Source organism: Lathyrus oleraceus, chromosome 4 (genome assembly GCF_024323335.1).
Source record: "Lathyrus oleraceus cultivar Zhongwan6 chromosome 4, CAAS_Psat_ZW6_1.0, whole genome shotgun sequence".
NCBI lineage: Eukaryota > Viridiplantae > Streptophyta > Magnoliopsida > Fabales > Fabaceae > Lathyrus > Lathyrus oleraceus.
In genome coordinates this window covers 464,134,831-464,206,919 of record NC_066582.1, presented here as the reverse complement: position 1 = coordinate 464,206,919, position 72,089 = coordinate 464,134,831, and the positions used below count along the sequence as shown (strand labels likewise).

Here is a 72,089-nt window from a genome sequence, read left to right as displayed (position 1 = left end):
AGAGAACGGGGTTCAACTGGAGATGGAGATTGGAATTGAAGATTGTATCCGGGATGAGGTCCTCATGATTGTCTTCTGATCATGTGTCACCTTAGACTTTAGCGAGGCCAAGAGAACTCGTTATGGGTGTCTTCAAGGGAAGATATGCACATGTCACCTTCCTTTTGTGAAGGTGCACCCTCTGATATGTCGCCATCAGAGTGGTGGGTGGTTATTTACGACGTTGCCAATGGAATTATTACAGGAGAATGGAGAACGGGGTTCAAATGGAGAAAAGGAGACACAGGGTGTCTTCTGGAGAATGGGGTTCACAACGACGTTCGAGAATTATCGTCAGGCGACTGGGGTTCAAATGGAGAACGGGGTTCATTGTTTGGCAGCAGGAGCGACATGAAGTTGTCGGGGTTCAAATGCGGTGATCAGGGATCATCCGTGCGAAAGAAAAATATTTGTGTAGGGATCCAAAGAAAAAAAAAATCAAAGGAGTTTTTGGGGTTCAAGAAAAGCAAAAAAATAATAATAATAATTCCCAGCGGAGCGTAAATTATTCGTTTGTTCTTGGTATTCAACCACTTTTCGCCCTGATCATCTGAAAGCTGAGGTTGTTCATATCGACAGGTTCACGGTGGATTGAATAGGAGCAGCCTGTTCGTGGCTTATCTTTATTATTCCCAACAGGGGTCGTTGGTCCACGTGCCGCCTCAATGATCATTTTCCCTATTTCTGCCAATGTTGACAGGCATGAAAAATTTCCCGGTATTCAGACTGAAGTGGCAATCGGGCCAGTCTCCCGGTATTCAGACCGAAGTGGCATTTAGGCTAATTTTCCGATGTTCAGATCGAAGAAGTTTCCGACATTCAGGTCGAAGCAACTTGTGGCATTCAGGCCAGTTTTCCGGTATCCAGACCGAAGTGGCACTCAGGCCAACTTTCCGATGTTCAGATCGAAGAAGTTTCCGACATTCAGGTCGAAGCAACTTGTGACATTCAGGCCAGTTTTCCGGTATCCAGACCGAAGTTGCATTCAGGCCAATTTTCCGATGTTCAGATCGAAGAAGTTTCCGATGTTCAGGTCGACGCAACTTGTGGCATTCAGGCCAGTTTTACGGTATCCAGACCGAAGTGGCATTCAGGCCAATTTTCCGATGTTCAGATCGAAGAATTTTCCGACATTCAGGTCGACGCAACTTGTGGCATTCAGGCCAATTTTTCAGGTATTCAGACTGAAGTGGCATTCAGGCCAGTCTCTCGGTGTTTAGACCGATATTAATAATCTCATATCGTCCGATGCTCAGATCAAAGTCATTTCCAGTATTCAGACTGATAAACGGCATTCAAGCCATGGTTATTTCTGTGTACCATTTATTTTGGTATCCAGGTTAACATTCTTTTTCGGTATTCAGACCGACTCAAACCATACCAAACGGATTCTTATTTCAAGACCACCTCTTTGCCGATTCTGACAGGCATTGTTACTTCACTTCACTCCAGTGCAAATTTTCAGGCTTTTATTGTATTCAATCCCTTGATACCTCGAAAGTGCGAAAGCCGTTGCTATCTTCTTTTCGGGTCTCCAGTGGATTAAATAGGGGCAGCTGTAACACCTCAAAATTTGCCCTCCTCTTCTTGAGACTAGTTTGGGGCATTGCATTTCATGTTTTAGGACATTAGGCATTGCATCTTGCATATCATATGAAAATAAGAAGGTCATCCTCCAAAGTCTTTTCAAAAGATGGGGAAGTTAGGTGATTCAAGCCTGAGGGTCTCTATGAATTGATCATCAGCCATCTGAGGGCATGGGCTTCAATTAGGGTTTCTTGATTCTTCAAAGGTCTTGAGCATCATCTTGTCTGCAAGGATATATCACCATCATCATGGTTCTATCATCATCAAGACATTTCAAGGTCATCTGAGGACCAAAAAGTCAACTGTGCAGTCAACTAAGGGCTATGAGGTGGGGAAATGAGATGAGACACCTCCATCATGTTCAAATGGGGTTTATTCATCATTCTAAACATCCATCTTGAAGATTCAAAGGTCATGGCAAAAGTTACTGAAAATGGAAAGTGACCTATAATTCAAAGTTTCCAAATTTGGCAAGTTTTTAGTCCACTTTCAACTTGACTTTTCAATATCAACGAAGTCTCAAATGGATTTTTGGTGAACATGAAAGTTGTAGATCTTTGTCTCCCCTTTTCAAAATGTCCTAATTCATGTCCATATGATGAATGGTTGAGGAGTTATGGTCATTTGATCACAAGTTGTGCATGGAAATTCAAAGTGGCATAACTTTTGATATAATGCTTCAAATTGGTTCATTCTTTTTGCAAAGTGCTTCTCATGTTCAAGGCATCCCAAAATGACATCATTTGACTCAATTGTGCAAAGGAATCATGGTCAAAATTCACATTATTTCACACATGTGCAAATTGGAGCAAACCTTCACCATTCATTCTTGGCTTAAGATGCAAGCAAAATAACCTTCAAATCATGACCATTGGTTGTTCTTGAGTGGATTAAGGCTCTAGCATGAGGATGAGCACGTGCATTATGGGCATGGGAGCTCATTTTGCATTTTTGCAATTTGCTTCATAACTCACTAATCATGATTAGCAAGTGGAAAAGATGATTAGCATGAAGTATAAATAGTGAAACCCTAATCATAACTGCCATAACAACCATTTTCAGATCAAAATTCAAGAACTCTCTCAAAACTCTCTCTCTTCTATTTGCATTTTTCTCCACATAAACCTCAAAGATTCTTGCATATTCTTGATCCCCATGCTTCACTAAGCACGAATCATCCATCATCTGGTGCAATTCTTCAAGATTTCGAGCAGTTCATGTGCATTATCATGATGATGGAATTTGGAAATTGAGGCATATTCAAGAGGTTTTAACCGTTTCTTTTTGCACAAAGCTTCAAAGGAAGTTCAAGGAGGTTGATCTGGAGCAGTAGAGCTTGAGAGATCGCGGTTTCAGAGGTCTTCAATTTCAGGTGACTCAAATTTCACTTTCTCCTTTTGCTGTTTTTAGGCCATAGAATGGAAGATCATGATGAGTAGATCACGGATATATGTTTAGAATTGAGTTTGAGTGAGAATTAAGGATGTTATGGTGACTGGAAGTTTGGATCTCAGAACTTCTTCTCTTCGATTTGCCAAACCTAGGAGGAATTAGGGAAAAATAATGTGATATTTGGAACCTACGTGAAAAACCGAGTGGAACGGTGGTGGTTTGAGGAATTTCTGGAAAAATATATGGTGGCGCCGCCGTGGGAGCCACCGCGTGTCTCGTCGGGGAAGACGACCGGAGCAAAGCTCCGGCGTCTGTGCTGGCTTAGGGTTTGGCTGAGTTGGAGCCATGTGGCTGCATGCGTGGGAGAACGATTGGATGAGGATGTTTTGACCAGAGCCACGCGTGCGTTGAAAGCTGATTGGGGCGTGTGACTGGGATTAATGAAACACTGCGTTTCATGAGTTTGAATGTGGAGCGTTGATCTGATACGCGCGCCAGATCCTGTGGTTGGTGTTTTTTCTGATTTGATTTGAATAATTTCATTTCCCTCCATTTTTCATTTTATTTTTCAATTGTTTTGGTCAGTTTGTTTAATTCATAAAAAATACAAAAATAGTCCAAATGAGTCCCAATTTTTTTTCATAGTTTTGTATTGATGTCTACTTTTTTATGGTGCTAAATTCATGAATTTTGGATGTCTGGGTTTTTATATGGGAATTTTTGAATCAATGTTATGCCAAATTGATCTAGTACATTCAATGCATTGTGAAATCCTCAATTTTGAACATTCTGATCCAATTTTTTTACATACATGACATGAATTATTGGTCACTGGTTTGGATTTTTTCTCACATGTTATCAACATTTTTGACACATAGAGAAAAATGTGACAATTTGTGTCACATTTTTGACATTGAATTGGTGCATTTTTGTTCACATAGTATTTGCATCATTCTGGATTTGATCTTTTTCATATTGAACATTCATGGCATAAGGAACTTATACAAAAAATCCCAAAGTCATTGCATGCATTTCTGATTTGATATGAATTTTCTAAGTTGGAAGTTCATTTGGTGCATATTTTTGGTCATTACCTTACATAGACTAGTTGAGATATTTGGTCATGGATTTGATGTTGGTCCTTTTGAGGACATTTGGGGGAGTGTTTGAAGGTGCAATGTGCAAAAGGATGGGTCCTGGATTGGTGATTTGGTTAGGTTTTGAGTTTAGTCTTTGTACTAGGGTTTTGACCCCACTTTAGGGTTTGCTCTTGGTCCATGCTTCTGACTTAGAGTGATTTGTGATTCAATTCATCTCCTGCCATTATTTGGTTATGCTTTGTTGTGTTGATTGGATGTACACAAACTAACTTTATCTCTTGTTTCAGGTTTGGATACTTATCATTGATGATTGGGTTTGTTCTCACCTTGTGAGATACAAATGCATTGAGTTCTGACCTATGTTTGTTTTGTAGGGTTTTAATTGATGTGGTGAACTCATGAGCTCATTTGAGTGCTAAGGCACTTATGCATTGGATTGTGTAACTGTTAGAGGGTTTCACTGCTTGTTTTCTGGTTTTATGACTGAAGTACTAACTGTTTAGTCTTTGTACATGTACCTTAGTTGCTTACTTGCTTTAGCTCTTGCTTGAGCATTGGATTGTGGTTGACACACCACTTAGGTAGTTAGCTTCTACTCCATGTAGTCTGAAGTCCTGTCACCTTTTTGGCAGGCATTATGCTGGCAAGTCCTCCTTCAGAGGCTCTGTTTGTGTTTGTTTAAAATTATGCCCAAAGACCTCTATGGAGAGGCATGTGTTATCTGATAAGACCTCCAAGAGAATAGGCAATTGACGGGTAAAAGGGATTAGTAGCCAATCCCCCGTTATTCAGTGTGTCGTTCTTTATGCTCACACTACGTGCTGATGCTTCAGAACATGTGCCCCAAATCTTTTGTCCAGAGTCTGTCAAGTGGAAAAGGATCCCACTTTCTGGATCCCCACACTTTCTGTGTCATGAGCTCACCCTGGCCAGGGTTAAGAGCTATGAGGTCTCATCCTCATTACCATTTTGATCAAATTCACCCTGACGTTCAATGTAAGTGGTTAAGAGCTACAGATTACCCCTAACAGTTTGACTTGTTTGTCGAGGTTGATATGACCCCTCTTGACTAAAGCCCACCCATTGTTTGGGCCTTTTGTATGGATATAATGTGTGATGCTTATTCACTTGTGTTGGTGTGTTTATTTGCTTTCCTCTTCTCATCTCCGTTTCTGTAGGAGTCGTACGATTAACTTCTGAGGAAGTTGAACGTATGAAGAGTTTAGACTTGAGTTGACTCGCGTCCAGGTCGAGTCAAATTCTTGTTAGAGACCTCGACTTAGGGATATTGATTGCATGACAACTATTAGGCTCGAGTATCAGTCTCCCTATTAGTTTGTTGTTTCCCTGGTCTCTAGTTAGGAGAGTGTTTTACCCCTGGTAAGGGGAACTACGTCGCCCTGATTCTCATACCAGATGAGATACGTAGGCACGAGGTTGTGAGCAATCTCTCAGGGCACCCTTTTTATTTTTTTGTTTTGTCTTCGCGTGTGTTCACCCTTATTCTTAACTTGTGTTTACCGTTTCATGTCTTTGTTTCGGGCATTTGTTTTCTTTGGTGTGCGTACCCATTTGTTCAGCGTGGGCGTGTGTGGTATGTTCATACCTTGGGGATTTCTTCTGTTATTATTTGGGGTTCACCTTCGGGGTTCATTTGTGACGATTGGGGTTCATATTGGGGTTCATCTCGGGGTTCATTTGTGAGGATTGTTATTACTTGGGGGTTCATATTGGGGTTCATCTCGGGGTTCATTTGTGGTGATTGTTATTCATTGGGGTTCATCTCGGGGTTCATATGTGGTGATTGTTGTTATTCATTGGGGTTCATCTCGGGGTTCATTTGTGACGGTTGTTATCACTTGGGGTTCATATTGGGGTTTACCTTTTGGGGTTCATTTGTGGTGATTGGTTATACATATTGGGGGTTTATTCTGGATATTTGGTAACTTAGTTGGGGTTCGTTCTGATAACCTTTTTCTTTGGTGTTCGCTGGTTAGCGTTTGCTATTGTTAGGAGTCAGATGTAAGTCCATGTATTGGCATTCTGTTTCCTTTCGTTTTGTCGTTGTTGGGAGTCGGATGTAAGTCCATGTATTGGCATTTTGTTTCCTTTTGTTTGTTATTGTTAGGATCGGGTGTAAGACCATGTATTGGCATTCTGTTTCCTTTTGGGATGTTCTTTTGACGTCTCAGCGTCCCTTGTTGGTGTCTTGTTTCGGCGTGCGTTAGCCGAGCTACGAGTGCTCTGATTCTCCTCTGGATAGAGAAGATACGTAGGCATAGGATGCAATGTCCTAGCGAGCATGTCACCTTTCCCCGAACTACGTTGACTCTGATGTTTGTTTCTGACAAACTACGTAGGCCCAGGATGCGACATCCTGCCGAGTCCACTTCCTCCGTTTTCTTTCTATCCCCATCTGTTTATCAGTCCAGTTTGTGCAGTTTCTTTGAGCAGTTTATTAGCAGCAACCTTTTCCTTTCCTTTGAGCTATCTTTTGAGCGTGGATCCCGTCGAGTACGGCGGACGTGAGGGGTGTTAATACCTTCCCCTTGCGTAACCGACTCCCGTACCTTGTAATCTCTGGTCGTAAGATCGTTCCTTTCCCTTTCTTAGGTTAGTCCTGCGCTCCCTTTCCGTCATAGGATGAATAGCATCGGTGGCGGCTCTGTATTTGACCCGACGGTTGTTTTTCGCGTTGCAACAAAGATCAAATGGGTATATGATCAAATAGTACATAGTACAAATCAAATAACCTCTCCACTACCTAATATCCTGGGCAGGGATAGCACTACACATCACACATGTCACTAAATTTATGGGCGAAGGACAGTACGCAGTATCACTCCTTTCACCATCCAACATTGGACAACTGCTCTATAAACTTTCCCCATTTTCCCTCCAACGGTCTTCTTTTTATGCTATATAAGTGGGACTTGGAGACTTGAATAAAAATAACGAAGAAGTATACAAAAGCATTGTTAAACTTTGAAAAGCTATCATCTTTTTGTACACAGTTTTTCTTTAAGTATTTGTTTATCATTTGTGTAAAATTTGCTTGTATATAAGCAACTTGTAACACACAAAATATTATTCAAATTGTTTATTTGATTCCTTAAGGAGACTAGGGTATAGTCAGATCCTTGAGAAGACAAAGAATGTTATTCTTTATGAGTTCTTAAGGAGACTATGGTATAGTCGGATCCTTGAGAAGACAAAGAAGGTTATTCTTTGTGATTATTGTAATAAGTTGATTATAGTAGATTAAGTCCCTGTGTATAAGGCAAAATCACCTTGACGGGTGGGCTGGAGTAGCTTTAAGTTTCAAGAGAACCAGGATAAAAACACTTGTGTTTTTATCTCTTTGTTATTAACTTTTAAGTGGTGTTCTTGAGTGGGTAAAAATGTTTTGTTTTGTAACACCCAATTCAAACCCCCCTTTCTTGTGTTTTTCACACCTTCAATTGGTATCAGAGCTCTGGTTCTGATTATGATAAAAGTTTTATCAACACTTCACCATGCTCAGTACCGATCAAGTTTTGTGTGAGAAATAATGGTTGCTGCTAACGCTACTAACTTTGTTAACAATAATGAATGAGATCACTACAGTGAAAACCACCCATCTTTGATGGTGAGAAGTTTGATTATTGGAAAGATATAATAGAAAGTTTCTTTATCAGTTACGATGTTGAGGTCTGGGATCTTGTAGTCGATGGCTACGTTCACCCAGTTAATGCTTAAGGAAATAATATAGCAAGAAGTGCTATGACTGATCAACAGAAGAAAGATTTCAAAAATCATCATAAGGCCAGAACTATATTGCTAAATGTTATCTCTTATATTGAGTATGAGAAGATAATAAACAAAGATTTTGCCAAATCCATATTTGACCCTCTGAGGATGACTCGTGAGGGGAATGCTTAAGTAAAGGAGACAAAGGTATTGACCTTAATCCAGAAGTATGAGGCATTCAAAATGGAAGATGATGAAATAGTTGAGACTATGTTCTCAAGGTTTCAGATGTTTGTTGCAGGACTGAAAGTTCTGGACAAAGGATACTTTATAGCTGATCGCATCAAGAAGATTATCAGAAGTCTTCCTAAAAAATGGAGACCTATGTAACTGCATTGAAGCTATCAAAGGATCTCAATAGTATCAGTCTTGAAAAACTTCTTAGTTCTTTAAAAAGCCACAAGATTGAGCTCGAGGAAGATGAACCTCAGAAGCAAGGTAAATTAGTTGCCTTCAAATCTAAGCCTGAGAAGAAAAAAGCTTATCAATCTGAGGAAGAATTAGAAGGATCTGATGAAGACTCAGAAGATGATGATGAGTTGTCTCTAATTTCAAAGAGAGTCATTAGACTCTGGAAGCACGGGCACAATGGTCAAGAGAATTTCAGAGGAGCCAGAAGGACTGCTGGTCTTTTTGATTCTTTGTCTAGTCAGAAGAAGCAAGGTTCTAGAAAAGAAGTTATCTGCTTTGAGTGCAAGGATCCAGACCACTACAAAAATGATTGGCCTAAGCTGAAAAAAGACAGAAGGCCTAAGAAGAATTTTTATAAAGGCAAGAAGGGGCTGATGGCTACTTGGGATGACTAAGAATCCGAAGAAGAAGATTTCGATGAAGAAAAAGCCAACGTTGCATTAATGGCAACTACAGATGATCCAGAAGGTTCTGAAGAACCAGAAGATAAGGTATTATCAGAATCAAAGTCCGACTTTGATTCTGAAGAGGTATTTTCTAACCTATATCTTTTTGATCTTGAATTATGTCTCTCTGAAATGATGGAAAAGTACCAGAGTCTTCAGAGTAAATACAAGGACCTTAAACAAGTCTTAGTAGTTGCTTCTGAAACTCGCAGTGAGCATGAGAAATATATTTCCTCTCTAAATGAAAAAGTTTTTTCTTTAGAAAGTAACAACTCTACTTTAAAAAGTAAAATTTCAAAACTAGAAGAGGAAATAGTCTCAGAAGCTTCTGTTACTGATTGCGTCATTAGATATGACAGAGCATTCCAATACTTTCTATCCAAAAGCATAGATAGAAGCAAAATGACTTATTTGATATATGGAGTTAGTAGAAATGGCAAGAAAGGTATAGGTTGTACATAAACTATAAAACCTGACAAAAGTCACAAGGTAAAACCAAACCTCTTTATGTGCATTTCGTGCCTGATGGCACTGAGCTTGATATTTCTGCACAGACATAGAAAACATACAAAGGGTAAGAACTCAATTTTGAAACCTATGTATCATACACAAATTCCCCATGATTATCCTTCTTCTCAAATACCCAAAATTGTAAGAAACTCTGGGGAAAATAACAAGCGAGAACTCAGAAAGTGGGTACCTAAGGATAAGATTATTTATGTTGCATACATCCTTATCAACTCAGCTGAAACACCAGTCATGGTACCTGGACAATGGATGCTCGCGACATATGACGGGCATAAGATATATGTTCCAAGATTTGGAACTTAAGCCTGGAGGCTTCATTGGTTTCGAAGGAAACCAGAAAGGAAAGATCATTGGCTCCGTAACTTTTAGTAATGGTAAACTTCCTTTTATTACTAATTTTCTTCTAGTTGATGGTCTGGTGCATAACCTATTGTCTATTAGTTAACTTAGTGACAACGGTTATGATATCATTTTTAATCAAAAGTCATGTAAGGCTGTTAGTTAGAAAGATGGTACAATCCTTTTTAGCGGGAAGAGAAAGAACAACATTTATAAAATCAGACTTTCTAATCTTGAGGATCAAAATGTAAAATGTCTGTTAATGAAGAATAATGGGTATGGCACAGACGTTTGGGCCATGTCAGCATGAGAAGGATTTCTCAGCTAAATAAGCTTGGATTACTCAGTGGCTTACCCAACCTAAAGTTCGCTTCAGATGCTCTTTGTGAAGCATGTCAGAAATGCATGTTTTCTAAAACATCTTTCAAAGCGAAAACTGTTGTTTCTACCTCTAGACCGTTAGAACTTCTACACGTTGATTTGTTTGGACCAGTGAAAATTGCCCCTAACAATGGAAAGAAGTATGGATAGGTCATTGTTGATGACTATAGTCGATGGACATGGGTAATGTAACACCCTAAACCCCAGATAATAGATTTTAAATAAAACTAACAGGAAAAGGATGTTACTCCATCAAAATACTTCATAAATCATAAAACAATAGATGTTGCACAACAAGAATTTATTTCGAAACACCATAAAATATGTATGAATAGAAATGACTAAATATATCATAATCAAAATCTCATAATAGTTTATTGCAAACAAATCAGAGTAATGCAAACGAACACCCTTATCCCTAGTGTTACGAATCAGAGCATTCTTATTCGAAAACTAGAATATACGGAAGATAAAATTCTGCTGAGAGGCAACAACCATCTCACTGCAACAACGAACCTCAATCTTGCTAATCACATGTGCAAAGCACACCACAAAACCAAGAAAAACAAGAAAGGGGTGAGAATATACTTACATATAGTAATGGTGAAAGTTTCGGCAAACAGTATGATAATCAAGGAACGATAATTCACTCAAAACATGAATGATAATCATGCAATCACAAACACGAAACACAACATCAAAATAACTATTCATCATAAGACACATCAATGTATGCAAGAGTAATGTTCACCAACTCCATCACCTAAATGCATGTGGTACCAAAGTTTTTTGAACATCAGAGAGATGTTACTGATATCGTCCACCATTGTAAAAAGTCTCCAGCCCCTCAACTGAATCAATGATCCCCATCATAGGATCTCAGACATGCCTCTAGTCCCTCAAATAGACTAACGACTCCGCCATAGGATCTGATGCCACCCAAAAATAGAGTGCAGTCTCACCTAACTCTGAAATAGTATGAATGCATGACACGTCATAAGGATTCAAACCAACATCAATAGAAAATCACCCAAATATCATCAAAGGTTGTATATTCACCAAAAAATGATATTTCATTATTATCATCATAACAGGTTCTAAGTAAGAACCCAAATGTCAGTCATAGACCTCCAGAATAACATCGTAACATTGTAGCATCCTTAAGTTCTCAAAAGGATTTAATTAAATTAAATATAATTTTTTTACTTAATTTAATTTTATTACGAAAAGTTAAATTTATCAAAACTAACATTTTAACTTTCCAACAAAAAGACTTATATAAACTAAAAACAAAGATTTTGTTAGTTTTTGCTTTATTTATAAAAATTATTATTATTCACCAGAAAGATTAAACAAAACTCTGAAATTTATTATAATCAAAAGGTTAATCCTTATGGCATTCTCAAAGGTCTTTAAATACATAAAACAAAGAAACTATAATGAGTCTTATGCGCTTTTAATTCTAAACAAAATAAATAAATAAATAAAATAAAACATAAATTGCTAAAATTTCACAAAATAGTAAAACACTGTTTTTGGAACTTAAACGAGTTTAAACAGCTTAAAAATAAATAATCACCGCATAGTAGTGAGTTTGACTTCTTAGACGATTTCATTCCCGAAAAGATATAATAAGAGTTATTTAGACATCGGACGCCAAACTTGCGCAAAATTCTGCTGAATCGCTCTTAAGCGCGGATTCTTCTTCTATACATGCAATCATCCCTCCTACCTCATATTTTCCAAGTTTCCACCTCCCAAGGTAGAATTCTTACAACATACAATTTCCAATGACAAGTTTGCAAAAATTATGATTTTCCCAAAAGATTAATTTTAAAGTTTTTACAAAAAAAATTATCGATTAAGTTATTTTATTATGAAAAAAGGATTACGGTTAACAGAACGATCCAATCCCTCAGAATCAAGAAATGTGATTCTGTTACGATTTCGAAACTCATTGTGAATTTTAAAATCGAAATCAATCACACACGCCTCATGTAAACTCATGTTTCCTTATCTGAATCTCGAGTTCCAAGGTTGAAGATGAAGAAGATGATGGTAGAGAAAGAGAAAGAAAAACTCTAACTAACTTTCTTTCGGAACAAAAACAGTTACAAGGTTGAAGATGAAAAAATGACTATATATTAATTGAAATTCAAATTCAATTTATATACACATTCAAAATCTGAAATGAAATTCAGATACAAATCAAATTAACTCTAAACTTATGTCACACTTAAATGAAATATACTTAACTACTTGAATTTGAATTATATTTTTACCGTTGATTTTATAAGTTAGATTATTTTAGGTGAACTTGTAGATTGAGTTTTTTCTTTGGGACTTTATCCGACGCTCAGAACAACAAATTAAGATTAAGTTACTTCACTAAATAAGATTTTAAATAATATGTATTTTGTTTATGTCTTTTGTGATGGAAGTATCTTGCTTCATAGATAGGAAACTAATTTGTCCTCCCTAAAATGTTTGATAAGTGACTCCATTCATCACATGAAAAACCAATGGAAATTTTTAATTCTTCTTCGCAAATTTTACGTGGTGGTAAAAGGACAAAGCAACCTCATAAAAAACTAGTAATTTTTAAGTGAAGTCCCAAGAGAATCTAGAAGAGTTTGACCAGTCTTTGTGATGAGTACATGCAGCAGTTGAGGCTCTTGAAGTAGTAGAAGAGAAGTGGCCACCATTAGTTGAATAATGTAGTTACAGTATTTATTATTCATATCTACAGTAATATAATAACATCTGCATTGATTCATGTGCCGTCAGATTTTGCTGGAAAAGATGCAAAAGCCACATGAAGTATTTGCTTGTTTATTAAGAGAGGTCCACCATGGTCCATCACCCACTATATATGTCTCGACCTGCTCACACCACGTGATAGTGATACCATGAGACAACTAGTTCAGCTTAATTTTTATTTTATTTTAATAAGAACTTACAAAGTTTTGGATGAGATGATACATAAGAAAATTAGTAATCGGATAACTATTTCTCACAATATTTTTCTTTATTTAAAGTATGGTTTAATTTGATATTTAAAGTAAATTTGATATTTCAATATTAAATCATCTTTTTTATTATACAGATTAAGATAAATAAACCATCGTCATGCATAATTATTTACCAAAACTTTATTGTCATTCTCAACCATCAAATTTATAGCTCTCATCTCTCAAGCTAACTCCAAATCATGCTAACATTATCACTTTTAATTAGTTTAGGTTTAGTTTCAAGTTTAACCTTAATAAACTTGATAAACCTTTGCATTTGAAATTTTATTAAATGTAATATTATTTGAGATACACTTAAATATTAAATATGAATATTTTTTAAAATAAAATTTAAATATTAGTTATGCAATTCGTAGTTCAATTTACAAAAAATCGATATTTCTAGATTAAACGTCATTACTAATGCTCAAATCTTGGTACTTACAATTATGTGTGTAAGTTTTTAATGGTTATTACCACTTTGTCTATAGACAAAAAATTTAATATTAGTTTTACATTATTTTCTTTTACTAATTTTTTTAATAAAATCAATTATTGAAAAAAAAATGACAGGGGACATGAAATCTAATCCATAAAAGAGGTAGCAAAAATTATATTTGAACATGCGCAACTTATCCCTAATAAATATTTCAAATCAACATATAGGAAGTGAATCTCACTAAGTGTCATATCAACAAAAAAATGTGCATTGGCTATTCTAACTGCATATTCATTTCTCTCTTTTAAAATGTAAACATATCTTGAATCTAAAATATCGTATAGTGTGTAAAACATTCTTCCATTTAATAAAAATATGTCAAGGGACAATATTCACATTAAAAAAATGCACGAATGGTCAGCATAAACTCGGCTTTAAACAAAAAAAATCTTCAATTCTTCCTGTTAACATGTTCGATAGCAAGCATGATTTCATGCAATCTTAGCTGAGAAAGCTTCTAAGAATGCTCCTAAGTTATCCTTAAATATGGCACGACAAGTTGATATTCCATGATTTTCTCTTGAAGTTCCATTTGTGTTGCACTTAATCCAAATATGACTAGGAAAACATCAATTAACTTTTATGATTCTAGGTGCGGGAGGAGGATGACATTTGATATCAAAGCATTTAATAATTATAAACTCGTGAATTAAAGTGTACATGTTCCCCTTCAAAGAATTAGATATCATATATAACAATTGTTTAACATGAAAAATGTCTCTATCAAAGTCAATTTTACCATTTTAAAACCTGATATTGTTTCTTGTGTGTCAAGTTTTTAAAATAATTATTATGATGAGAGTCATGATCCGATTTTGAATTTCAGAGCTCCAACTTTTAGTCGCAAGTTAGAATAAATTTTCATGACTAGTTCTATTAATGTTCATGTCAAAAAATCACTCATCCATTACCAAAAAAGTAAGGTCCTTCCAAATAGATAGCTTTTTTATATATATATTTTAGCTACTATGATCTGATGCTAATGAGTTCTAGAGTTGATTTTGAGTATAAGAACTCCAAGACAGTTAAATGTTATTTGTTCTATAGTGAATCCAAGCATATCTACAATGTTTCTTAACCTAGATATCGAACTAGATCCAACATAAATCGTACACTTAGTTAGATGATAATAAAAATTCTGACCATATTCTTGAAAGAGATGATTAATGACTTGATATTTTTTCCTAGTAGATAAGCATAATATCATAAGGCCGCCTTCAAAAAAAAGTGGGGCTAGGAATGGTCATCCATACACATGCAGGACATGGCTAATATTCGATGTCCTTACACTCCAACAATTTTCAGATCTTCCAATGGTTTGAATGAAAGTTTCAAAATAGCCATATCGCAAAGGAATTAAATCTCAGTTAGTGATTGGACTCCATAATTTTATGAGTTTGTCACGTAATTCTGATGCCTCCAATGGTATGTTACCTTTCCTAGTTATGAATCTCTCACGTAAATTATTTCTATAGCGTTCAAGTCCTTCTCTATAAGCTACTTCGGGTATCCTGATCGAGAGACTGTTTAACTTTGATGCAAGGCTTGGAAAAATCAGTAATCGGTATGTCATGCACATTCTCAAAAGTTTTTATAAAGACTTTATTTTGTGTTTAGGGTTGGAATGGATACAAAGGAGTTGTTCCAGGAATAAGAACTAACCATGGAAGGTTTCCATATCGGTGGTCGGAAATAGAGGAGTATATGCATAATAAGTTTTCTTTCAAACCCTAGTAGAATAATAATTTTCTTAAACTTCTTATTTCTCCAACTTGTTGATCACATCAAACATAGGTAGCATGTATAATATTTTTTTTTGCAATTTGAGAATAAGAAGACAATGCATGTGCCAAGTTTTCCAAAGAATTATTATAATAAGAGTCATGATCAAATTATGAATTTGAGAGCTCTAACTTATACTAAAAAGTTTGAATAAGCTTTCATAACTAGTTCTATTAATGTCATGCCAAAAAAGTTGCTCCATACAATAAAAGACATGTAAGGTATAACAACATCTAAGAAATAAGTGGTTTGTATTTTCCACATCATGATTGTAGAGAGAGAACCTCAAATCCATATGTATTCCCGTTCAAACATGTTGTCTTATATTACAATAACATTATACATTAACTTCCGAGTCATTAATGACTTAGCATGTGATATGTAGGGATATCAAATGAATTTTGTACGAGAAGGCTCAATGTGACCCCTCTTAATATATTTGTATGCATCTTTAAAAGATAAATCACCATTTGCAGACCCTGTCTATATGAGATTATCAAAAGTGATATTATTATATGACAAGTTAATCTTCAAAATTTCTTCAACAATTTGAGGAGCCAAATTTAATAATACATTAGAAATGTTCCAATTGATGTCTTGGATAATTGAATTGACCTTAGCAGTTTTCATAAATTGAATATCCACTAGTAATATTAGGTGTAAATCTTTAATTTTGTATCCTAACCAATTTTTAGTCCATAAATCAATTTTCTTCCCATTACCAACATGCCATTTACTGTGTTCCTTTAGAAAGTAAAAGGAATGCTTAATGCCAAGTCATATTCATGAAGAAATATGATGCATTATTGGTTTTTTTGTGCCTGAATTATTTACTAATAAGCATAGAATACCATTGATTATCGATAGTCAATAACTTCCAACAAAGAGATAAACAACCAGCTTTGTTTATAGTCTTAATATATCTCAAACGAAGACCCCCCTTAGAAAAATGTGAGAAAATAACCTTTCGATATGTAGTAATCAACTTTGTATTGTTTGTGCTACTTGTCCATACAAAATTTGTGATGCAAGAATATAGTTTGTTAAGAAGATTGATTGGCCATTCATAAATCCTAAGCATATACAAATGCATGCATTCTATGACTAATTGTACTAATTATACCCTATCCGTCACAGAAAGAAGATGATCCTTCTAAGTAGCTAGCTTGACCATTACTCTATATGTTAAACTAAATGGATGATGAGTTCTAGGCTTACCTTTGAATATAGAAACTCCAAGATGGTTAAATGGTATTTGTCCCACAGTGAATCCAAGCATATATACAATGTGCCTCAACCTATATCTAGATGTACCTCCATTATAAAGTTTACATTTAGTTGGACTGATATATTGATCATAATTGTGACTATATTCTTGAAGGAGAGGATTAATGACTTGAACATTTTTTCTGGTAGCTTTGCAAGATATCATAAGGTTATATGAAAAATAAGTGGGGTTAGAAGTGGTTGTCTTACCAACTGATATATATGTCAATTTACCCTGATCCACCAACATAAACAACTTCTTGTTAAGTTTCTCTTCAGTAATGTAGAAGAGCAAGGGAGACAGAGGATCCTCTTTCCTCACTCCTTTGAAGTAAGAAAAAAATCCTACAACTTTCCCATTTATCATGATTTATAGTTTGACTAAGTGTAGAATGATAAGAATCCAATCACAAATTGTTTGATCAAATCCAAATTGAATAATAACTTTAATAAGATACTACCAATCAAAAGTATCAAAGATGTTTCTGATGTCTATATCCAAATTTATACTACCTCTAAAGGATTTCTTGTCCAACATATTAACGGCTTCTAAAGTAATCCTTATGCATTCATAAATGTGCTATCCCCTAATGAAGCCTCTTTCGTGTTCTGAAACAATTTTAGGAGGTAATATGGAAAACATGTACCCAATGATCTTAGTGATAGTTTTGAATTGAAAATTCATAAGTGAAATATGTCTACACTGCTCAATACTTCTATTTCATGTTGTTTAGGTATCAAATTGACATTGATTAGATTGAGATTGGGAAGGATCCAACTTTGTTCAAAGAATTTGTTTACTTAATTAATCACATCATTCCCTATTATATCCCAATAAATATGGAAAAAAAACATCCCTTAAAGCCATAAGAGTCTGGAGCAGAATTACCATCCATATTGTGTACAACATTATTAATTTCCTTTGGTTGAGGCATTCTAGTGAGATATTCATTATTCACATGAATTATAAGGTGTGGGATAGTTCTCTCCACCAGATCACTATAACTAAAATTATTTTTTGAGCTAAACTAATTTTTGTAAGAGTTAATAACATGATTATCTTATTCAACTCACTCCTCTAAAAAATTATTGGCATGCCTTAATCTAGTGATTTCGTTACTAGCATATCTCAATTTGACTATGTTGTGAAAAAAAATCTATCTCCATACTTAAATCACATATTCCTTACCTTGTTCCTTCAAAACAGGTCAGACATATGCAATGTCTTATCTAAGAGAAGTTAAGCATTATTTTCCTCCAATCCAAGATCATCAATGTAACATGTATCATTAATCAAACTTTGTATCTTGTTAACCTCATTAGTAGCTTGAGTGACTTTGAGATGAATATTGTCAATTGTCTCTTTGTTCAATTTCTTAAGAATACGTTTAAGAGATCTCAACTTAGTAGATAAAAAAACATAGAACATCCATTTACAATATTATTCCAATTATCATAAATCACTTGTTTGCATCTATCATCTAGAGTATAATCCTTTAGAAATTTGAATGGCCTAGTCGAATCAAATATATCGTTGTCATAATGGAGAAGAATAAGGTAATGGTCTGAGTGGTTCTTGATCAAAGTGGAGCAATTGAATGTGTTCCAATTATCTAGGCAATTCTAATTTCAAATGACTCTAACAAGCGTAATAAAAAAGTAAGCACCATTTTTCCTCCCACTGTTCCAAGTGTAATAACTGCCATTAGTTCCAATATTCATAAGTTCATTTTGATTTGCCCAACTAAGAAACTCAATAGTGAAAGTTTTGTTTGGAATACATCTACCTAATTTTTCTTGGAACCAGTAACTGCATTTCAATCACCTAGCATGCACCAAGAGCCAAGATTGACCTGTTGAAGATTGGTAAGTGCACTCTGTAAATTTCTTCGAATCACATGAGAGTTTCTTGCATATATAGTTGAAATGAAGAATTTAGTTTGATCCTTTTATATAGAAAGAGTTACATGTTGTTCAGATAAACTCAATACAATGAGATTCATAACTATTGCACAAAAAGCCGATATATTTGAATTATGATTTGGTCTAAAATTTAATGTAAATCTCTTAAGTCAGATTTGTTTAAGACACTCACAGAGAAATGGGCATAAAAAATAATTAGTTCAACATTAAAAAACAAGTTAGGCTTTTATTAATTACAAAGATTTTTAGTTTTTCTTTTGCTAAATTCAACAACATTTAGTTAATTAATTAATTTCGACTTAGTTTCAAGTTTAGACCTTCTAAAATCACTTTTAATTAGTCAAATATATTTTGATTAGAAACTCTCTATTTTCTTTCAACTAGAAAATTGATTATAACTTTAAAAATAATTGCCCTTCAATTAACTGTGTGTTTGAATTGGCGGTAGACATAATTGGGTTTGGTAGAATTGATTTTAACAGAATTGAATTTAGAAAAATTGATTTATGTTTGGATACATTTGTGTAAAAGTGAGTTGAACAATAAATTTTAGTGTAAAAATCATGTTTAAACTCAGAAGCTACAAATCCTAGCTTCAAGTAGAATCAATTTTTAAGGCAGAGTCAATTCTACTTTAGAAGAACCAAACACTTCAAAATCACTCTAGAATCAATTCTACACCTCTATAATTGTTTTTGCCTCTTTCAAAAGTCAAACAAAACATGCACTAAAAGTTCTAACTAAAAAAAGGAAAAATCAAATGACAATGAGGAAATCCAATCATAGTAAGGGAGATAAGAATGATGGAAACAGAAAAAAACGATACGAAAAACCATAGTACCTTGGATGAGGCTCAAAATCTGATGGACACTCTGCACCCTCAGCATGCTTAGAAAAAGAGCAAAAACAATAGCTTTCAGAATAAGAATCACTATAAACAATGGTAAGAACGAAAAAATAAAGGAGCGAATGATCATTACTGATAGGGGAAACCGTTGTTAAGCAGCACAAGATCTAGGGAACTGACAAAAGAATAAGTCGACTTTAGAGTAATCAGTAAGAGGGATGTAAAAATACACACAAAACAAATGAGCGAGGAGGTGGACCATAACCTATATAGAGACAAGATGGAAAACAAAGATGTTACAAACCAAAAAATATCAAAATCAAGCTAAGGATAAAATTAGATAAATTACTTGGGATCATCAACACATCATAGCTAACACAGACGTAAACTTATCCATTTCAGGTGAGTGGAATCTTAGGGCGTGGATTAGAAATAGCAATGGAGAAACCCCTGCGATGACAACTTAGAATATGAAAGGGTACAAAGATCCTATCACTACTAAAAGTAAAGCGATCCTGAACTTCATCGAGTTGGTGAAAAAGATGAAGGGCAAAACATTGAGACCATAACCGATTTCAAAATTATCGTTGGCACAATGAATAATATGGAAGATTAACAGATTGAAGCCAATAAAATGAGGAATCAATGAGAAAATCCTGAAATAGAGAAGAAATCTTATATGGATTTTGCAAAGGGATGAAGAGGAAACATATATATGGCTTCGAGAAAAGGAGGGAAGATGATGCTGAAAATAAGAGGTAGAACACACTTAAGGGTTTTGGAAGAGAAAATATGGAAAACCTTAAATTGTTTTAGACATTGTCCTCTAATCTATGTTAGCAGAGTCCACAATGGTAGATCCGATTTTTTGGCCAGACAAACTATTAAGAATAAAAACCTTATTTGTATGGAAATTGGGCCAAAACCCAAGTATAATACAAGTGAAATGGGTTTCCCGATTTTTTTTAAAAATCATTTGAAATTTGATTAAAATATACTTTTAATAAATAAATTTAAACATAAAGTACTTTATGTATAATTAAATTTTAACCAAAATCAGTTCTCATAATAATTTATAGCAAAATCAAAGATACTTTTAATCAATTTAATTAGGTAACATTCAAGTTTTTTAGGCGTTTTTTAGAGTAACTTAAAGGTGTTTTACGGTGCTTTGTCGGCATGGTGGTCAGTGCATCTTTTCTTCTCTGATGTATGGCACAAGTTCTTTAGGCGTTTTTCACAGAGAATCAAAAGATATACTTCAATAAGGCCTTTTCTTTTATAGAGGATTCGTCTTCTTCCAAGGGGATCCTCTAATATTGGTTTAAATTCCTAGCCCTAGGGTTAGGGACCTGATTGGTAGGGGTGCTAAGGAAGAAGATCTCGATCTTCTATTTTTCTAGTCATGATTCTCTGTTTTTATTCGTCTTGTTTCTTTTCTTCGCGTATGGCATCAATGCTATAAAGGTTTGCCCTTGCAAATCCTAAATTACACGAAAATTCCTCTTTTAGCAGAGAAAAAATTAATTCTGTGAATGATGAAATTCCCAACGTTTCTATCATAGGCCCGAATCTAAGGCTTCTTATGTTCTTCTACCTAAACAAATTTCCTACAAGTATACAGTGACATGGGAATTCTCTAGGAATTTGGATTCTAATGAGGTAGAAGAATTTGAAATGCAAAAGTTTGAAGAAACTACACAAGATATTTGTGTTGAGGAAAACTTGATTGGAGGGTATGAATGCCCCAAATTCTTTCTCTCTGCATTAGAGGAAAGACTAATTGCGAAACCTTGGTAAAAATGGGTTATCATTAAAATGCTAGGTCGATGTATCATATTTAGGGCGTTGGAAAATCGGTTGTAACTCGTGTGAGCCAAATGAGGAGAGCTGAATATTATAGATCTTGGGTAAGAATTCTATCTAGTTACCTTTACTAGCCCAGAAGACCATACTGGTGCGCTTCTCGAAGGTACATGGATGATCTACGATCACTATCTAATGGTTCATGAATGGAGTCCCAATTTTTGGCCATCTAAAGATATGGTAAATCAGATTACTGTGTGGGTCAGAATACCGAGTATCCCTATTAAGTACTATGATCAAAAAGTCCTCACTTTCAATGGAAATAGGATAAGGAAAGATATCAAAGTTTATAGGAGAACTCTAATTAGAGAAAGGGGTAAATATGCTTGATTAGGCATCCAAGTTGATCTTAACAAACCTCTGCTGGCTATGTTTTCTATCAAAGTTTGTCACTCTAAGGTTGAGTATGAAGGTCTGCATTTACTTTGCCTTCAGTGTGGGATATATGGGCATTCGGCTGAAGGTTGTGGAACTCAAATGATAGTGGAAACAACCAAAGAAGAAGGTATCAAAACTGGTGATAATGGTCGGATTTCATTTGAGGCTCAAGAAAATGAGCAAGAACCCAACAAGGGTCGTGGACTGTTGTTAAAAAACCTAGACTTGGGAGACAAAATAAACAAGATAACTTCAAAGATGATTTGAGTGATAAGAGAACTAAAGGGGCTTCCAACTCAAAAGGATATATATTCCAAGCTTTGCTCAAAGGTACCACCACTGCAGAGAATTGTATTCCAAATGAATTACCTGATAATTCCCCTTCTATTCATACTGAGATCTCTGCGAAGAAGGATGGTAATACCACTAATTGCAATAACTCGACGCTCAATCAAGAAAGTTTGGAAGAGTCAATTAATCCTAAAGGGAAAAGTAAACTTGCAAAATAGAAACAGAGGGAGAGGAAGAATAAAATAACCAATATATTTGATAAATATCTGGAGATAGAGTCTTGAGGCATTCACAAAGGCAAGTACAAGGATAAAATTCGTGAGAAAAGCAAGGAAAATTTTGATCGCCTTCTGGAAGAGCAATTTGTAGAAGACATCCTTAAAGCTGTCCAACTTGGTACTTCTCAGATAGTAATTCATAATAATCACAATGGCCAATTTCATGGTCAAAAATCCAATCTAGAGCAACTTGGCCTAAAAGGTCTTAGGAGTCAAGGAGAAACAAATACCCAACATCAAGGCACTTCTGCAGCTTCAAGCTCTATAAAACCAAATTATGTAGATTAATCCCCATCTTCAGATACTTGGCCTGAGAAAACTGAGGACATAGTTAAGACTGGCGAGATTTTGGTGGCAGAAGAGCAGTAATAAAACTTTTGGGATTTCCTTATTTTTTATTGTGTTTTTATGAATATACAAAATCTCTCTTATTTATTCTAGAACTATCGTGGAGCAAATAACATTGCTTTCTTTTGTGTTTGTAAATCTTACACTCAAAAAAAGAAATCTGACTTTGTTGTTATCATGGAAATGAGAATTGATCATATCAATCTCAAGCATATCTTCTCTCGTTTGGGTTATTCTGGATTTGCTTGCTCTGAAACTAGAGGATATGCATGTGGCATTGCTTTGGGTCAGAAAGTTGAACACATTCAAGTTTCTATAATGAAGTGCCATTTTCAATACACACATGCTCAAATCATAATGGATGTAGTAAAAATATGGTATCTTACTTCTGTTCATGCTAGCCCTTTGGAAGATAGAAAGAAGGAGTTGCAAATTGAATTAACTAACATAGCTCCTACTATGAATTAAAGGTGGATTGTGGGTGGAGAATTAAATGATATCCTATATCTGAATCAAAAAATAGGTAGATCTTCGACTTCTCTCTGTCGATGTACTCGTTTTCAAAATCGTATCAATAACTGTAATCTTCTTGACATGGGTAGCTTTGGTTTTCCGTATACTTGGTGTGGTTCTGTGACACATGGGGTATGTTGATCAATGCATTTTGATGCATATTATTCTATAATTGTACTTAGGCATTTCCTTAGTTTATTTTACTTATTTTACTATTTTATTATGCTTTTATATTTATGTTTATTTTGTGCTTTATTTTATTTTCGTACTTTATTTTCAGCATAAACAATTATTTGATACCTTGTCACTATGCAGATCATAACTTGAGCTATAGAAGTCAGATTAACATATTCTAATATGCGTTGGAAAGCTAAGAGGAAAAGATAAAAGTTTCATGTTGAAGTCAAAAGCAGATTCGTAGTGAAGAATTTCCAAATAATTTGTTCAAGCTCCATACTTAATTAAAATAGCTAGTTTAGACCGATTTTTTAAATTTTCGGGTCGGATCCCATAAGGGTCCGAATTTCCCTTTTATTATAAGTCTTTCACTGATACATGAATCCTATTCTGAATTTTTATGATACAATATTGCTTAGAAGATTTCATGGAGAGCTGATTTGTTGTATTCGAATTCCACTTTGAGGTTTTTATTAATTTCAGTTTAATTTTGATTTATTTTCAATTCTTCCTATAAACTCGTTTTCTTAATTTGATTACTTTTATTTGCTTAATTCGATTATTTCTTATAGGATATAGTTGATTAAATTTGATTGTTTGTATGATTCTTAACTATAATCATGTTAGCGTAGCTTTTTCGTTATCGTGTTTGATTAAGTCGCGTTTGCTTAATTCGCGTCTGCTTAAATTCATTTGCTTAATTCGAAAATTAGGAACATACATCATACAATACCAATTTCCGCTTGTCAGTGGGTATTGTAATCGAATGGGATTGAATCCGCTAGGGAATTGAAATTATAAGAATCGATGATAAGTCGGAAATCGATACAATAGATTAGCTTATTTATCAATTTTTCTTTTACCTTTAATCATATTCGATTTAAGTTTTGAACCTTAAAAAACTCCATTCTTTTCATTTTTTTGGTTATAACGTTCAAGAATCCTTGTGATACGACATTCGAGTGTCGCTTCCGTTTTACTACACTTTTAAACTTGTTTTTGACCCATGTGCGACAGTGGATCAAATTGACGCCGTTGTCGGGGACTCTTGTAGATTTTAACCATTATCATAGTCTATCCATTATTATAGTCATAGGTGTTGTATTTTAATATTTTTTTGCCCTAACTTTCTTACAATCGGGTCTTTTTGCGTTTTAGGATAAAAAATCTGTTTTTTTTTAAGAAAATTGTCTCAAATTATTTCGATTCTTTGTCGATTAACTAGGAAAAAATCAATGATCAAAAGCCTCTATTTAGGAGCTAAATATTGGGAGTCGTCCTAAAAACCCAAAATTACTTATTTTTCTATTTTTTATGATTTGTTTTCTGTTTTGATAGTTTCAAAAAATTCCGAAAAAATTCTCAAAATTTTTAATTGACGTTATTAGATTAATTTTCGTGTTTTTGTATTTTTTTTTCCTTTTATTTTAATAGTGTTTTTCGTATTTCAATTGTTTTTTTCTTAATAGGGATATTGTCGGTATTTTCCTATTTGTTGTTGCATTGCTGAATTAGTTATGTGTTTCTCATTGTTTGTTGAGTTTTTTTCTGTTGAGTTTAACATGGGTGACCAAAGAACTCTGAGAGAACTTGTTACCCTTTATGTTAATTATAATACTTTATATATTGAATATCTTGTTGCTGTTGTACCTTTCAAATTGAAATCTGATTTAATACACTTGTTGCCAAGGTTTAATGGTCTTGCAGGTGAGGATTCGCATAGGCATCTAAACAAATTTTAGATTGTATGCACCATTGAGGCCTCAAGGAATTACTGAAGATCATGTCAATCTTAGAGCATTTCCATTCTCACTACAAGATGCTGCAAAAGATTGATTATATTATCTTGAGCCAAATTCTATTACAAGTTGGAATAATATGAAGAAAATCTTCTTAGAAAGATTTTTCCCTACTTCAAGAGCTTCTTCAATCAGAAACGAAATATATGGTATTAGACAGGTTGACATGGATTCATTGGCCGAATGCTGGGAGAGATTCAAGCAGTTAGTGTCGAGTTGTCCTTACCACCAGATTTCTGAACAATTGCTAATACAATACTTTTATGAGGGATTGCTACCAATGAAAAGAAACATTTTAGATGCTGCTAGTGGTGGAGCACTCGTTGATAAAACTCCAGATGCTGCCAAATCCTTGATTGAGAACATGGCACTTAACTCCCAACAGTTCACAACAAGGGATAATTTTGTGGTCCAAGCAAAAGGTGTAAATGAGATTCAAGTTTCTTCTTCCAACAAAGCTCTAGAAACCATAATTGATGAACTTACCTCTTTAGTGAAACAGTTGATGATACCCCTTCCACCACCACCACCACCATATAGCCCTCCCCAAGTAACCACCTTTATACCTTCCGGACCTTCACTTGAGGATCTTGTCAAGTAAATGGCTATAAATAATCTTCAGTTTGAACAACGAACAAATTCTAGTATTCAGACTTTGTAAACAGAAATTGGACAGTTTGTCACTTCAATAAATGTCATGCAGCAAGCTCGAGGATGGAACCAACTACCTGCCCAAACATTAGTGAATCCAAAATGCCTCAATGTGAGTTCAATTTCCTTGAGATCCGGAAAAGTTCCAGAACCAGCCCCAGAAAAAAAATAAAAGAATTGTTATTGCAACATCTGAACCTTCTGTTATTGTTGAGGCTGAAAAAGAGTATGTACCACCAATCCCTTTCTCACAAAGAGTTGTGAAAAATAAGAAAATTGATGAGGAAGACAAAGAGAGAGAGATTTTGGATGTATTCAGAAAGGTGGCAGTGAACATTCCACTACTTAATGTGATTAAGTAGGTCCCAAAATATGCAATTTTTTTGAAGGATTTGTGCACACACAAGAGGAGGCTTACCGGAAACGAGAGAGTGAATTTGGGACGAAATGTTTTGGCCCTTATTCATCCTAATACTTCACCCACCGGTTCATCCCTCACTTAGGACATGCCACAAAAGTGCAAGGATCCATGAACTTTTATTATTCCTTGTACCACTAGGGATAGTAAATTCAAAAATTGCATGCTTGATTTAGGAGCGAGCATTAATCTTATGGCTACTTCTGTGTATAATAATTTTGATTTTGGTCCTTTGCAACATACAAGTTTAATCATTCAACTAGCGAACAGAAGTAATGCCCGCCCCACTGGAGTAGTGGAAGATGTGCTTGTTCAAGTTAATGACTTGATTTTTCCTGCAGACTTTTACATTTTGGACATGTATGGAGAAACAAATTCAAGCAGATCACCAATCATTTGGGGCAGACCGTTCATGAAAACAGCTAAAACAAAAGTTGATGTTGACGATGGAACCATGTCCATGGAATTTGGTGACATTGTCGCGAAATTCAATGTTTTTGATGTTATGAAACATCCCTTGGAAGAGCATTCTGTTTTTCAAATAGAGTTGCTTTCTGTAATTGTTGATGAAGCTTATTCTGATTTGTTTTCAGCTGATTTTCCAACTTTATCTGGTTTTGATGATATTTACTCATGTGATAATTGTACTAACACTAACCTTTGTACTGAGATTGATGTTACCTTGCAGGGTGACAGTGTAAATGAAGTTGTTTATATAGCTGAAGCTCTTGACATTCCGACTGCCCTAAACATACCATCCATTGAACAACCACGTTCTTTAGAGCCTAAACCACTTCCTGAGGATTCATATTATTCATCAAAGCTTCAACTTAAGTAGAAACATAAAAAGGGAATTGGATGGACTTGGGCCTGACACTCGTGATATTAGCTCATCCATCTCACTTAAAGATGAAACAAAAGTAGTGAGACAGCCCTGTAATCCTTTAATTCTTGATGTTGTGAAAAAGGAGATCACTTTCGCGTGCCCATTCAACACTTTTACTTATCGAAGATACTTCTTTGATCCTGGAATACAAGGAAAATGCACTAATCAAAATTTCAAGGTCAATGGACACTCCCCAAAGCTACTCCATGAGAACCCGACTTTGGAAGAAGAGACTGTAGAAGAGCTCTCTTTGGAAAAGGCTGCTTATGCAATCATTTATCCGCCTTGACTCCTCGAGTGTGTTCTTTCCTTTCTCTCACTCTTATTTTATATTTATGCTCTTTCATTAACGATAATGTATGTTTTAAGTGTGGGGGAGGAAACCATTTATTTGTTTTGTTTTCTTTGTTTTGTTTTCAGTTTTTCTCTGTTTTGGTTTTTGTTTGCTTTCTTAAAAAAATTGCATGTTTTTTCCTTTGGTTTTTGAGTTACAATTATGAGTATTTTTCTTAGTTCTCTTAACTAAAGTCTTGTGGTGTGATGTGATAAATTTGTTGTGCATTTTTAGTATGATAGGTAGGACTAAACTCTAAATTATACATCATTCGTGGTAGATCAATTAACCTTGTGAGATTTTGAGCCTTATATGGATAACATACAAGAATTCATTTCTTTATTTCTGGTGTGATTCACTCATGTCTGTTAGTCTCTAGAACTTGAATTGACTCTTGTTGATACTGTTGTTTACTTGTGCACACTGATATGATAAAGGCAGTTTTGTTTTTTGTTTTTTTAGCCAGTTAGCCAAAAAGTCAACCCTGAAATAATATCATCCCTTGTTTGAAACCCCCTTGAGCCTATTATCCTTTTTTTTAAACTCATTACAAACCGAGAAGTGAAAAACAATGTTATCACCATATTCAAAGGGTTGGAAGAGTCTTGTTTGGAGTTGTGTGGGGTTGAATAATTATATTTGTAATATTTCGGAAGTTGGCAGAAAAAGAAAATAAAAATAGAAAAGAAATCAAAATTAAACTGAAATTAATAAAAACCTCAAAGTGGATTTTGAATACAACAGATCAACTCCTTATGATTTATCTCACCCTTACCTTGGCCACGTTATAACCAAATAAAAGTCCTTTCGATCTTTGTGTGCATGTATTTCAATTGTGGATGTTAAAGTATTTTCAAGCTTATGGTAGTACGAACTTTCATGTTGTGCTTTGAGTGTAAACAATTAACCTAAACACTCGAGAGTTGAGTGAATTTTATCCTGTGAGGATCTTACTGCTTTTGATGTACTCTTTGGCAATCTATTTTCCTATCTTCTTTGAATGTCACAAAAGTTTTCTCACTCACACCACGTTCTTGAAGCTTAGACTTAGAATTCTGCTTGTACCTTGTATCTTAAAAACTTTTGGAAGTACATGCTCTATTTTTTCCTTTTATTTTGAAATTATAATTTTGCTCAGAGTATAAAAGTTCAAGTGTGGGGGAAGTTGATCAATGCATTTTGATGCATATTCTTCTATAATTGTACTTAGGCATTTCCTTAGTTTATTTTACTTATTTTACTATTTTATTATGTTTTTAGATTTAAGTTTATTTTTTGCTTTATTTTATTTTTGTACTTTATTTTCAGCATAAACAATTATTTGATACCTTGTCACTATGCAGATCATAACTTGAGCTATAGAAGTCGAATTAACGCATTATAATATGCGTTGGAAAGCTAAGAAGAAAATTTAAAAGTTTCACGTTGAAGTCAAAAGCAAATTCAGAGTGAAGAATTTCCAAATAATTCGTTTAAGTTCCAGACTTAATTAAAATAGTTAGTTTGAGCCGATTTTTGTAAATTTTGGATCGGATCCCATAAGGGCCCGAATTTCCCTTTTATTATATTAGGTCTTTCACTGCTACATGAATCCTATTCTGAATTTTGATGATACAATATTGCTTAGAATATTTCATGGAGAGCTAATCCTCAAAGAGCTGATCTGTTGTATTCGAATTCCATTTTGAGGTTTTCATTAATTTTAGTTTAATTTCGATTTCTTTTCAATTCTTCCTATAAACTCGTTTGCTTAATTCGATTACTTTCGTTTGCTTAATTCGATTGTTTCTTATAGGATAGAGTTGATTAAATTTGATTATTTGTATGATCCTTAACTATAATCACGTTAGCGTAGCTTTTTCGTTATAGTGTTTGATTAAGTAGCGTTTGCGTAATTCGCGTCTGCTTAATTCGCGTCTGCTTAAATCTGTTTTCTTAATTCGAAAATTAGGAACATACATCATATAATACCAATTTCCGCTTGTCAGTGGGTATTGTAATCGAATGGGATTGAATCCGTTAGGGAATTGAAATTATAAGAATCGATGATAAGTCGGAAAACGATACAATAGATTAGCTTATTTATCAATTTCGCTTTTACCTTTAATCATCTTCGATTTAAGTTTTGAATCTTAAAAAAACCCTTCTTTTCATTTGTTTGGTTATAACATTAAAGAGTCCCTGTGATACGACATTCGAGTGTCGCTTTTGTTTTACTATGAATTAGAGGTGGACTGTGGATGGAGATTTCAATGGTATCTTATATCTGAATGAAAAAAGAGGTAGATGTTCGACTTCTCTCTGCCGATGTACTCGTTTTCAAAATCGTATCGATAATTGTAATCTTCTTGACATGGGTAGCTTTGGTTTTCCGTATACTTGGTGTGGTCCTGTGACACATCGGGTATGCATATCTATGAGAAGTTAAATCGTGTTCTTTGCAATGACAGTTGGAGAAATATGTATCTTGAGGCTCACGTGAAGGTGTTGCATAGACTTGACTTCTATGACCATCATTATGTTTTGCTTACTCTCCATGATACGAATTTTAGACAGGTTCCTAACCCCTTCAAATTTGAATGTGCATGGTTAGTTGGACACTCTTTTGAGGTGAAGCTACATGAAATAAACCTGAGCGCATTGCACGCTCAAAGATACAACAGAGTCGCCATCAAACTTTATTTATTCCTGAACGAAAGGGAAAACATCGATAAAACCCCGGGGGAAGAGAAAAAGGGTAAGGAAGTCGGTTATGCAAGGGGAAGGTATTAGTATCCCTCACATCCATTGTACTAAACGAGAACCATTTTGATTGTTCTTTGTAAGAACGGGTGTTACTATCTAAAGATTACTCGCAAAAGGAGAAAAAGGTTTAATAATTAATGTGCTCGCCAAGGATTGGGGTCCTCGTGCCTACGTATCCTCATAGTGCAATAAGGAAATCAGAGCTTCGTAGTTCGTAGAACTAAGATAGATGTGTTAGTTGTTTTTAATGAACAGTGCTAACGTTCACATTCTACAATCAACTTTCTTGTATGCTCGAGCATGGGAGCCTTAAGCATTTGTTTGTTTACGATAGAATGGATGCACATGGATTGCACTCTAGCCGTTAAACAATGCTTGTATGCTGACGCATGGAGGTTTAAGCTTCATTCACGGTAGAATGGAAGTAACACATTCTTTCTAAAAAGGTTTTAAAAGTAAATGATACCCAAAGGAAAAAAATGAGTTTGATGAGGTGAGTTTCCTTTTATTTTGAAAAGAAAGTCATGATTTGAATCATACTAAAGTCTATGAATGAAGGTGAATACGATGAGCAACTGGGTCATTCTTCCCGTACCCAAAGATATTCAGAATGAGGATAGGAATGCTCCACTCTCACCCCTTCTCCGTTGCTTAAGACTCGTGGCGTACAATTCTAACCATTTTGTTAATTGTTTTTTAGTTTATTCATAAAAGTAGTTTTACTGAAACAAAGAAAGCAAAGGGGAAAAGAAATCCTAGAAGGTTAAGAGCTGATCTTCAGTCCACATCCTACATCTGTGTAGAAAGACTTGTCAATTATCTTATTTAAATTTCACTAAAGTCTATGACTAGAGGTGAATATGATGAGTAACTAGGTCATTCATCCCATACTCAAAGATATTCAGAATGAGGATAGGAATGTTCCACTCTCACCCCTTATCTACTACTTAAGGCTCATGGCACACAACTTGAATCATGATTGACAAGTGTTGATACACCTTTGTTGTGCTTGAATAGTAGTCCACTCTGTTTTCAATGTGAATGGCTTGTACTAACTTGAAGTCTTGAACTTGAATATGAATCTTGAGGTCTTGAGTTCGTGAGGTCCGATACAACTTGAACACAAGGGACTTGCCCTATCAAGTGATCAAGGGTCATTTGGTAACTTGAATAGGCTTGGGGAAGTTAGCACAATGCAAAGAATTTGGTTAATTAAAGTAAACTTTGATCAACACAACCAATGGGAACGAAAGATAATTGAATTATGTATACAACATACCTAAGGGATCAATCAATGAACCATGTGATTCTTTACAAGTCGTAAACTAGGGGAACATGCATATCAATATATTTCTAAACCTTAGGGATTAAACCTTAAACATTTAAGTCTAAGGGAACATGTCATGGTTAAAGTGTAATCTAATCAAGAAAATCAACACCAGGAAACCATTGATTAAAAAGATGAAATTAAACCTAACAATCCATGAACCAAATTAATGAACAAACAAATTCTAATCAATTTAAGTCTAATCATGAAATACTTAATCATCTAAAACATTAATGAATCAAATCAAACCACATCTTGCAATCTACAATTATCATGCATTTAACATCAAAGTTAAGATTAGTCACATATTTTTCTATTCATTTTTCAACAATTAATCAAGAATTAATCACTCATTAATTATAACCTAATCAATTAATCATGTTATAATCCTAATTAAAACTTTAAAATTAATTTCCATCAATTTGCATCACTATAAACAATTATCACCTTTAAGAAATATGTAGCAAAATTAAAGAAATCAAATAAAAAATGCCCAAAACATGGGGGTACGGGGTACAGCCAGCAATATCGCGGTGTAAATAAGTGGTGGTGCATGGGCCAAAGCAAAAGCCAAGTCCAAACTAACATATACTGTATGGGGAGTACACAAGTAAAATCATGGTCGAATCAGCAAAATGGTCTAAAACCCAAACATAAGTCCAAACGAAAATCAGCATGAAAAATGTAGATAATGTTGATGATGATGTGTCCATGAGTCATCAATTAGTGAGTGAATTCCATGTAAGATTTATGAGTTAAAGGCAATTGAGAAAAATGTGGAACACATGCCAAATGAGAAACTCAGAGCCAACATGAACGCGTATTCCCTCTCTCTTGTCTCAGTTCACCCTCCGTCGTGCCAGAGGTCCTCTCCAGAGGCAAAGACACTTCAAAATAGCAATCAAGAACATCAACTAACCTAGTTTTATGCACTGAGTTCAAATCTATCCATGGAATTTTCTAATTCTTCATGAGTTGTTCAAATCGACATGAAAGAAGGAAGAACCCTAGCTCTAAGATTCAAAATTAAATCGAAACGGAGGGCAATAAAGCCACTCTACCTTGGGGATTTGATTTCCCTCATGGAGGGCTACATAGTGGTAGCATATATGTTGCAAAACTATGAAGATGAAACGGGGACTCACCGGGGAAGATGCCGGTGTCAGGTACGATTTTCACTTCTTGAACTTTTCTTTCTCTCTCTTCATCTTCTTCTTCTTTTCTGTTATGTTTTGTGATTGTTTTTGTTGTTTCAAAGGAATGCGGTTGTGAGATAATTGATTTTCAAAATGTGAAAAGAAGTGACAATTGAGGATTAAGAGTGATGATTTTTGAGATTGGTGAAAAATGAGTTGTGAGCTCGATGAAGGTGATGAAAATGAGAGAGTCCTCTGATATTGTGATAAGTGAAGGATACTTATAGAGTTTGGATATCAGATTAAGTTAGAAATGAAAATGTAAATTCAATCGAAATTCACATTTAGTTAGTTAGAAAATAGAAAGCTGTTAGAGTCAAATTGAAATGAAAATCGAAATGAAATGAAAATGAAGTACTGGTGATTTTCAGTTTTCTTTTCTTTTCTATTTTTTTCTCTGCCTCCACTAACAAGTTTTGGCACGTACTGGTGATTTAAAATATTCCCGCAGGATTCCACGAAGGTAAGAAAACCATGTATTTGTGAAAGGAAATTAAAAGAGGATGTATGGGTAAATTGAAATCTTCTGCGAAAGGCAGGGAGACGTCTTACAAAAGGCAAGTAACTTGACTGGGAAATGATTAGACTTCCTGCTACAAAAGGTAGAGGAGACCCGCAAAATGTAAGAAAAAAGGTACAATATTTCCTTATGCACAAGGTATATGAGAAAATCTCAACAAAAGGCTAAGAAAGCACATAAAGGTGAATGTGATCTCTCATGCAAAAGGAAATGATCACTTCTTAACACAAGGTCAATAAGAAATATGGAGGTGAATGATGACTTCACTGTGGATATGGTTTCTCATACAAAAGGTAATGATAACTCCTTAAAGAAAGGTCAAGAAGAAAGTTGGGAATGATATTCTCCTACAAAAAGGTAGTGAGAACTCTTCAATAAAAGGTCTATTAGGTATTGAAAATTTCATACAAAAGGTAGTGAGAACTTCTTAAGAAAAGGTTAAGAAGAATGCATGAAGATGGATATGATTTCTCATGCAAAAGGCGATGAGAAACTCCTCAATAAAAGGTTAAGAAGAACACTGGAATAAATTTCTCATACAAAAGATAATGAGAAACTCCTCAACAAAAGGTTAAGAAGGCATATGAAGATGGATATGATTTCTCACGCAAAAGGCGATGAGAAACTCCTCAACAAAAGGTTAAGAAGAAAGCTGGATGTGATTCTCATACAAAAGGTACTGAGAACTCCTTAGCAAAATACTAAGAAGAAATAATGAATATGGTATGATTTCTCATGCAAAAGGCAATGAGAACTCCTTAACAAAAGACTAAGAAGAAATATAGAAGCTTCTCATGCAAAAGGAAGTGAGAACTTTTTAATGAAAGGTTTAAGAAGAAATGATGGGGTGTTGACTTCTCATACAAAAGGGTTTGAGAAATTTCTCAACAAAAGGTTTAAGAAGAGAGATAGAATGAAAATGGTGTTCTTCTGCAAAAGGCAAGGATAATCCCTTAGAAAAATGCTAGGAATGCCTAGTGAAGTGCATTGAAAATGCAATCCCTTATGCAAAAGGTAATGGAGGGTATCTCTCGTGCGAAAGGAGGAGAGGACTCGCAAAAGGCAATTATAAGATGAAGTAATTCTCTTGTACAAAAGGTATAAGGGACTTACAATAAGAGAAGTTCCCATGCAAAAGGCACGGGGGCACTTACAAAAGGTAAGCAGGTTTAGGAATTGAACTTCCCGTATAAAAAGTCGAGGGAACTTGCAAAAGCCAAGTAAGAAATAAGAGGTATTTATTTTGCAAAAGGCAGGGGATACTTATGAAAGGTAAGTTGAAAGAGAGAATTCATGTGCAAAGAGCGTTCATCTAGGGTGACTCTTTGGAGAAGAAGCAACTTCACTCTATACGTTGGAGCATTCTTACCAAAGACAAAAAGTTTCGAGGAGTTGGTCTTAGAAATTTGTATCTCATGAACAAAGCTTGTCTTGTTAAATTGTGGTGGAAGTTCATGAATGATAAAAATTCGCTTTGGTGCAGAACTATGAAGAGTAAATATGCTTCTAGGTATCAAAACACGAACAGTTTCATGGCTAAAACCTCTGACTCCTGCATTTGGAAATCTATCATTGAGCTTATACCTAAATTGGATACTATGGCTTATTGTGAGGTGGGAAATGGTCATTCTATTAGGATATGGAAGGATGCTTGAGTTGCTCATGGGATTTTTCTCAAAGCCTTGGACAACTCACATTTGGACAGTATTCAAAATCTTTCTCGTGTGACCAACCTTTTGACATCATCAGGCACTTGGAATTAGGATATTATTAATATGATTTTTCTAGCTCATACATTTAGTAAAATTCATGCTATTTATCCCCCTTTCTACTGATATTTCTACTGTTGATTGCTACAATTGGAGTGGTTCTAGCTATGGTCAATTCTTGATATCGATCATGTATGGTATTCTTAATCATAATCCGGAAGATGTTAGTAACCCTGTCTGGAATCATGTTTGAAAGCTTCAAGTTCCCAAAAGGACTTGTATTTTTATCTAGAAAATGTGCCACATGGGCATTATTACTAACTCATATCTTCATCATCTTCATTTGCGAAATGATTCTCGTGACTTGTGTGGTATGGCTATAGACACTATTCTCCATGCTCTACGTGATTGTGGTTATACTAAAAGTATGTGGTCTCATCTTGTTAATCGTCAACATCAAGCTATCTTCTTATCTTCATCTTTGATGGATTGGATTAATTTCAATTTTTCTCATTCCTTCAACGACAACTGGTTTGATTTATGGGCTTTCAGTTGCCATCAAATAATGTGGATTTGGCGCAACAAGCGTATTCATGATCCTTTGTTTGTCATGCCTCTTAATCTTATTCTTGATATTCAAAATTATTTTTGGATTTGCCGGAAAAGTAAGCAGTTGTTACTTAAAGTTAATCCTATAGTTAGAAATCCCATCTCAATGCATTGGAATCCCCCTGCTTCGGGCTGGGTTTGCTTAAATTCAAATGGGCTGCTAAGATTGATATTAGTGCCTCTTGTGGAGGTCTTTATCGTGATAACATTGGAACTTGGCTTAGTCATTCTTTGCAAGCTCTCAAATTCGTACATCAATAGTGATTTTTTTTCTTCCCCCTGGTGTACGGCTGCTAGACCTAGGGGAAAACAAAGACCCGTTTACAACTCAACTGGGTCGACCCAGCCCACTACAAATGACCCAACAAAAATACAAATAAAATTATGCAACTTCAACAGACTTTCTGGCCCTGCTACAGTTCGATTCAGCTCTCGACTTCTAAAAAAAAGTTGTAGATCTTTTCCTTAGCTTTCCAACACATACTCACAAGCCTCAATCTGATACTCGTAGCTCAAGATATGATTTTTCTCGTGAAAGCTGCTAATGCTGAAAATATAATGCGAAAAACAAATAAGTGCAAAAATAAAATAAATTGTAAAAACACATTAAAACATAAAAATAAGTAAAGCAAACCGAAGAAATGCTTAAGTACAAACATGGAAGAACGTGCATCAAAATGCACTGATCAAATTCTCCCACACTTGAACTTTTGCACTCCGAGCAAAACGAAAAACAAAACAAAGAAAGCATAAATACATCATTAGTTACTCATCCTAGGCTACAAGTCATCTTCGGTTAACTTTGCATTGATAGGTACTAATCTTGCACACTAAGGATATTGTAAGAACACTAATCCGCAGTTATGCAGACATAAACCTCCTGAATACACAAATCAACTCGAATCATATTATTATACTAAAGCCTAACTTACTCATCCTTCTTTCGTTCTTTTTCATTCAGGCGCAATCACATTAAGCCCGTTATCTCCACACACTCATAGTAAGGTGACCGGTTAGTGACTTTGATCCTTTTCTGCACGGGGTTCTGGTACTTAAGTGGCATAACCCTTTACTTACTCACTTGTAGTTGCGGGGGATCGGACCGTAATTCGCCCTACCAAGTTCAGCACCAGAAACCGCTGAACCAACTAACAACGAGTCAAAAACTTTTTTTTGAATGTTCTACAACCGTTGAGTTAAGTGACCGGGTGAGGGTCACCAAACTTAGAAGGTGCATTCCTTTATTTCTTTTTTTTTCTTTTTCAGAACACTCACTTATATTCATCGGCTTCCCTACGTAGAGTGTGTGTGAGATGGTGCTGATTGCTGAAATAAACTACTCAAGAGTTGTCAGAGGATGCGAATGTACGGCTAAAACATAATAAAAATTCAACTCAATTTCCATATGCAGGAGACTTACGGTGTTAAAACAATACCGATCTTATGAATTTTTCTCAAGTCTCCGCAAACTCGACTCAAAGTAATCTATAGCCTAAAACTTTCAAGAAGATGCATTTTTTTTAATGACTAAAAATAAACAAAACACTAACAAAAACAAAGAAAACACACGATTCCCTCCCCCACACTTAAACTAAGCATTGCCCTCAATGAAAGGACATTACTAATAAAGTAGAGAGGAGGAAAGAAAGACTCCCTGATCAAGTTGCAGCGTAGTCAGGCGCTTCCAAAGAAAGCTCCTCTATGCTGACATCTTCAGGCACCGAACTTGCATGGAATAACTTCAGACGCTTCCCGTTAACCTTGAAGACTTTGTCAGTACCTGCACTTTTTATTTCTACTGCACCATGAGGGAAAACATTAGTAATAACAAAGGGGCCAATCCATTTGGATCGAAGTTTCCCAGCCATAAGCTTAAGGCGGGAGTTAAACAATAAAACTTGTTGGCCCACAGAAAATTTCTTCCTAGAAATCATCTTATCATGGAAGTGCTTAGTTTTCTCTTTATAAATCCTAGAGATTTCATAAGCCTCTAATCTAAGCTCTTCCAACTGTTGTAATTGGAGTTTTCTTTCAATACCTACTTGTTGCATCTCCAAATTATAACTTTTCACTGTCCAATAAGCACGGTGTTCTATCTCAACAGGAAGATGACATGCCTTACCAAAAACAAGTCGATAAGGAGACATCCCAATGGGTGTCTTGAAAGCGGTTCTTTGAGCCCAAAGTGCGTCTTCTAGACGACGACTCCAGTCCTTCCTGTTTGGCTGCACCATTTTCTCTAAAACCTGTTTGATCTCCCTGTTTGAGATCTCAGCTTGCCCATTAGTTTGTGGGTGATAAGCAGTAGAGACTCTGTGCACAACTCCATACTTCCGGAGTAAAGCTTCCATTGTGCGGTTACAGAAATGAGTGCCTTGGTCACTGATGATAGCTCGCGGTATTCCAAACCTGCAAAAAATATTAGACCTGACAAAATCTGCAACAACTCTAGAATCATTAGTCCTAGTGGGGATAGCTTCCACCCATTTTGAAACATAATCAACAGCAAGCAAAATGTAAATAAAACCAAATGATACAGGAAAGGGACCCATGAAGTCGATTCCCCATACATCAAATACCTCACAGAAAAGCATAGGCTGCTGAGGCATTTCACTCTTACGAGTGATGTTTGTACCTGCTATCTGGCACTCTTTGCAAGTGCGGTAAGTCTCATAAGCATCCTTAAAAACAGTTGGCCAATATAAACCTGAATCAAGGACCTTTCTTGCCGTCCTTTAAGGACCAAAGTGTCCGCCGACTTGAGATGCATGAGAAAAATTCAAAATAGATTCAATCTCATTGTCGGGGACACATCTCTTGATTACCTGATCACTACCAAACTTCCATAGATATGGATCATCCCAAACATAATATTTGGCATCACTCTTGAGTTTATGAACATGTGATCTCGATGCACCTGTAGAAAAAACACCAGCAACAAGAAAATTAACAATGTCAACAAACCAAGGTGTAATCCCATGCAAAAGAAACAACTGCTCATCAGGAAAGTCATCCTGAATAGGAAAAGGATCTTCATTTCTCTCTATCTTGCTCAAGTGATCAGCCACTAAGTTCTCAACTCCACTTTTGTCTTTAATCTCAACATTAAACTCTTGGAGCAACAACATCCACCGAATCAATCTCGGTTTTGCATCCGGCTTCTTCAGCAAGTACTTCAAAGTTGCATGGTCAGTAAAAACAACAACCTTGGAACCTAGCAAATAAGATCTGAATTCATCAAGAGCAAAAACAATAGCTAGCAGTTCTTTTTCAGTGGTAGTGTAATTTGACTGTGCAGAATCTAAAGTCCTAGAAGCATAGTAAATAACATGGGTAGCCTTGTCAACTCTTTGTGCAAGAACAACCCCAACAGCATAATTAGAAGCATCACACATAAGCTCAAACGGGAGGGTCCAGTCAGGGGGCTGGATTATGGGAGCGGAAGTCAATGCTTTCTTCAAGAAGTCAAACGCTTGTTTGCACTTGTCATCGAAGCTGAAAGTGACGTCATTCTTCAACAAGTTTGACAGCGGAAGAGCTATCTTGCTGAAATCCTTGATGAAACGCCTGTAAAAACCTGCATGACCAAGAAAAGAACGAATCTCGCGAACGCAAGAAGGGTAAGGCAGTGTAGAAATTACATCAATCTTAGCAGGGTCAACAGAAATTCCTTTTTCAGAAATAATGAGACCAAGAACAATTCCCTGCTCAACCATAAAATGAATTTTTCATAATTCAAAACAAGGTTAGTCTCGATGCATCTTTCTAAAATCAAGGTTAAACTGTTCAAGCATGCATCAAAAGAGGAACCATAGACAGTGAAATCATCCATAAAAACCTCCACGCAATTTTCGATAAAATCAGAAAAAATGCTAATCATGCATCGCTGGAAAGTGCCAGGAGCATTGCAAAGACCAAAAGGCATCCTCCTGTAAGAAAAAGTACCGAAAGGACAAGTAAAAGTCGTCTTCTCTTGATCCTCCGGTGCAATATGAATCTGAAAATAACCTGAAAAACCATCAAGAAAACAATAGTGTGATTTACCAGCTAACCGTTCAAGCATTTGGTCAATGAACGGTAAAGGAAAATGATCCTTTCTCGTAGCCTGGTTCAATCTCCTGTAATCAATACAAACTCTCCAGCTGTTTTGAACTCTAGTGGGAACAAGTTCATTCTTTTCATTTTTCGCCATTGTAAGTCCAGATTTCTTAGGTACAACCTGCACTGGGCTTACCCATTTACTGTCAGAGATAGGATAAATGATACCTGCTTGCAAGAGTTTGGTTACCTCTTTCTTCACAACATCAAGAATCAAAGGATTAAGCCTCCTTTGGGGCTGCCTTACTGTTTTGGATCCATCCTCAAGTAGAATCTTGTGCATGCACATCGATGGGCTAATACCTGGAAGGTCAGCTAATGTCCACCCGATTGCCTTCTTGTGTTTCTTCAAAACCTACAAAAGTTTGTCTTCTTGATCAAAATCAAGGTTAGAAGAGATAATAACAGGAAGTTTTTCATTACTCTCCAAGTAAGCATATTTCAGGTTCTTAGAGAGCTCTTTTAGCTCTAAGGACGGGGGCTGCTCGGTGGATGGAATGCTTGGGGCAGCCGGGATGTCAAGAGCATCAACTGCAAAAACAGGTTTAATGGTAACAACTTCACCTGTAAGAAATGTATCAGCCTGCAAGGCAGCATCAATCTCAGCACAGACAACACAAACGTTAGTGTCAGTACAATCAAAACATGAATAAATATCATCAAAACCAGAGAGAGATGGAAAATCAAGCACAAATAGTTCTGAACTAGCGTCATCAACTAATTCAAAAATCAGCTCAATATGAAAAACAGAATGCTCCTCCACAGGGTGTTTCATGGCATCAAAAATGTTAAATTTTGCGACAATGTCACCAAATTCCATGGACATGGTTCCATCGTCAACATCAATTTTTGTCTTCGCCGTTTTCATGAACAGTCTGCCTAAAATGATGGGAGCTCTGCTTGTCTTGGTTTCTCCTTCCATGTCTAGAATATAGAAATCTGCAGGAAAAATCAAATCGTTAACTTGAACAAGAACATCTTCGACTACCCCGGCGGGTCGAGCATTGCTCCTGTTTGCCAATTGAATGATTAAACCTGTATGCTGCAAAGGACTAAGACAAAGGTTATTATAAACAGAAGTAGGCATAACATTAATGTCCGCTCCCAAATCAAGCATGCAGTTCTCAAATTTACTATCCCTGATGGTACAAGGAATAACAAATGTTCCCGGATCCTTCTGCTTTTGTGGCAAAACCTGAGTAGTGAGGGCTGAAACATTTTGCTCGCCTACAATCTGTTTGGATGATTGTTTGGTCTGAATAAAGGCAGAAATATTTCGTCCTAAGTTTACTCTTTCACTTCCCTTAATCCTCCTCTTGTTGGTACACAAATCTTTCAGAAACTTTGCATACTTAGGAACCTGCTTAATAATATCAAGTAGCGGAATTTTTACCGCAACCTTTCGGAAAACATCCAATATCTCTCTTTCTTTGTCTCCCTCCTCAATTCTTTTATTTTTCAGAACTCTATGTGGAAAGGGGACTGGTGGCACATACTCCTTTTCTTTAATTTTTTCAGTTTCGACCACAACAGAAGAAGGAGAAGAAAGTTCAGCTGAGTGAGGTTCAGAAGGAGAAAGTTCAGAAGTTACCTCAATGATTTTTTTATTTTTTTCAGGGGCTGGTTCTGTAACTTTTCCGGATCTCAAAGAAATTACGCTCACATTAGCATTAGGACCATTCGGATTGACAACTGTCTAGGCTGGAAGTTGGTTCGAACCTTGAGCTTGCATGTTATTTATTTGAGTAGCAAGTTGTCCCATCTGTGTGTTCAAGGTCTGAATGCTAGTATCGGTCCTTTGTTGAAATTGGAGGTTGTTCACGGCCATTTGCTTAACAAGATCCTCCAAGGATGGTCCGGAAGGTGCAGGGGCAGCCACTTGAGGTGAGTTCTAATGTTGGCTGGTTTGCGGGTTTCCATATCGAAGGTTGGGATGGTATTTGTTGGTGGACAGGTCAGGAGTGTTGTTGTACCTGTTTTGATTGAAAAGGTTGGCTGCATAAGCTTGTGGCAGCTCAGTAATGGACTCGTCTCTCAGAATAGGACAGGTATCAGTCGAGTGCTCAAGAGAAGTACAAATGCCACACACAGTTGCTGTTTGAGGTTTTGCTACTGCCAGTTGTTTGACTAAGGTGGTGAGTTTGTCAATTCTGGTATCTAAAGCCTTGTTGGAAGAAACTTGAATTTGACTCACGCCTTTGCTGTGAACAGAATTGTCTCTAGTAGTGAACTATTGAGAATTAAGAGACATATTTTCAATAAGTGCTTTGGCAGCAGCTGGAGTTTTATCGACTAGTGCTCCACCACTAGCAGCATCAAGAATATTCCTGTCCATCGCTAACAACCCCTCATAAAAGTACTGGATGAGTAGTTGCTCTGTGATCTGGTGTTGAGGGCAGCTAGATACCAAGTGCTTGAATCTCTCCCAATACTCGGTCAACGACTCATTACCTTGTCTAATACCACAAATCTCCTTTCTTATTGAGGCAGCTCTGGAGGCAGGAAAGTATCTCTCTAGGAACACTTTTTTTAGGGCAGTCCAACTTGCAATTGAGTTTGGCTCGAGATAATAAATCCAATCCTTTGTTGCACCCTGCAATGAAAAAGGAAAAGCTCGAAGTTTGATGTGATCTTCGGTGATCCCTTCAGGCTTCAATGGTGTAGAACACACCACCTGGAACTCTTTCAAATGCTTGTGTGGATCTTCACCTGCAAGACCACTAAACTTTGGCAACAAGTGTATTAAACCCGATTTTAATTCAAAAGGAACAACAACAGCATCATATTCAATACACAAACCATTGTAATTCACATCAGGAGCAGCTAACTGCCTTAAGGTTCTATTATCAGCCATTGCAAAATCAAGTTCAGAATCCGAAGCAAACAAGTTATGCAAATAGTCAGACTCAGAATCAGACTCAATTGTGGGTGGTGAACTATTGGTAGCCTGGACTGTTCTACGTTGTGTGTGCAAAGTTCTCTCTATTTCAGGATCAAAAGCAACAATTTCAGAACAGCGAGACCTAGTAGCCATGACTAACGGAACAACAATGCAGCAACAACAACAATAGTGAAAATTCCAACAATGTCCTAAAATTCAAAAAAACAAACACAAAGAAAGAAATTGATCAAAAATAATTCAAAAAAATAAACTGACACCGAAATTAATCTAATGACTTAAAAATATAATTTTGAGATTTTTTTCGGAATTTTCTAAAACTATCAAAACAGAAAAAAAATTCATAAAAAATAGAAAAATAAGGAATTTCGATTTTTTAGGGTGTCGTCCATTATTTATTTTATAAATAGAGGCTTTTGATTACTGATTTTTTCCTAATCAATCGACAAAAAATCGGAATAATCTGAGACAATTTGTTTAAAAACAGATTTTTTTTCCCAAACCACAAAAAGACCAATACGCAAGTTGGACGAAACTGCGGGGAAACTAGGACCTATACGCTTAGACACTAAACCTATGACTCTAAAAACGATTAAAAGAAACAAGAATCCCCGACAACAGCGCCAATTTGATCCGCTGTCGCGCGCGGATCAAAACGAGTAATTTTGTAAAAACGTAATACAGCGACAATTAAACTCGGATATCGTCTCAAGGATTCTTGTTTGTAATAATTAAACGTAATCGAATGGGGGGGTTGATTTGGTGTTCAATTACAAACATGCAGAAAATAAGTGATTATGAACAGTGATTATTTGAATAAGCTGAAACGAATCAACCCACTATATCATCTTCCGACTTATCATTGATCCCTATAAAATTCCAATTCCCTAAACGAGTCTGATCCTATTCGATTACAAAAGCTTTTGACAAGCGCAATAACAATTATACGAAGTCTGTCCCTGAATTTCGAGTAAAGCAAACGGATTAAAACTATTGCGAATTAAGCAAACGCAATATGATCGAACGCGATAATGCAAAAGCTACACTAATCACGAAATTGATTCAAAAGCAGACAACAATCAAATTAAAGAATTCTATCATGTAAAAACAATTAAATTAAGCAAGTAATTGTGATTATAGATATATTTCAAAGGAACAGATTAATGGAAATTATAAAAGAACCTCAAAGTGGCATCCGATTACAATGAATTGATTCTTGGGAAATTAGTTCTCCATAGTCATTCTTTGCAAGCTCTCAAATTCGTACATCAATAGTGATTTTTTTTTCTTCCCCCTGGTGTACGGCTGCTAGACCTAGGGGAAAACAAAGACCCGTTTTACAACTCAACTGGGTCGACCCAGCCCACTACAAATGACCCAACAAAAATACAAATAAAATTATGCAACTTCAACAGACTTTCTGGCCCTGCTACAGTTCGATTCAGCTCACGACTTCTGAAAAAAAGTTGTAGATCTTTTCCTTAGCTTTCCAACGCATACTCACAAACCTCAATCTGATACTCGTAGCTCAAGATATGATTTTTCTCGTGAAAGCTGCTAATGCTGAAAATATAATGTGAAAAACAAATAAGTGCAAAAATAAAATAAATTGTAAAAACACATTAAAACATAAAAATAAGTAAAGCAAACCGAAGAAATGTTTAAGTACAAACATGGAAGAACGTGCATCAAAATGCACTGATCAGGTGGCTATCATAGTTATCTTGGTGACTGTAGTAGTGTTAATGCTGAGTTTTAGGGAGTGTTTTTGGGTTTGGATTTAGCTTGGAATCATGGTTTTAAGAAACTCATCGTCCAAGTTGATAACAAGTATATGGTAGATGCTCTTCAAGGATCTTCTAGGCTGTTCAATCATGGTTTGAATTTGATTAGACAGATTTCCCGCCTTCTTCCTCAATTTGAAGAAGTCTAATTTCATCACATTTTTAGAAAGACTGATCAATGCGCAGACTATCTTGCGAAACTTAATCTTTTCTAATTTCTTTGGTGTTTCTTGATTAGATGTGTGCCTTCTTTCTATGAGAAGTATGTTTATATTGGATTGTTCTAGATTGTCTTTGAGACTTGTTGTCTAATTTCTCTTTGTTTAGGCTTTGTGCACTCTCTTGGTTAAAAAAACACTTTTAATCAAAATTAATTTTCACTTAAAAAAACACACTTTATTCAATTCTATTTTTAAAGAAAGAAGGTACTTATACCAAAAAAGAAATAATAGCTTTTCTGATTCCATTATAGAAAAAGCCACTTTTGGTTTCTCTCTAGGCCACCCTCAACGTGCTATACATCTTTCCCTAGTTCAATCTCGTGGGCATCATTCTCTCTCTCCCATACACAATCATTTTTAAATTTTCTTTTATAGTATAATAATAATATAATATAATCTATCCCCCCACACATCCATTTTATTCACAACAAAAATAAATAAAAAAATTCATTGTTTCAACTTTCAATTATTGTTAATTATTATTCATAACATTAAAGCTTAATGTATAGATTCTGACACTCCCATTGCTGTCCACCCTCATGCCACAAAAATCCATAACCTTTGCACATTTAGTTTCATCATACATTGCATTTTTATATTCTATGCTACAGCCTGTCATGTCTCAATTTTTGTATAAACCTTATAGTACTCAACATAATCTTAAACCATGATTTTAACTCAATATAATATACTTTATAGTTGGTCAAAATAATTTAATTTGCTAAACTATACTATTTATCATAATCAAACAAACAGTTCAAATTTTTGTAACTCTGATTAGATATTAATTTCACTGCAAGAATGATTCATTTATTTGCACAAATGGGGACATGTTTTCTGTAGCATTTTGAATGTGTACTTGTGATAAAAATAACATAGATTGAACCAAAGATTCACAAGTGTTTGTTTTTGCTTTGGTTTTCTCTTTCTCTTTTTTTAAAAACCAATCAAGTTGAATCTTTCTGTCTTTAATAACTCTGCAAAAATTTATGGCTTTTTCTAAGAGCTTTTTGTAGAAGCTATTTTTTTTTTCAATGGGGAAGAAAGGAAGTAGTTCATGGTTAACTGCTGTTAAAAGGGCATTCAGATCTCCAACAAAAGATAGTGAGAAGAGAAGTGGTAGAAGAAGAGAAGATTGTGATCAAGAAGAAGATGAAGAAAAGGTACTTCTAAAATTATGTTCTTTAATTATTATGATTATAATTATGACCCTTTTTCTTGTTTTTGTTTATGGTTTCTGTGACCCTTTTAGTTTTACTTTCAAGTTAATGGAAATGAAGAGTTGAAACAATGAAAATTTGTGAAAAAAAATTACTTTTTTATTTTGTAGAAGAGAGAAAAAAGAAGATGGATTTTTAGAAAACCTGTTGTGAATCATGAAACTGTGAACAATAATACTCAGCAAAGTACACCAACAAAGTTGAAGCATGATGTTGTTGTTGCTACTGCTGCAAGTGTGGCTTCTTCAAGGACAGATCAAGATGAAAAGCATGCTCTTGCTGTGGCTATGGCTACTGCTGAAGCAGCAAGAGCCACTGCTCAAGCTGCTATGGAAGTTGCAAGGTTGACTAAGCCTACAAATTATGCTAGAGAGCATTGTGCTGCTGTGGTGATACAAACTTCTTTTAGAGGCTACTTGGTGAGTTTGCATAATAGATCTAATTTGCATGTCTTGGATTACGGCGAGTTTGGCCGAATCGCAATGGCACCGCGATTTTGCTGAAGTTTTGAAGTCTAGCTTTTGGGAAAGTCACGGTGACATTCAGCGATTCTGGCAAAGTCTAGCTTTTGTCAGAATCACAGTGTGTCATCGTGATTTTGGTAAAAGCTACACTTTAGATCTTCAACCAAACGTTGACAAGGTGAGTTTGGCAAAATCACATGTCGTCGTGATTTTGCCAAACCAACTTGAATTTGTCATACCAACTTGATAACAAGTTTATATGAAATGAAATTGAAAATTACTTTTTTTTCTTGGTGTGTGTGTGTTTGAACATTAAAGGCAAGAAGAGCGCTTCGAGCACTTAAGGGGTTGGTGAAGTTGCAAGCATTAGTGAGAGGTCACAATGTTAGGAAACAAGCAAAAATGACACTTAGATGCATGCAAGCTCTTGTTAGAGTGCAAGCAAGAGTTCTTGACCAAAGGGTAAGGTCTACATCACATGATGGAAGTAGAAAATCGACCTTCAGTGACACTACTAGTGTTTGGGATTCGCGGTATCTTCAAGACATTTCAGACAGAAAATCAATAGTAAGTTATATGTATCCTTGTGATGTGATTAAACCACCATCATTGGTTGTGTTTGTTGGCTTACGTGTTTGAAACTCGTGTTGTTTTTGATAGTCGAGAGAAGGAAGTAGTGTTGCAGATGATTGGGATGATCGTCCACACACAGTTGAAGAAGTTAAGGCCATGTTGCAACAGAGGAAGGAAGCAGCTATGAAGAGGGAAAAGTCCTTGTCACAAGCTTTTTCCCAACAGGTTTTAGTTTTACTCTCATTTTCACTTTTTTTCCTTCTTTTCGCAAAATCACTATGCGTCACCGTGATTTTGGAATTAGAACAAAGTTATATTTTAGAGTTTCAACAAAATACATGTTTGAATATTCTCAAGTAGAATGGATTCTGCCACCAAAATTGATTCTAACTTGAAGCTGAAATTTGAAGCATTTGGCTCTATGTGTATGTTTAGTTTCACGGTTGAAGCACTTAGAATTCATTTTTGATGTGTAGAATTGATTCTGACATATTTGGTTGCTATCGAGTAGAATTGATTCTGCTTTCCATAATTGATTCTACTTGAAACTAAAATTTATAGTTTTTGAGTCTAAACGTGATTTTTACTCTTAAATTCACTGTTCAACTCACTTTTGCATGAAGTATATAACATGAATCACTCAACATTCAACTTTGTTTTAGCGGGATTCGTTCAATTTAAAATCAATTTTTGTCACTGCAGAACCGAACACAATTTTCTTGGCTAATTGGCTTTTGACAATTTCACAGATTTGGAGAAATGGAAGAACATCATCAATTGGAAATGAAGAAGAACTTGAAGAGAGACCAAAATGGTTGGATAGATGGATGGCCACAAAACCATGGGAGAATAGAGGAAGAGCTTCAACTGATCAAAGAGACTCTATCAAGACAGTAGAAGTTGACACATCTCAACCTTATTCATATCTAGGAACAAACTACAGAAGATCACATCCAAATTACCAATACAATCCAAACCACCAACCACAAAGACACTCCATTGCTTCACCACTCCATAGAACACACCAAAATGGATCCCTTAACCAATCCGTAACCACTCCGTCTCCGGCCAAATCAAGACCTATTCAAGTCCGGTCGTCGAGTCCTCGTTGTGTTAGAGAAGATAGAAGCTACCACCACACATCTCAAACACCAAGCTTAAGGTCTAACTACCATTACAACGGAAACTTGTACCAAAATAGTAGAGTTGGAACAAGCAATGGTGTTTCCAATGCTACACCTACATTGCCTAATTACATGCAAGCGACCGAGTCTGCAAAGGCTCGGATTCGCTCGCAGAGTGCTCCGAGGCAAAGGCCATCGACGCCAGAGCGAGATAGATCCGGATCAGTAAAGAAAAGACTTTCTTTCCCTGCTCCGGATCCTTATAATGTAGGAGGAGTTGGTTATGGAAATTATGGACATAGTTTAAGAAGTCCAAGTTTCAAGAGTGTGAATGTAACATCACATTTCGGGTTAGAGCAACATTCTAACTACTCTTCGTGTTGCACCGAGAGTCTCGGTGGCGAGGTTTCGCCTTCTTCAACCGGTGACCTTAGAAGGTGGTTGAGATGAGTCGAGACGAGTCGTGACGAGTCGAGTCAACTATGACACATTAGGTTATTAATGACCATTTACTTGTTTTATTTTAACTATTGTGTGATGTTAGTGTTTATTTTAGTATTAACCATTTTGTTTTCACCCCAAAAGAATGAAAGTTACCAAAGGGTGAAAACCTTAAAAATCTGATCTATGTAACATTTAATGTGTTTTGGTTTTTATGATTTGTTTTCCATATTTTTGTTTGAATGCCAAAATATGTGGTGGCCTACCTCACTTGAGATGTTGAAACAATTGCCTACACTACTTGAATGGCCTTAAATGGACTGTCTTGTCACAATAACATGTGTAATATTTTGTAATTTTAAACTATGGTTACCCTTAGTTTGTAACGTACTTATTCACCCTTTTAACCTTTTTCTTTTGTTTTTGAATCCATGTAAATTTATGAAATAGCTAATTAGTCCACTAAATTTAAAAATTGTAGATCAATAATTAATTCCTCCATTAAATAAAAAATTTAAATTGACCCATTTGTTCAATATAAGATATAAAATTGTTATTTTGTAAATTTGAGGACTAAATTGTTGCAATTGCAAGGAATAATAAAGTGTTATTAGTAATGGATATATTACTCACCTGTTTCTATCAAGAGTAATATATATAGTTATGGATATACTTCAAAATTTGCAGACACTAAAGTTTAAAGCCTAGGTCATGTCATATTCTTGGACCTTTTTAACCCTACATGAGTAATTGATGTGACATAAGAAGATGCTGAAGGAAAGAGACATACAAGTATAATATGTTCTAATGAAAAAGGGTATATTTAGTCTCAAATTTATTATTAAAATCAATCTTAAAAAAATAATTAATTTTCTACCTAGAGAATCAAATACTATTACTCAAAAAAATCAATAAAGAATGATATGATCAGGTGTTTTCTACATGCTTCTACTTGATCTGATATACCCAAAATGGGTAAAAGTAGATAAAACTGAGCATTTAATATGAAGATATTATGAACATGGCTTACATTCACAGAAATCTTTCATTTGTACACAAATTATGTTGGACTTTTATGTGGTTGATTTGCTTCTAGCAGTATCCTTTGCTTAGTTGAGTCACGAAACAGTGTACTGAGAGGTGTGAAAAAAAAGTATTATTGCACCGTTACAATGATTCTAACTTGACAGCTTTTTTTTTGTTTTCTTCCTTCACTGAAATTCATAATAAGAGGTTTTGTGGATCTATGAGCTGTTTAAGGGTCCCATTTCATTAGATGCTAACAGTTACTACTGGGCAGTAGTACTACACTAGAAGGAACTTATAATCTATATCCTTAAACTCAAATGAACATTTTATCTTTAGGTAATTTAGTCTTTATTAATTTGGTAGTGAAAGAAAATTGATTTTGACATTATTAGTCTTGAGACAAGTGATTTTTATAAATTTATTTTATAACCTCTCAACCCAAATATATATGAGAATTTTTTATTGTGTAGTTCACACATCACGTGAAAATATTAAAATATCTTTTAAAATTTTGAGATGCATTTCTGAACACATCAAATATACATAAAATCAAGATCATTCTGAGTGACATTCTAGAAGTCGATTTTTTTAAATCCGAAGACGTGTCTCCAGAATCTTTTCGTAGATTCATTTCCGTAACTTATGTGCAACAGTATCAGAGATAGAAAACAGAAATTTGTATTTTGACAAAATAAAATTATCATCTATATTATAAAATCAACATTACATAGGTGATTTCAACATAAAATAAAACATTACATTTCAATATTCAGGCTGACACTTCAACATCTTCACAATTCTTCGACCGATCTTGAAATCGCCACTTCCAACTCGAGCGAAACTTTTGCTTCGAAACAGAAAAATGTATTCCACATAGCCCTTACATCTGCATCCGTCTTGACTTCAAAGTTGTTGAACTCAATCTTTCCTTCGTTGTCAATCGACGGTGAACGGTACTCGAGCTTCATAATTTTTCAATGGTCTCCGTAAGGTAGGAGATTATGGACTTCATATTTCAGATATGCAAGAGAGGTGTAATCGTTGAGCTTAAACTTTCTCCTGGGTGTCACGCTGGAGAAAGAGACATTTACGACATACCAAATGATGTTTATTTGTGACATTTGATACATTTTCAGTTTGTGTGAAATAAAAAACAAGAGCACCTTAATTTATAGAAGTTGTACACAATTGTGGACCTCACACAATCTAGCATGTCGACTCCGGAGATATATCTCCGGTTCCGCATCCTATTATCTTGTTCTGGAGATACATCTCCAGAACCTCTCCTGAACAGGCCGAAAACAGAACCTACATGATGACTTTGTTTGGAAAATGAACAAGTGTTTTGGTAAAGATAAAAAAATATATTAAAATATCAAGAAATTGAATATATTACACTTCATTAATATTGAGACACAATTACATACACTTATTTGTCAAGCTAAACATGAAATTAAAACGAATCAAAGTATTTATTGTCGGCTAAATCTATAAGTGGTACCCCTTTTGACTTTTGTGCATTTGATTCTCTTTCAATGTTGCTCAATTTCTCGAACTCTTGCATCATTTCCACAAAATGGTCTGACCAAGTCTCAGCTCCGTGAAAAATATATGTCAAACGCACTCGAGATATGTTACCGACCAAATGAGAATAAAGATTGTTGTCTTTAAATATGTGTTCAAAAAATACGATGCTCTGACCAAATGATGTATGTATCTCATTATGTTAGTTCTGAATCATTTGATTCACGCAATCCCAAACCGCCCTTACTATTTCCCAACTAATTCTTTAATGTAGTATGGGCAAACTCAACTCGGTTAGTTGTTGTATTTCCAAGGTGTCTAACCTGATTGGTCCAAGCACAAACAATTTTCTCCTTCACCTGGTCAAGAATTATGCTTTCAACATATTTTAACAAATCAGAATATTTTCCTCACACTTTCCTGAAATGCATAACATAATCGACATATAATTCTTTAATGGAAGAATTCACTATATGATTCAATGCATCTATTATTTTTTTCCACAACCATACCCGCCTTCACCATTTTCCATCTTCAGCCTTTATCTATTTCGTCCCTACCGTGGGTTTAACCTGACTTCTCACATTTTTTGTTATGTGATACCTACATTTTTCAGACAGAAAACAATTGTAATGTGAGTGCTTGAAATAAATGATCTTTACATGGGATTTCAACTTTTTTTGCTTTCTTTGAAGTGATGAAACACAAGATTGAAGATTTGGAGTGAAATGTGGATTGAGAATGAAAGGGTTTTTGGTGAGGGTTTTGAGTGAAAAACAAGTATGGTTGTGTGATCATGCAACTCTGTGTTTCATCAAATTATTTCGGAGATGCATCTCCGGAAATATCTGACATGCAAAGGTGACAACTGTAACACCCCGATTAAAATAAGAGAATTATTTAATTGAGTTAATATTATTTTATTAATTTAATTAAATAAAGTTGGATTATTTTTATTATTATTATTGATGTTATTTATTTTAATAATAATTAAATAAATAAAGTAATTGGAATATGAAGAGTGGAAGGGTAAAAGTGGAAAGGGGATAAAAGAGTCCAAGTGAAACTTAGGTTGTTTTCACGTATTGTGTCTCAGAATCAGAGAGAAAGGGAAAAGCTGCAGAGAAAGAGAAGGAAGAGGAAAAGGCCAAAGATTGCTCGGAGCTTCCTTCAATCCAAAGAGGTAAGGGTCTGAACCATTATGAAACGATAATATGCGAGCAATTTCGTGTTATCTGTGTGATTGTTGATGGATTTTGGGGATTTTAGGGAGATTGAGAAAGTTGGGGTTTTGAGGGAAAACCCTCCGATTTGTGAATCCTGTTGCGTTATATGTACTGTAGTCGAAGTATGTTGTGTATATATGTCTGTTAAATGTCGATTTTGGTTGGTTAGCTGTGGGGTACGGTTTATGGCGAGTAGAGAAGCAAAGCTGCGCTGAATTCTGCAGCAGAGGGGTTCTGTCGCGCGCGATTCGCGGCGCGAAGCCTAGTTCGCGGCGCGAACTAGGTAGGATTTAGAGGAGTTCTGTAATTCGTTGTTCGCGACGCGAACCCTGCTTCGCGGCGCGCACTGAAGCGAAATAAGTTGTTCGCGACGCAATCCTTAGTTCGCGGCGCGAACTGTGTTGTATTGGAGAGTTCGCGGCGCGTCCCTATGTTGGCGGCGCGAACTGGCGAAATGCAGAAGCTAATGCTGGTGGGTTTGGAGTACGTTGAGTTGCGAGACTCTTAGTAAGTCGCTGTAGTTGTACTATAAACCATTAATAGTGATTATATGAATTGTATGAGGTGTTATGATGATGCTACGTTGAACTTATGTGTTTAATTATGAATATGTTATGTGACGATGTGATATCGTTATGATGTTGTTGTTGTTTTGTTGAGTTGTATGTCATGATATTAATGATGATGATAACATGACCAATGATGTTGTTGTTGCTATGATGATTATGATGCATGTTTGATGTGCATGCATTCATGAAAGGCCGATGCCTAGTGATGAACGGACATGAGTTCCAATGATGTTGTTGACTCCGGGCTTGTTGAGAGGCTTGGTTCCTTACGGGGGACTCGGATTCTATGGTGATGAATCTGGGAGTGGCGATCCTGTAGTTGATCACAAAATGGGTATACCGAGTCGTGTTGAGTCATGCATGGGTTTGTGCATTGCATTTGATGTGTTGCTTTGTTGATGTTCATGAGTTTGTTAATTTTGATGATGATGATGAGTTGTGTGTGCCTATGTGAAATATATATTTATGTTTATATTTCTGTCGTTATATTATCATTTAATAATGTAATTCTCACCCCTTCTGCATGTGTTTCTGTTCATCTATGATGAGCAATGTGCAGATAATGTGGAGTAGCTATTGTTGAGGTTCGAAGAATAAGAGTAGAGTCATTCTACAGAGTCGAGTCAATGCTCTGGTCATGTGACACCGGGGATTATGGGATTCGATAGCCATATTATTGTTATTTACGTTGTTTGTGATGAATGATTTGTTGAGATCATGTTGGCACATTATAAATAAATAATTATGTTGTTGTCCGCTGCGAAGTTTTAATAAAACAAATAATATGATTTATGTTGTGATGAAATGAGTGTTATGTTTTTATGAAATGTAAACTCTTCTACATGTTGTACTCTGATAATCTATTTAAATATGTCGTTTGGGTAGAAGGGTGTTACATTAGTGGTATCAGAGCATGGTCAGTCCAGTCGAGTCGTAATGTGAGGTTTTCCCTGTTGGTCGATTAGTGTAATGACACTGTCGATATTTAACGGTTGTGGTTGTGTTGTGCAGAGTATGGCTGGAGAAAATGACCGTGCGATTGCTGAGGCTTTGACTGCTATGGCGCAGGCTATGCAGGAGCAGCAGAATCCGCCGGTCGACGAGTTTAGGAATTTGGGAAGGTTTCTGAAGAATAACCCTCCTACATTCAAAGGACGCTATGATCCAGATGGTGCTCGGATTTGGCTGAAGGAAATTGAGAAGATTTTCCGAGTGATGACGTGTACTGAAGCACAGAAGGTGCAGTTTGGTACGCATATGTTATCTGAAGAGGCTGAAAACTGGTGGGATAACACTCGCCAGAGAATTGCAGTACCAGGTACTGAGATGACTTGGGAAAGGTTCAAGACGGCCTTTCTGGAGAAATATTTTCCTGATGATGTGCGATGTAAGAAGGAGATGGAATTTCTAGAACTGAAGCAGGGTAACATGTCTGTTGCTGATTACACTTCGAAGTTTGAGGAGCTGGTGCAGTATTGTCCTCATTATAATAATGCTGATGCTGAGGAATCCAAGTGTGTCAAGTTTGAGAACGGGTTGCGTCCCGAGATCAAACAAGGCATTGGTTACCAGGAGATTCGTAGGTTTCCTACACTGGTTAATAAGTGCAGGATATTCGATGAAGATAGCAAGGCTAGGACTGCTCATTACAAGAGTCTTAGTGAGAAGAAGAATAAGGATCGTGGTAGTCCTTATGCATCTCCGAATGGTAAAGGTAAGCAGAAAGTGATAGATGAGAAGAAGCCAAGTGGGGGAGGATCTCCCATAGCTGGTAAGTGTTTCAAGTGTGGCGAGCCAGGCCACCGTGCCGATAGCTGTACCAAGAGAGTGCTGAGATGTTTCCGATGCGGTCAGACTGGTCATAGAGTTACTGAATGTAAGGATGCTGGTCCGACATGTTTTAATTGTGGCGAGAAAGGCCATATCAGTTCGCAGTGCTCGAAACCGAAGAAAGCGGCTACTGCAGCTCATACTACTGGTAGGGTGTTTGCTCTGAGTGGGACTGAAGCTCCTAAAGAAGATAATCTGATTAAAGGTACTTGCTTGATTAATAGTGTTGAATTGCTTGCTATTGTTGACACTGGTGCTACTCATTCGTTTATTTCGTATGAGTGTGCGACTAGGATTGGTGTGAGTATGTCGTCCCTAGGCGGAAGTATGGTGATAGATACTCCTGCTAATGGTTCTGTGAAGACTTCTGTTGTCTGTCGAGGTTGTCATTTGACGATCTTTGGGAGAGAGTTTGTGGTTGATTTGGTGTGCTTACCCTTGCACCAAATTGATATCATTCTGGGAATGAATTGGCTAGAATTCTATGGCGTGTTTATCAACTGCTATAGTAAGACGGTGCGGTTCTCTGAAGTTGGTGAGAATGATGAGGCAAGATTTCTATCTGCTAGGCAGGTGGGGGAATTTGTGAAAGATGAAGCTCAGGTATTCGCTTTATTTGCGTCTCTGCAAGCGGATAAGAAAGTGGTGAGTGTAGATTTGCCTGTTGTCTGTGAATTTCAGGATGTGTTTCCGGAGGATGTAAGTGAATTACCTCCAGAACGGGAAGTCGAATTTGCCATTGACTTAGTGCCAGGTACGAGTCCAGTGTCGATGTCTCCTTATAGAATGTCGGCAACTGAATTAGTTGAATTGAAGAAGCAGCTTGAAGAATTGCTTGAGAAGAAGTTTGTGCGTCCAAGTGTTTCTCCTTGGGGTGCACCAGTATTGCTAGTGAAGAAGAAAGAAGGTACGATGAGGTTGTGTGTCGATTATCGGCAGTTGAATAAGGTGACTATCAAGAATCAGTATCCGTTGCCGAGGATTGATGATTTGATGGATCAGTTGGTTGGAGCTCATGTTTTCAGTAAGATTGATTTGCGGTCGGGTTATCATCAGATCCGAGTGAAGTCAGATGATATTGCGAAGACTGCTTTCCGTACGAGGTATGGTCATTATGAATACACTGTGATGCCGTTCGGTGTGTCTAATGCTCCAGGTGTGTTTATGGAATACATGAATCGTATATTTCATCCATACCTTGATAATTTTGTTGTGGTGTTCATAGATGATATATTAATATATTCTAAGACGGAAGAAGAGCATGCAGGACATCTGAGAATTGTTTTGCAGGTGTTAAGAGAAAAGAAATTATATGCAAAGTTATCTAAATGTGAGTTCTGGTTGAAGGAAGTGAGTTTCCTTGGCCATGTGATTTCGAGCGGTGGGATTTCGGTTGATCCTGCTAAAGTTGAGGCTGTATTACAGTGGGAGACTCCGAAGTCTGCTACTGAGATACGCAGTTTTCTGGGGTTAGCTGGTTATTATCGCAGGTTTATTGAGGGCTTCTCTAAGTTGGCATTGCCGTTGACGCAGTTGACTAAGAAGGGTCAAGTGTATGTGTGGGATGCAGCTTGTGAAGCGAGTTTTGTTGAGTTGAAGAGGCGGTTGACCAGTGCTCCAGTGTTGATATTGCCTAATCCTGGTGAGTCCTTCGTTGTTTATTGTGATGCTTCTTTGATGGGTCTTGGTGGTGTTTTGATGCAGAATGGTAAAGTTGTAGCTTATGCTTCAAGACAGTTGAAAGTTCATGAGAGGAACTATCCTACGCATGATCTAGAACTTGCAGCTGTTGTATTTGTGTTGAAAATGTGGAGGCATTATCTGTATGGTTCCAGATTCGAAGTGTTCAGTGATCACAAGAGCCTGAAGTATCTGTTTGATCAGAAAGAGTTAAATATGAGGCAGAGAAGATGGTTAGAATTACTGAAGGATTTTGACTTTGAATTGAATTATCATCCCGGTAAGGCTAATGTAGTTGCAGATGCGCTAAGTAGGAAGTCTCTACATATGTCTATGATGATGGTTCGGGAGCTTGAGTTAATTGAACAGTTCCGTGATATGAGTTTGGGTTGTGAAGTTTCCGCCAATAGTGTAAAGTTGGGTATGCTGAAGTTGACTAATGGAATTCTGGAAGATATTCGGAATGGTCAGCAAGTTGATGTCGCTCTAGTTGATCATATTACTATGGTTAACCAAGGTAATGGTGGTAATTTTGAGATTGATGAGAATGGCATCTTGCGATTTAAAGGTAGAGTTTGTGTTCCTGAGGTGTCTGAATTGAAAAAGAGTATTCTTGAAGAGGGCCATAGGAGTGGATTGAGTATCCATCCAGGTGCAACTAAAATGTATCAGGATTTGAAGAAGTTGTTTTGGTGGGCGGGTATGAAAAGAGATGTGGCTAAGTTTGTGTATGCCTGTTTGACTTGTCAGAAGTCAAAGATTGAACATCAGAAACCGGCAGGTATGATGCAACCTTTGAAGATTCCTGAATGGAAGTGGGATAGCATTTCCATGGATTTTGTGACGGGATTGCCGAGGACGGTGAAAGGTAATGATTCTATTTGGGTGATTGTGGATCGATTGACTAAGTCGGCGCATTTCTTGCCGATGAAGATTAATCACTCTTTAGAGAAGTTGGCAGAGTTGTATATTGAGGAGATAGTGAGGCTGCATGGTATTCCATCCAGTATTGTGTCTGATAGAGATTCCAGATTTACTTCTAGATTTTGGGAAAGTTTGCAGAAAGCGTTGGGGACTAAGTTGAGGTTGAGTTCAGCTTATCATCCTCAGACTGATGGTCAGACTGAAAGAACTATCCAATCCTTGGAGGATTTGTTGAGAGCTTGTGTGTTGGAGCAGGGTGGTTCTTGGGATAGTTATTTGCCGTTGGTGGAGTTTACTTATAATAATAGTTTTCATGCTAGTATCGGTATGGCTCCATATGAAGCATTGTATGGTAGGAGGTGTAGAACTCCATTGTGTTGGTATGAGTCAGGTGAGAGTGTTGTACTCGGACCTGAGATTGTGCAGCAGACGACTGAAAAGGTTAAGATGATTCAGGAGAAAATGAGGATTTCTCAGAGTCGTCAGAAGAGTTATCATGATAAGAGGAGAAAGGCACTTGAATTCCAAGAGGGAGATCATGTGTTCTTGAGAGTTACTCCGACGACAGGTGTGGGTAGAGCTTTAAAGTCTAGAAAGCTTACTCCGAGGTTTGTGGGTCCGTATCAGATTTTGAAGAGGGTTGGGGAAGTGGCGTATCGGATAGCTTTACCGCCGTCGCTTTCTAATCTGCATGATGTGTTTCATGTATCTCAGTTGAGAAAATATATTGCGGATCCTTCGCATGTTGTTCAGTTGGATGATATCCAGGTGAGGGATAATTTGACCGTTGAGGTGTTGCCAATTCGGATAGATGACCGAGAAGAGAAGACCCTGAGAGGTAAGAAGATTGCTCTAGTTAAAGTTGTTTGGGGAGGTCCAGCTGGTGAGAGCTTGACTTGGGAGCGTGAAGATCAGATGAAGGAGTCGTATCCGGCTCTATTTGCTTGAGGTATGTTTTCGAGGACGAAAACTCTTTTAGTGGGGGAGAGTTGTAACATCCCGATTAAAATAAGAGAATTATTTAATTGAGTTAATATTATTTTATTAATTTAATTAAATAAAGTTGGATTATTTTTATTATTATTATTGATGTTATTTATTTTAATAATAATTAAATAAATAAAGTAATTGGAATATGAAGAGTGGAAGGGTAAAAGTGGAAAGGGGATAAAAGAGTCCAAGTGAAACTTAGGTTGTTTTCACGTATTGTGTCTCAGAATCAGAGAGAAAGGGAAAAGCTGCAGAGAAAGAGAAGGAAGAGGAAAAGGCCAAAGATTGCTCGGAGCTTCCTTCAATCCAAAGAGGTAAGGGGTCTGAACCATTATGAAACGATAATATGCGAGCAATTTCGTGTTATCTGTGTGATTGTTGATGGATTTTGGGGATTTTAGGGAGATTGAGAAAGTTGGGGTTTTGAGGGAAAACCCTCCGATTTGTGAATCCTGTTGCGTTATATGTACTGTAGTCGAAGTATGTTGTGTATATATGTCTGTTAAATGTCGATTTTGGTTGGTTAGCTGTGGGGTACGGTTTATGGCGAGTAGAGAAGCAAAGCTGCGCTGAATTCTGCAGCAGAGGGGTTCTGTCGCGCGCGATTCGCGGCGCGAAGCCTAGTTCGCGGCGCGAACTAGGTAGGATTTAGAGGAGTTCTGTAATTCGTTGTTCGCGACGCGAACCCTGCTTCGCGGCGCGCACTGAAGCGAAATAAGTTGTTCGCGACGCAATCCTTAGTTCGCGGCGCGAACTGTGTTGTATTGGAGAGTTCGCGGCGCGTCCCTATGTTGGCGGCGCGAACTGGCGAAATGCAGAAGCTAATGCTGGTGGGTTTGGAGTACGTTGAGTTGCGAGACTCTTAGTAAGTCGCTGTAGTTGTACTATAAACCATTAATAGTGATTATATGAATTGTATGAGGTGTTATGATGATGCTACGTTGAACTTATGTGTTTAATTATGAATATGTTATGTGACGATGTGATATCGTTATGATGTTGTTGTTGTTTTGTTGAGTTGTATGTCATGATATTAATGATGATGATAACATGACCAATGATGTTGTTGTTGCTATGATGATTATGATGCATGTTTGATGTGCATGCATTCATGAAAGGCCGATGCCTAGTGATGAACGGACATGAGTTCCAATGATGTTGTTGACTCCGGGCTTGTTGAGAGGCTTGGTTCCTTACGGGGGACTCGGATTCTATGGTGATGAATCTGGGAGTGGTGATCCTGTAGTTGATCACAAAATGGGTATACCGAGTCGTGTTGAGTCATGCATGGGTTTGTGCATTGCATTTGATGTGTTGCTTTGTTGATGTTCATGAGTTTGTTAATTTTGATGATGATGATGAGTTGTGTGTGCCTATGTGAAATATATATTTATGTTTATATTTCTGTCGTTATATTATCATTTAATAATGTAATTCTCACCCCTTCTGCATGTGTTTCTGTTCATCTATGATGAGCAATGTGCAGATAATGTGGAGTAGCTATTGTTGAGGTTCGAAGAATAAGAGTAGAGTCATTCTACAGAGTCGAGTCAATGCTCTGGTCATGTGACACCGGGGATTATGGGATTCGATAGCCATATTATTGTTATTTACGTTGTTTGTGATGAATGATTTGTTGAGATCATGTTGGCACATTATAAATAAATAATTATGTTGTTGTCCGCTGCGAAGTTTTAATAAAACAAATAATATGATTTATGTTGTGATGAAATGAGTGTTATGTTTTTATGAAATGTAAACTCTTCTACATGTTGTACTCTGATAATCTATTTAAATATGTCGTTTGGGTAGAAGGGTGTTACAACAACAAATTTCAAAATCCCGCCCCAAACTTCCGAAGATGCATCTCCGGAATATCCACTGAGTTGATCAACTATCATTATATTTGTTGAGAATACCCGGAGATTCATCTAATGAAATGTGAATCCGTGTTATTGTTGTACAATTTTTCTTTGCAACGCCTCTGAGTGTTATGTGTGTTTTTGTAAGTTTTACATGATGCTTCTCACGTGTGTGGCTTTGTCTCTTCTTGATGTATCAAAAAGGGAGAAGTACATGCAAGAACTAAGTCTCTAAGGTGCACATATTCGGGGAGAGCTTTTATCAAGATATCAAATACTTCATAAGTTTTGTCATCATCAAAAGGGAGGGTATATGAGTGAACTTTCCTTTTAGAAATGTTTTGAATGTTGTTAAAACTATGACACTTAGTATTTATCTATATTGGACCTTATCATATGTGTCTAGATGTGCATTTTAACCTTAAGATACTTAAAATTAGTTTAGAAATGTTTTTACACGTTAAAATTAAGATTTTATGTGAAAAACTAGTGCATAGGTCGACACATCTAGTTTTTAGGTCGACACATATTTTTGATTTTGAAAAACCAAAGCCTATGTTCAGTATGTGTCAACACATAGGATTTTCAGGTTGACATATCCAGTTTTCAGGTTAGCTCTGTTTAGTATGTGTCAACACATATGATTTTTCAGATTGACATATCCAATTTTCAGGTTGACAATCCAGTCTTCAGGTTGACACATCCAGTTTTCATGTTGACACATACTGAGTTTTTTTTTGTTGCAAAAATAAAGCCTTTATCCATTTCAGGTCGCCGCATAAAGTTTTCAGGTCTACACATAGAAGCAAAAGCAAAAATGCTTATATAATCAACATATTCTATCTAGAGGTCGACACATGTTGTTTAATTTTCCAACAACTTGTAAAATTTTCTAAGTACGAGTTTTCAGCTCTTTTCTCACTTACACACACACACACACACACACACACACACACACACACACACACACACACACACACACACACACACACATTCATGCATCTTTTCAAATTAGATGAAACCAAAGAATATACAAAGCAATCTTCATCATCTTCAACCTTTCTCTATGCATACGCACAACAATTACACATTATCATTTTTTCGGGTGCCATATAGATTCAGGTTTGATAAGGTCTAATTTAGGATTTGTAAAATCAACTAGGTTGAGATTATTTTTGGGGGTTTCATTGATAAAACCAATTGGGGTTTTCCCTTCAAGATGCATTGTGATTTGGAGTTTTTGGCATAATATTTTTCAATTAGGATCCAGCCGAGTGAAAGCTTTGAAGAAAGGGGTTTCTATCAAAGAAGCAGCGAAACTGGAGGATCAAATTGAAAATCTTGAGACACTTGATCTTGCTTAAGATCAAGGTTCAAAAAGAAGATAGAATCAACTTCAAATTTGAGATTTGGGGGTTTGAATTTCTATTTCTCTCTTGTATTCAACATTTTGGAAAGATTATTGAATATCACAATTCCATTTGGAATTAGGGGCAGGCGTACCCATAGTGAGGACAATTGGGGAACTGCCTAAACAAATCCTTGTTCTCTCTCTCTCTCTCTCTCTCTCTCTCTCTCTCTCTTTTCATAATTGGTTAATATAATAAAGTGTGCAAATGTTTACATATTGATAATTCCTTTGGTGTTGAAATATTTCAAACTATGTTTTTACAGATAATTATAATCTATAAACTTGCAATTGGATTTTCACATCAACAACACTAAGGAAAAATCATCTTAGTGTTTATTGCACACCAAGTGTTTGACAAATCATCTTAGTCAGTTTTGTTTCTTAATTTCATTGGAAATTGATTATCAAAGTATAAAATTGTTCAAACGTTATTTTGAAAAACCTATTGATTTGTTTTCTCATCATTGTGTTACATTAATTTCATTTTATTACGGTTTAATACACATATCTGGTTCTTCCTATAATGGTTTGAGATAGATGAGTGTTAATCCGGAACCGCTTTTGCTTACCATAGAAAATATTTTAAAAACATAATTTTAATCAAAGAAAATTTATTTTCTATATATTCACCCCCCTCCAGATCGTTGCCCTCGTCTAACAAAACATTTGCTTGGCTCGATGTGTCTGTATGTTTGATTTGTAACGGTGAGACATGAGCTCATCTCTGGGCATTTATGTTTTAAATCGCATATATAATGATTTAGCATGGATTTTTCCCGACACAGCTACACTTTGAATTATATTCATATGAACCAGGCATGAGTCCGATTAAGAGTGACTATGCTTCGAATCATACTTACAAAGGAGGGGCATGAAGCTAGCTAGATGTCACCATACTTTTGAATTACGTTGTGCGTCACAAAGGATCATTCCCCGACCAAGGACAATTTTCGTTATACTATTATATTAATAATTGCAACTGGGCAATCAATTTACAAATACATTAATTAAATACTGCGGTCGGCTGCATGTTTATATTAATTGCTCGACCTCTAAACCGTTGTCGGGTAGTGTGACCTCTGGATGATCTGGAAGAGTGGGTCTTCGACTTGGGAGATGGTCGAACTCTGATGGATGTGACTGGTTTTGCTTCTCGAGGTCGAGATAGACTGACGTCTCAGGACTCAGAGCTCTCTCCGGGATATCTGGGATGCTTGGTTGTACTATAGGGGATAAATGGATCCCATCTTGTTCATTCCCTTTTCAAACAGAATCTGAGAGCTACTTTGGTGAATTTGTCCAGGTAGAGTGTTGTTGGAGGTGGATACCAGCATTCGTGGCATCCAGGATCTGGGATGTCTTTTACTGGGTCTTTCTAGTGGATCCCTACTTTGCTATCCGATCGGTGGAAGCCCTAGTGCATCCCACAGAAATCCTATGGTATTTGCATGATGCCCCCTGGTATTTGATCGACGTCCGACATTAACTACAAACTTGCGATACCCAAGCGCCATTAACTAAGAACTTGTTATACCTGCTTGATGTTGCTTTTGCAAGTAACTCGGTTGTGGTGGAAAGCGTGAGACTCTCCGTCTGGTCTGTGGCTTGTGAGTTTTGTGTCAGACTTGTAAGAAACTGCTCTTGGAGACCGGTGTGATCTTGGATCTAGACTTGAGATTATTTTCTCTGCTTACTCGCAGGATTTTTGAGGAAATTGTAGATCTCGACGTCGAGTTTCATGCTTAATTGACAAATTCACCATACCACCTATCATGCATCTCGATGTTGGACTCTTTGCACTATTAAATCTTAAGATTCAAAGGTGTAGCATATAATGAAACTGAGAAGTGAACATGATTTTATGTCAAAACTTGGATCTTGAATTTCTGCGCCCGCTCGATGGTAGTTCCAAAGTAATCGTGACTTTCGTGTAAATCGTAGGAATTTGAAGTCAATTCCCACAAACGGCACTCTTGCTTGAAATTTTTACAAAAATAACCCACCTTTTCAAGGAAATTCCCAAAATACCCCTAGTTTAAAAAAAATCCCAAACTACCCCCCTTTTAGGAGGAGTCTCCAATTGAATTGGAGACTCCTCTTAAAAATTGAATGGAGGCGCCAATTGGATTGGCTAGGGCAGGTGCCCTAGCCAATTAGATTGACGCCCCTGTGTAGGACTTAAGAGGAGGCGCCAATTCAATTGGAGGCTCAGTGTAAAATGCAATTTTTGTGTTATAAATAAATGCGTTGTGTGAGTCATTGTTCTATATCTCAATTAATCATTTGGCAATCATGTTTGGTGTTCGTCGCTGATACGGAAAGGTGATTTATGCGAGAGACAAACCTCAGATGCTGATGCTGTTCTAGAACATCACTACGTTCGATCAACTGAAGAGGGAGCTGGTTCGTTGGTTAGATGGGAAAATACCAAAAGGGTAAAAAAATAGAAGTATTGAGAGACTCGACAATATCTTTGGTTGGGTGCGAATGAACACTGATAAGGATGCTAGGGAAATGATGTTCGATCGAGATGGCATCAATTTGATTGTTGTAATCAGTTAGAAATATTTCTGTTTTCAGATAGCTTATTTTGTACTGATGTTTACTGTGAACCTCGTTGTAACAAAAACTTAATGATATATAATGATTGAAGGTTACAGAAATACAATGTTACAAAAAGCTTAAGATCCAGATGATGCTCCTCGATTGGGACAATTATTCTTGTTGTGTCCTGGTTGACGACAGATACTACATAATCTTATCATTTTATCTGTGGAATCCATCTCTGTCCTGATACGTGTGTTGTTTGGCCTTCCTTTTTTATTTCTACGCATCTTGTCGTTGTGCCAAACTATATCACCTTCATATGGAGGCCAGTATTCCTCCATTGGTAATACCGAGAAGCTTTAATTATATACATTCATGACGGTGATGGTCTTGTACACATCAGATAAATGGCTGTAAGCGTCTTGACGAGTATAAGCGCATGCTGCAATGACATGGGAGCAAGGAATGCGGAAGGCCTAAAATTTTCGACAATCGCACCAACTTCTATTTAGTCTAACAACATAGGCTAAATTTGGTCTCCCCTCGTTGTGATCCATTGTTTCCTGGACGCTAAAATTTTGCCTATGACGGTCAAAGACTGTTACAGCGTGTGTGCTAGCTTTGATGCTCTCCTCTTTCATGACCTTCATGCAACACTCACTGAATACTTGCCCGGACATTAACACCTCACTCCATCTTTCACCTCTGGTTGTGAACGTAGAAGCCAACCTATAATAGGTCGATCTTACCAAGGAGGTTATCGGCAGATTTCGAATTCCTTTGAATACCCCGTTCATGCATTCCACAAGGTTTGTTGTCATGTGGCCCCATTGACAACCTCCGTCAAATGCCCTTGTCCACTGCTATACTAGTATGTTATTTATCCATCTCCCTGCATCTTCATTAGACAGTCTAATTTCATCACGATAATATTGAAATGACGGCTGAGTTAGAGCATACCCAACATTCACCACCTTCTTGCGAAGATTCTTATCTTTTATAGCACACATGAAGTTTTGTGCAATGTGTCTGATGCAATAGACATGGGTAGAAGGAGGTTCATGCAATCCGTTGTCATGGTTGTTGTAGGCACTCTCAATGGCAGCATGTCTATCAGAAATCAAACAGAGATTAGCTTGTGGAGCCACATGCGTTCTGAGATGTCAAAGAAAGAAACCCCATCCACCAGCCGTTTCACCTTCAACAAGAGCAAAGGCAATGGGAAAGACATTGTTGTTGCCGTCTTGTGCAACCGCCATGAGCAAAGTACCCTTGTATTTGTCGTATAACCAAGTGCCATCAATTTGAATAATAGGTTTGCAGAATGTGAAACCTTTGATGCACGGGTCAAATGCCCAAAAGAGACGGTGAAAGATTCTATTACCTGTAGCACAGGTTCCATCTGGCATCATCGCTGGCAATGTCTCCATAATTGCCACAGTTCCTAGGACATATGTTTTTAGTGCCCATAAAAACCGTGGCAATTCCTTGTATGAATCCTCCCAGTTGCCGAAAACTTGTTCAACAACATTTGCCCTCGCAATCCAGGCTTTCTTGTAAGATGGAGTATAATTATATGTTGTTCTGATATGGGATATAGTTATACTCACCTTCACGGATGGGTCTTTATTAACCAATGGCAGAATGTCTTGACATATCAATGATGCGCTTAGTTTGCGGTGATCTTGTTCAACGTTAGTTGCAATACAATTGTGAGGTGGGTCTATTGAAGTGATCTCCCAAGAGTCATTTTTCTTTTTGTAAGACGCAACCAAACGAAACTTACAAATCATGTTACGAAATTTGATAACATACTATCAGTGTGTTTCACTGTAAAATCAGCAGAGTTGTTCATGTGGAATTTTTTGATAGCTAGAACACATTCTTCTTTGGTACGAAACATGTCTCCCACCTTTAATTCGCCTTCTGATCTCGGATACGGATTATAGAAAACACTGTTGGATGTTTCATCGTCGTGCAAATCCATATTTGTCATATGTTGAGGCGGAATGTAGACATGACTAGGAGGTATTGGTGGTGGTTGATCATCATCTTCAATGTCGTTGTTCAACATGTGATCAACCTGTATCTCGGTCTCCTCTTCTTCATCGACGACATCCACTTCTGCTTCTGCTTCTGGGTTGACGTCATCTGACCATTGTGGATTAAATTCACCAGATTCATCTTGACTGGTTATTTGTGACTGCTGAGATGGTATACATGGTTGAAGAGTAATGTATAACTCAATACAGTTGCAGCCTGAATGTTCATGACTAACAAACATGTATTCAACATCTTCATCGTCTCGTACCTTTAGGGGAAAAAACTTGCATTGACTATTCTAAAAAAATATTAGATTTTGATATGTGATCTTTGACACAATCCCAGATCCTATACAGGATTGTATTCTTTTTTTCAAATGCAAGAAGGTTGCATTTTTCTTGATCGTGAGTCTAATGGTATCAGTGTTTCGAAAATAAAAACCATACAACTCAGACTCGTATGTTTCACCGTTGCAGTGAACGTTGACAATGTATTTTGGTGAAGATGACATTGTGCAGATGAAAACTATTTTCTTGCTGCAGATGAATGTGAGTGAAGTGTCTTGGATGTTGATAGTAAGACACTTAAATAGAGGAGTGAAGTGTCTCACATGCTAGCTAGTTCGGAGTGACGTGTCGCACATGCAAGCTACTCCCAAGTGACGTGTCGCACATGTAAGCTACTCCGAAATGATGTGTTAACCATGCAAGCTACTCCAAAATGATGTGTCAACCATGCAAGCTACTAATAAGTGACATGTTCAACATGCAAGAGAGAGGACAGCCACGTGTCAGACATGAAGACACACACTCCAAATGAATTGGCACCCCCATTCGTTCCTTGCACATGGGCGCCAATCCATTTGGCGAAACCTTGTCAAAGCATGCATTCAGACCTCGAAACCAAGCAATCAGACCTAGGTCTTGCATGCATGTCCCTATGGAGGTGCCAATTTGAATGGAGACCCCTCTTAAAGGTTGTACATGGTCGCTAATTCAAGTGGAGACACCATGCAAGCACAAATTTTCATGCTTCCATCCATTTGCCTATAAATACATCCACTCCATCAACACTTCTTCCACACCATCACTCTCACTACTTCTACAATACTTCTTCTATAATTTCATCTGCAATAACTTCTTGTAGTTTCATCTACACCAACCCCCCGACAAAATGTCTATCCTCACAATGGGCGAATCACATAGAGGAACGATTGCAAACATCGCAACATATGTAAGTTTTTTCTTTTGTTAACTTTTTATCTTTCATCTTCACCAACCCCCTTTTATTTTAACATACCAACTTAGTCAAGTTTTTTGTTCTTTATTTTATAGGATGTATCAAGGTTCCGAACTCGGGTCCACGAATATGTCCATATGGTCCCGATGATTCAACCTTATGTTGAACTCGCCGATTTTGGTCATATAAGCAAGATTTTGTCTTGGTTCATAGATAACAAATTCATTCTAGCTTTATGCGAAAGATGGAGACCAGATACACACACATTTTGGTTCCCAACCGGTGAGTGTACCGTGACGTTAGAAGACGTCTACATGCTTTTGGGACTGCCCATTGAAGGTAAGGTTGTTAATGGTAAAACCAACTATGCAAATTCAATTTACATGGATCTCTTGGAGACTGATTTGTTAGATGATAACGCAAGAGGTCAAGGTATACTACTTTCACGCCTTAAGTCGTACTATAATAGTTTATACTTAGATGAGAATTCTACCGAAGATGCTCGAATAATAAAAACTAGGTGTTACATTATGTTGTTAATTGGCTCGTTTTTATTTCCCGAAGGTAGTGGTTCTAGCATGCATATTATGTATTTACCTTTACTTAGACATGTAGATAGAATATGAAGTTACAGTTGAGGATTTGCTTGTCTAGCCTATCTCTATAGCTCCTTGTGAAAAAACTCACACAAAGACACATCTACATTTTCTGGATGTGTTGTTTTGCTATAAGCATGGGGTTGGTCAAGACTACCATCCCTAGCACCAGTCAACAACAACCCTTTCACATTTCCGTATGCACAAAAGTAAGTTGTTTAAAATCCTATATCTTTAGTTACTTCTTTAAAGATTATTATCTCTAACTAATATTTTTTGATATTTTTGTGTAGATGGTTTGCACGTGGTATGAGTTACAACAGATGTCCAAGACATTGTATTACTCAGTAACGCAACATGTTGGATCACCTTCGACCGAAAAACGTAAGGAAAATAACTTAATAATTTCGTTATATTTTGTTAACTTCTTCTACCTAGATTATAATCCTATCTTCTTTCACATTTCAGTTCATTTGGCGTCCATACCTTAATTTGGATCATGACCATCAGGTCAACGCTGAAGACGCGGCCGTATGGACTGCATGCACACCGATAATACGGTTCACAACTGTGGAGATGCACAACAGTGCTCGTGTGAAGCTGCAGTTCGGTATGCCCCAAAAAATCCCAGATCCCCCAGCTAGCCTAGGAGAATGGCATCTGCGCAAAGTTAACGACCAATGGAACTTCAATCCATGGCAAAGCTTCGCAATATCGGAGTGTCGCAAATGGAAGCACCGTCATGACCATGTGTTAACTGACACAGTCATGCCAACTGAAGAAAAACCAAGTCGTACTTATATGGCTTGGTACAGATCGGTTGGTTTTCAGTTCATCGCCGAGGATATGTACTTATACGACCCACGCCAGATGACTTACACACCTGACACCTCAACATCAAACCCCCAACAACAATGTCAGACCGGATACACACACCCCCCTGTCCGTCAAATGTTCTGTTCAACCAACATACAAACATACAACCAAAACATACCATACACCCAACCCCAATACCAAGAGTATACCCAATACCACCACCAACAAATTGACCATCAACCTGAGACTCAACATCGCTTCGCACCCACCCCATCACCATACCAAAGTCGCATAAGCCAGAACACCCAACGATCATTCAACACCGCCCCTTCTCCTACCATAGCCAAGAAGCCCAAACCTCACAAAACCAAAACATCCAACAACCCTATCTCTACCAAACACCCCAACAACCTTTCCAACCTTTCCTCGACGCATCGTTCACCCCCATGTCTCCCTTCAACCGTCCCGGTCGCCCATCAATGAGTCATCCACAACCCAACTTCTCTGGCATGGGTCATGAGCTCAACTACGGCGGTACACCATCGATGCATACTAAAGACTATACCGACTTGTCTGACTACCTCAACAGGCCTTCTTCTGTAGTTGGAAGTGACGCTCTTGGCCCCTCAGATGCTCAAACACCGGTACCGAATCATCAACGTGGATTAGGACCACGGGTTAGGGTAGCTAGAGGATGTGGGACCAGAGGTCGGTTAGGTGATCCCGGTCATCACCATTAGGTTTATTTGTGTAGACGATAATTTTTATTAATATCAATTGGTCCTATATCAAATTTATCTATCACGTATACCATTTACAAAAAAAAATGTATTTTACACTAAGGCTCCAATTGAATTGGCGCCTCCTCTTAAGTCCTACACAGGGGCGCCAATTTAATTGGCTAGGGCACCTTCCCTAGCCAATCCAATTGACGCCTCCATTCAATTTTTAAGAGGAGTCTCCAATTCAATTGGCGATTCCTCTTAAAAGCGGGGTAGTTTGAGAATTTTTTTGAAACCAGGGGTATTTTGGGAATTTCCTTGAAAAATTGGGTTATTTTTGTAAAAATTTCCTCTTGCTTACTAGGCGATTTAGTGATACGACACATTGGATCAGAGTTTACGATCTCGATGCTTCTAGAATTTGTGAGGTTAATCTTGAATCGTCATTGCTTATCTCTGGTACAATGGACCTAAAGGGTACCTACATGGTTAACACTCCAATGACCAAATCAGTTAGGATTCAAGATAACTGTAATGAAAGTGGAGATTAGAGATTGTGTACCTGAAAACCCTTAGTCAAGACATTTATACCTTGGGTTCAATGGAGCGGGAAAAGTAAGTGGAACTTATCTTATTGGATCTTTGGCCGGCATAGAACAACCTTATTCATTAATTTTCACTATATTCAATTACTCAATTAACTACAACTAATAAGGATATTATAGTAAATGATTATAGTTTTATTATTAAAATCAACACATCTAATCATTTTCTTAAGAACTGCGCAAAACTCATATAATTTTTTTATGAAAATGGAGAATATCATTTAACGTAGGACATGGGGATACATCTTTCTGAAATTATTTAAAAAAACGGTTTGGTTTAAAAAAAGTATAAGATGTTTTAAATTTTTTGATATATTGGATATTTTCTCCAATCTTTAAAACTCTATTAATTTTATTTTGTGTTGTGTCAACAATCTTTTTAGAGTTGTTTCAAAAAAGAAAATGATTTATCGGATTTTTTAAAATATCCAATCACACCCCTATGTATGCCAACAATTTTAAATGTTCTTGCAATTTTTATGAACAATTTAGAACAATATTTTTTGAGGTGTTTCAAAAAAGAAAAGAAAACGATTCATCGAATTTTTTAAAATATCCTATTGTACGCCTACATATGCCAACAATTTTAAATGTTCCAGCAATTTTTATTAACAATTTAGAAATATTTGTGGGATATGGATATATGCATTTTTATCAAAAAAATTTAAAATTGTATGTAAAAACACATACTATCCATATTGAATGTTTCTAAATTGCCAATAAATGTGCAATCAAAATATCGAATTTTTATCGGATATTCTAAATTATCGACATAAAATCATAAATTTGATATCAGCAATTTTAAAAATTCAATAAAATAGATGTGTTTTCATAAATATCTGGTATAAATGCATAAATTTAGTGAAAAATAAAATTTATTTATAAATATTTGATATAAAATGCCAAATCTTCGATATAATATTAAATGAAAAAAAATAAAATACAATATTATAAATATGAAAATTATATTTTTAGTTATGAGGATATTAAGATCAATTTAATAGTTATGTGAGACTCTTAGATCTAAGTTGGAGGTGTCGGGTAGATTCCTAAAAAAACTAATAAAAAACCCAACAAAAACTTAATAAAAAAAATTTAACTTACCAAAAAAATTAAAAATCTGAAGAAAACACAACAACAACAACAATAATAATAATAATAATAATAATAATAATAATAATAATAATAATAATAATAATAATAATAATAATAATGTATATTTAACAATTCATCCAAAATCATGTAATTATGGAGCTACAAGTCCATGCATTCTATTAAAACACATATTGTACAACTAAACTATAAGTACTCAATAAGGTTAAACATGTCAATTGATAATATGCATAAATAATCACACATACATTATTTGCTATATATAGTCATATTTCCATATTTATTCATCAATCACACATGAGAACAAACCCTTGCCTCCTTGTAAACCCTCCCATGTCTACAAAAATACCCTTTACTTGGATTACAATGACTATCTTGTGAACAAACACACAAACCTTCTAAACCACACCCATTTTTCAATATTTCCACACCTTCTTTTATTCCAAGCATTTTATCTGTCCAAGTACTAGAAAAAAGCCCTTGAGAATCATACTTCTCTTTCACCTTCAAAAACTTGCCAACATTTTTATACTTCTTATAAACCCCTTCAAATGCCAAATTTCTATTCTTACCCCAATGAGGTAACCCTCCATATTTAAATATCCCTATTTGTTCAATCTCTTCAATGATATCTTCATAAACCCTAGGCATCATTGGATCCTTGCTACGATAATATGTGAAATCAAAATCTACAGCATCTTCTTGGCTCCCTAAATAAGCACTTGAAGCTTTCACATAACGCATTAATATCCCATTGTATTGTTCAATTCCACATAAACCTTTAGGCTCTAATTCAACTAGCTTTTGAATATCTTCAATGAAGCTTTTCACTAGAGATAAGCTTATTCTAAACGTGGTTTGGTGGAAAAACTCTCCTTTTATTCTTGAATCCCATGCACATACAGTTATCTTTGCATTATGAAGACTATCCAAACATGATCCAGATGATTGAAGACGGTTTTGAAATCCAATTACAGGATATCCAGTAAAAATTATGCCTGCAATTATAAAAAAAAAAGTATTTTTTTTTAAAGTAATTTTTTGGATTACTTATAACTTTTTTTTTGAGTGATGGAGAATAATTACCATTATTGGTTAGGCCATAAGCTGATGTGATGAGAGCATTTGTTGTTAACTTTGCAAGTCCGCACTTT

The 72,089-nt window shown here is 36.3% G+C and overlaps 2 protein-coding genes and 1 pseudogene across 3 annotated transcripts in view; 1 reads left to right on the top strand and 2 right to left on the bottom strand.

The window, feature by feature from the left end:
- Nucleotides 1-25,251: 25,251 nt before the first annotated feature.
- On the bottom strand, nt 25,252-42,517 carry LOC127137976 (uncharacterized; annotated as a pseudogene).
- Nucleotides 42,518-44,903: 2,386 nt separating this feature from the next.
- LOC127076132 (protein IQ-DOMAIN 17) lies at nt 44,904-48,637 on the top strand. 2 transcript variants are annotated; one of them, XM_051017696.1, is made up of 5 exons: nt 44,904-45,550; nt 45,721-46,026; nt 46,390-46,638; nt 46,732-46,869; nt 47,394-48,637. In XM_051017696.1, the coding sequence occupies exons 1-5, from the start codon at nt 45,422-45,424 to the stop codon at nt 48,216-48,218; spliced, it is 1,647 nt and encodes a 548-aa protein (XP_050873653.1). In that variant the 5' UTR covers nt 44,904-45,421; the 3' UTR covers nt 48,219-48,637. The 2 variants fall into 2 exon arrangements, with proteins under 2 accessions (XP_050873653.1, XP_050873652.1); XM_051017695.1 differs by having other exon boundaries at nt 44,907-45,550; nt 45,718-46,026.
- Nucleotides 48,638-71,140: 22,503 nt separating this feature from the next.
- LOC127076131 (probable L-gulonolactone oxidase 6) overlaps nt 71,141-72,089 on the bottom strand; it is a 3,882-nt gene continuing 2,933 nt past the window's right edge. The window contains exons 3-4 of the mRNA XM_051017694.1: nt 72,022-72,089; nt 71,141-71,933 (exon numbers count right to left, since the gene is read on the bottom strand). The exon at nt 72,022-72,089 is cut by the window's right edge and continues 34 nt beyond it. Of these exons, the coding sequence (XP_050873651.1) occupies nt 71,227-71,933; nt 72,022-72,089 (775 nt within the window). The 3' untranslated portion in view covers nt 71,141-71,226. The remainder of the gene's footprint in view (nt 71,934-72,021) is intronic.

Excerpts from the sequence above, each read along its gene's own strand:
- LOC127076132 (XM_051017695.1), top strand. The coding sequence starts at position 45,422 with ATGGGGAAGAAAGGAAGTAGTTCATGGTTAACTGCTGTTAAAAGGGCA. Across the intron at positions 46,639-46,731 it reads TTTCAGACAGAAAATCAATA|TCGAGAGAAGGAAGTAGTGT; the intron begins GTAAGTTATATG and ends TGTTTTTGATAG. Across the intron at positions 46,870-47,393 it reads CACAAGCTTTTTCCCAACAG|ATTTGGAGAAATGGAAGAAC; the intron begins GTTTTAGTTTTA and ends ACAATTTCACAG.